Source organism: Salvelinus fontinalis, chromosome 13, assembly GCF_029448725.1.
Source record: "Salvelinus fontinalis isolate EN_2023a chromosome 13, ASM2944872v1, whole genome shotgun sequence".
In the NCBI taxonomy this organism is placed as follows: Eukaryota; Metazoa; Chordata; class Actinopteri; order Salmoniformes; family Salmonidae; genus Salvelinus; species Salvelinus fontinalis.
Genome location: NC_074677.1, coordinates 7,302,068 through 7,374,156, shown reverse-complemented (window position 1 = coordinate 7,374,156; position 72,089 = coordinate 7,302,068). Strand labels below are relative to the sequence as shown.

The window sequence follows — 72,089 nt, the reverse complement described above, 5'->3', positions numbered from 1 at the left end:
CCAACCGTGAAGCACGGGGGTGGCAGCATCATCTTGTGGGGGGGCTTTGCTGCAAGAGGGACTGGTGCATTTCACAGAATAGATGACATCATGAGGAAGTAAAATTATTTGGATATATTGAAGCAACATCTCAAGACATCAGTCAGGAAGTTAAAGCTTTGTCGCAAATGGGTCTTCCAAATGGACAATGACCCCAAGCAAACTTCCAAAGTTGTGGCAAAATGGCTTAAGGACAACAAAGTCAAGGTATTGGAGTGGCCCTCAAAAGGCCTGACCTCAATCCTATAGAAAATCTGTGGGCAGAACTGAAAAAGCGTGTGCGAGCAAGGAGACCTACAAACCTGACTCAGTTACACCAGCTCTGTCAGAAGGAATGGGCCAAAATTCACCCAATTTATTGTGGGAAACTTGTGGAAGGCTACCCGGAACGTTTGACCCAAATGAAACAATTTAAAGGCAATACTACCAAATACTAATTAAGTGTATGTAAACTTCTGACCCACTGGGAATGTGATGAAAAAAAATAAAAAGCTGAAATAAATCATTCTCTCTACTATTATTCTGACATTTCACATTCTTTAAATAAAGTGGTGATCCTAACTGACCTAAGACAGGGAATCTTTACTAGGATTAAATGCCAGGAATTGTGAATAACTGAGTTTAAATGTATTTGTCTAAAGTGTATGTCAACTTCCGACTTCAACTGTATTATCATTGCTTTTTGCGTGCTGGTGTAGAGCAGTAGAGGCGCTTGGACAAGTTGCACACGTGGGGATTCTTTTTTAAGCCCAGGGTCCAGGAACAAAAAACGTTGGCCTTTTATAAACGCCTTTTATGCAATTCTACATCATTTCAAATGATTGGAGACTTTAGCAGATTCCTTTTTCAATACCTCACAAATGATCGAAAATGACAGGCTATACTTTGACACGGACAAACTGAGAATCTGAGCTAAAAAAAAACAATTTAAAAAACGACCTGATCTTGAATCCATCAATAGTTTAGGCCTAGGTGTGTGGAGACACACGTGTTGTACAATTTGAGGAGGAAATTATAGCCCTGAAAACACTCACCTAGTGATGCGTAGCTCACTCAGCGGTGATGGCCAATGAGGTCCTGACAAAAGCCTCTCTCTCTCTTGTTCTGCTTCGTAAAACAATGCTGTTCGCTTAATAGACTTATTTGGAAGTTGATAACATATTTGGTAACCTACAGACAGACTAGTCTTTTTTCAGCGGGAGCCGTTTGCATAGCAACCTGTGTTTTCCCGTGATTGTATTTTAAAAATTGTCTTGTCTTGTCTTTTATACTGATAACAAGTTCAAACAGGTGCCATTAATACAGGTAACGAGTGGAGGACAGAGGAGCCTCTTAAAAAAGAAGTTACAGGTCTGTGAGAGCCAGAAATCTTGCTTGTTTGTAGGTGACCAAATACTTATTTTCCACCATAATTTGCAAATAAATTCATAAAAAATCCTACAATGTGATTTTCTGGATTTTTTTCTTCTCCTTTTGTCTGTCATAGTTGAAGTGTACCTATGACGAAAATTACAGGCCTCTCATCTTTTTAAGTGGGAGAACTGGCACAATTGGTGGCTGACTAAATTCTTTTTTGCCCCACTGTACCTCTCCATCTTTACAACCATTGAATCTATATGTTTTGACCATGACAGTTTACGATCTAAAGTAACACCAAGTAATTTAGTCTCCTCAGCTTGTTCAACAGCCACACCATTCACTACCAGATTCAGCTGAGGTCTGGAACTTAGGGAATGATTTGTACCAAATATAATGCTCTTAGTTTTAGAGATGTTCAGGAACAGTTAATTACTGGCCACCCATTCCAAAACTGACTGCAACTCTTTGTTAAAGGGTTTCAGTGACTTCTTTAGCTGTGGTTGCTGATGCATATATGGTTGAATCATCAGCATACATGGACACGCAGGCGTTGTTTAATGTCAGTGGCAGGTCATTTGACAGTGACGTCAACCCCACAAGACACAGGTCTCGAGTGGCTCTGGCCTCCAGTGTGTCCAAACCTTTGATAATATGATTTAAACAAATGTTTAAAGACGTTCAGAACAGAGCGAGGGGGAGAGTGAAAGAGAGAGAGAGAGCAGAGATGGAAGAGGAAGAGAGATGAACTAAGCAGTCAATGAACTAAGCAGACCATATCTAACTGCTAATGCATTGCTGCCTGTGGGAGAGCCACCCCTTAAGCAGACCGGAACTGTGGCCATTTTTTGACAATGATACATGGCCTGAGTGGCGCATCTTAGTTTATCCACCATCTTTGTAGAGAGTATTGCTTTCTGGCAATACTCTCTATTAAAAGTGACTAGTGAACCATTTATTAATTGTGCTGGGGACAATAAAAGGCCACTCCAAAATATGCAGTGTTGTAACACAACACAATGCCACAGAAGTCTCAGACAGACTCTGTGATGAAAGCAGTCATCGTCATTGGATACGGCCTCTTTGTCCCGGCAGCGTTCCTAACGACAACAAGACCTTTACACAGCATCTAGGGATGATTTCAGAACAAACATAAACCAATGTTATATTTACGTGAATTATATTAATTAGTTACATACAGTAATAAGCACAATATTTAATAGTTTTTGCGCCCAATTAAACATTTTTGTAGCTTTCTCCCTGTTCATCCACAGAGGTTTTGGGGAGCATCAGGAGACTTCTGTCAGAACCAGTGGAGGTCCAGAGCTGGGAGGGACATGAGACAGCCTTGTTCTATAAAATGGTAAGAGACAATATAATTGGTGGGATCTGAACCCTGGTCTCCCACTGGCCACTACTTGGGAAACAAAAGTCTTAACCATTAGACCATGAGCTAATTCCCACCTGATAATGATTCTATGTTGCACGCAAGGCTACCTCATCACGATAGGAGGAGTACAACAGAAAAACATGTCCCCATACAGCTTTATAACAGGTGTGACATACATGACAGGGTGACAGGCCATCTTGGAATATACAGGCTGGAAATATTCATCTGACATAAACTAAGGGAAGCATTCTGGGAAGCACAAAGGAACCGGAAGAAATTGACTGTGGCGAACAGCACAGTAGAACTCTCCTGGAAATCTGATATACCACAGCTCTGAAATCTGTGTGACAGAGGTCTAAATAATGACAAAATAAGTAAACAGTAAAGGCCTTTTTTCTCCGCAGAATTCAGTTGTGAAATCGATTTCTGTTCCAACACACTAAGGTCTTTTAAATAGAAACCTGTCTGACAGGGAACTTCAGGAGCCATTTTGGCTTGCTATTAGCCACATGGTCACAATGTAATGTTGCCTTAGGATATGGGAGGGAAGTAATCAAGTCACCAGCTCTGGTATTGCTTTTAAATATACATATTTATTTATTTATCCAACCTTTTTTTTAACTAGGCAAGTCAGTTAAGAACAAATTCTTACTTACAATGACAAATCACCGGAGAACAACTGCCTTGTTCAGGGGCAGAACGACAGATTTTTACCTCGTCAGCTCGGGGATTCGATCCAGCAACCTTTCGGTTACTGGCCCAACGTTTTAACCATTAGGCTACCTGCCACCCCAGGTAGCCTTGTGGTTATATCACTTTGAAGAGATGTTAATGTACTGGACTGAGTGAAACACGCTGAGCTGTTCTATGACAGTGTTAGGACATGATGCTGTATCTTGAATTGGACCTTGTGTACGTGATGTGGTTGTTGTTTTGTATTGGACGTTATAATGCATTGATTTGTCTTGTGCTGAACATGGGGCCCTTTGTGGCTTTCTGGGGCTCCAATATTCTGCTCATGCTGGTTGATTACACTGGAAAGCCCAACATCACCCGGTACAGAATTCATACACTGGAAAGCCCAACTTCACCCAGTACAGATTTCATACACCGGAAAGCCCAACTTCACCCAGTACAGATTTCATACACCGGAAAGCCCAACATCACCCGGTACAGTCAATCGAATCCTGTTCCACAGACACAATATCCTCCTGTATCTCACCATGACCTCCATATTATTACAGTAGGCGTCCAACACGGATAATCGCCATCCTTATGAAATCCTCAAATTTTCACTGGTGTGAGGGGTGTGTTTTGTACTAGCATGTGTTGTGAAGTTCATAATAATTACACTGTAAATAGGACCAGGAGTTTCTCTCCTGTTCAGGTCACGTGGTCAGGGAAAACTCCGGTCCCTATGAACGGCATGCCCATCTGTCGATCGGTCCAAAGTACTCTTACGGAGTTTAATTAATAGATGTTGTTGGACAGGACATTGGCGAGATAACGACCACCATTTCTGATAACCGCTGGTTACTTAAAGCAGCAATCAGCAGTTGAAACAATAACAAAGCGTCATCCCCGCCCCTGTTTTGGTAAAAAAGCTGAGAGATGTAACCACTCAAATTCATAGACAGAGCTATGGATTAACCCATCAATGATCAGGTAACACTTCACTTGACACCCAGTGTCATCACACGTTCCCTATCCCGTAGGTTGACCCGGGTGAAGCTGGGAACGCACAATCCCTCCATCAGTTGCTCAGACTGTCCGCAATAGGCTGGACTGCGGGCGTGTAGGCCTGTTGTAAGGCAGGTCCTCACCAGACATCACCGGCAACAACGTCGCATATGGGCACAAACCCCTCCTTTCCTGGACCAGACAGGACTGGCAAAAAGTGCTTTTCACTGACGAGTCGCAGTTTTGTCTCACCAGGGGTGATGGTTGGATTCGCGTTTATCATTGAAGGAATGAGCGTTACACCAAGGCCTGTACTCCGGAGCGGGATCGATTTGCAGTCCATGAGGAGGAGATGCACTGCAGTACTTAATGCAGCTGGAGGCCACACCAGATACTGACTGTTACTTTTGATTTTGACCCCCCCCCTGTGGATGTATTTCAAGGCCTACCTTCAAAACTCAGTGCCTCTTTACTTAATATCATGGGAAAAACTAAAGAAATCAACCAAGACCTCGGAAAAAAAATTGTAGACCTCCACAAGTCTAGTTCATCCTTGGGAGCAATTTCCAAACGCCTGAAGGTACCACGTTCATCTGTACAAACAATAGTACGCAAGTATAAACACCATGGGACCACGCAGCCGTCATACCGCTCAGGAAGGAGACGCGTTCTGTCTCCTAGAGATGAACGTACTTTGGTGCGAAAAGTGCAAAAAAAATCCCAGAACAACAGCAAAGGACCTTGTGAAGATGCTGGATGAAACGGGTACAAAAGTATCTATATCCACAGTAAAACGAGTCCTATATCAACATAACGTGAAAGGCCGCTCAGCAAGGAAGAAGCCACTGCTCCAAAACCGCAATAAAAAAGCCAGACTACGGTTTGCAACTGCACATGGGGACAAAGATCGTACTTTTTTGGAGAAATGTCCTCTGATCTGATGAAACAAAAATAGAACTGTTTGGCCATAATGTCCATCGTTCTGTTTGGAGGGGGGGGCTTATAAGCCGAAGGACACCATACCAACTTCTGACCCACTGGGAATGTGATGAAAGAAATAAAAGCTGAAATAAATCATTCTCTCTACTATTATTCTGACATTTCACATTCTTAAAATAAAGTGGTGATCCTAACTGACCTAAGACAGGGAATCTTAACTAGGATTAAAAGTCAGGAATTGTGAAAAACTGAGTTTAAATGTATTTGTCTAAGGTGTATTTAAACTTCTGACTTCAACTGTATATACAGACACACACACTACCGTTCAAACGTCACTTAGAAATGTCCTTGTTTTTGAAAGAAAAGCCAATTTTTTTGTCCATTAAAATAACATCAAATTGATCAGAAATAGAGTGTAAACATTGTTAATGTTGTAAATGACTTGTAGCTGGAAACGGCAGATTTTTTATGGGATTTCTACATAGACCTACAGAGGCTCATTATCAGCAACCATCACTCCTGTGTTCCAATGGCATGTTGTGTTAGCTAATCCAAGTTTATCATTTTAAAAGGCTAATTGATCATTAGAAAACACTTTTGCAAGGTCCTCCCGGGTGGCGCAGTGGTCTAAGGCACTCTGAGATTCTGGGTTCGAGCCCAGGCTCTGCCGCAGCCGTCCGCGACCGCGGGGCAGAGGGGCGATGCACAATTGACCCAGCGTCGTCCGGGTTAGGGAGGGTTTGGCCGGCAGGGACATCCTTGTCTCATCGCGCACTAGCGACTCCTGTGGCGGGCCGGGCGCAGTGCACGCTGACCAGGTCGCTAGGCGTACGGCATTTCCTCCCGACACATTGGTGCAGCTGGCTTCCTGGTTGGATGTGCAGTGTGGCTTGGTTGGGTTGTGTTTCAGAGGACGCATGGCTCTCGACCTTCGCCTCTCCCGAGTCCGTACGGGAGTTTCAGCGATGAGACAAGACAGTAACTACTACCAATTGGATACCACGAAATTGGGGGATTTTTAAAAAACTTTTGCAATTATGTTAGCACAGCTGAAAACTGTTGTCCTGATTAAAGAAGCAATAAACATACAGCGGCGTGTACTACTCCCTTCACAGAACAGCGCAAACGGGCTCTAACCAGAATGGAAAGAGGAGTGGGAGGCCCCGGTGCACAACTGAGCAAGAGGACAAGTACATTAGAGTATCTAGTTTGAGAAACAGACACCTCACAAGTCCTCAACTGGCAACTTCATTAAATAGTACCCGCAAAACACCAGTCTCAACGTCAACAGTGAAGAGGCGACTCCAGGATGCTGACCTTCTAGGCAGAGTTGCAGAGAGAAAAAAACATCTCAGACTGGCCAATAAAAAGAAAAGATTAAGATGGGCAAAAGAGCACAGACACTGGACAGAGCAACTCCAGCATCCTGGAGTCGCCTCTTCACTGTTGACGTTGAGACTGGTGTTTTGCAGATACTATTTAATGAAGCTGCCAGTTGAGGACTGTTTCTCAAACTAGACACTCTAATGTACTTGTCCTCTTGCTCAGTTGTGAAAAAGAGGGAGAAGCATCTGGGATAGTCGCATTAGAAGGGGTGTGAGATGAGGAAATGTTAGACAGGCAAGGATGCATGGCTGAGTCAAATAGGAATCCTGACTTAATGAAGTGGTGATTAAAGAGATCAGCCATGTGCTTCTTGTCAGTAACAACCACATCAACATTAAGGGACATGGGCAGCTGTGAGGAGGGATATTCTCCAGGTCTTTAACCGTTTTCCAGAACTTCTTGGGGTTAGACCCGAGTGCACTTATTTCTCATTTGCCTGACCAAGAGCCAGTCAGCCTGAGTATGCGTGTGCCGAGCCTTTCGTCAAATGCAATTCTTAAGGTGGAGTAATAACTCTGCAAGATCACAGTCGAACCAGGGGCTGAACCTGTTTTTAATTATCATTTTCTTTATGGGGGTGTGTTTGTTAACAATACACACTGAAAAATTAAACAAATTATGTCCAAGCTTTTTCTACCCTTAACCTTGTTCTGAACACCTCCTAAACAAAGGTCATATGAAGATTGGTAAGAAGAATGCCCCTCTTCCCACAGGCGTTATTACTACCTCTCCCGGCCCTGGCAGATCTTACAAGTGTTGTAATAGCTACTAATCTCTTCTGAAGGTAGAATTTTTCTGCAATATTGCTTAAAGCTCATTAAATCCATTCCTTCTCATCCTGAAAAGGGCAGTTGATAAGAACAAGAAAAAGTGGGGCACTGGGATTGGTTTAGGATTTGTGAGCCTGACACACAGACCCACAACAAGTCTGAGGCTTTAGGATGTACAAGTAAATGTAGAAGTCAAATTCAAAGGAGAAAAAGGTGAATTGTGGAGTGGGTAACAGGTGTGCTATCTCGCTTTATTCACTGGGTGCTCTGCCATATGTGACAATGACTTAAAATTAAATCCCAAGTTAAAGAACATAAAAACATTTTAAAGGACAAAAAGACATAAGCAAATTTCACCTTTTTATTTTCAGCCGCCGTTTCCTATTGTTCTTCATTCTTGGGATTTAATTTGAAGAAAAAGTACATTCTTCTCAGGTTTCTTTCATGTACAGTACACTGGTTAATTTTGTACCAAATATGTCCTCTACCCTCAATCTCCGCAGGTTCAACCAGAACTTTGAAGTTCTGTGGGTTTTGGACAGGCTACACGGCAACGCCAACTTCAGGAAGACCAATGCCTACGAGCGTCACACCCTGCTGCTCAGCCACACCCCTCTGAAGAAGATCCAGTGATGCTCACCCAACCCAAATGTCACCTCTGACCTTCAGCATGTAAGGACCATGGCTGTGTCATGACGTTGGCCTGTTGGGGGAGGTTTATGACCCCCATAAATACCTTTCCCCTTTTTCCTCTCTCTACTCTTCCGATGTGACTATTGAAAATCCCTTTGTTGGCCTCCCGGGTGGCGCAGTGCTCTAAGGCACTGCATTGCAGTGCTAGCTGTGCCACCAGCTAGCACTCACTTTTCATGAGTGAACTATGCTCAACTCAGTGGCCCCGCCCATGTGACCAGACACTGGTTGTAAACTATGAAACACTGCCCTCTCTCCCAACCCTATATAAGCCCCTTTAACAAAAATGTAACTTCCTGTTCCAAGGACGTGAGGACTTACCATCCCCACGTTGAAAGGACAAAGGCCACCTACAGAACTAAGACAACCTCAGCAAGAACCTAACGAAATTAGCATCGAATTTCAATGTGAAAGTGAAGACCTACACGCCGGAAGGATGAATTGACTATACCAGCCAGAATATAGCATGAGCTTAAAGTATGGCAACTTGGTATGAAATTTGAACTCTTATTCACTAAAAAAGTCAATTGTGATAAGTGATAAATTCCGAGCCTAGTGTCTCATGGGGGACAATCATTAGCCAAAAGCGGACTCGGCCAGGAAACACACCTCCCAAGACTGAAATTTCATTTTTCTAATGAACAACAGAAACACACGTGCCAATCGGCGTTCAGTGGCTCTTTAAAGGAGATACTGTGATGCGATCAGAGAATTCCTATCCTCAGTTGTGGCACTGAGATGACTTGACTCTCACTGGTCAGTTTACTCTTGGTAGTAGAGACAGCGGGGTCCTTATTAAGTTTGACACTTTCTCACTGAACGCACATCATGTGGTACTTCACAACTTTTTACCTGCTTGATTAGAAGATTGACTTTAGTTTTATTATTTAAGAAATGTGAATGTTGATAGCAATAGCATTTTCTACCATTTCAGTCTAACCTTCTTCTCTTCTGTAAGTCCAACCTTCTTCTCTTCTGTAAGTCCAACCTTCTTCTCTTCTGTAAGTCCAACCTTCTTCTCTTCTGTAAGTCCAACCTTCTTCTCTTCAGTCTAACCTTCTTCTCTTCAGTCTAACCTTCTTCTCTTCAATCCAACCTTCTTCTCTTCAGTCCAACCTTCTTCTCTTCAGTCCAACCTTCTTCTCTTCAGTCCAACCTTCTTCTCTTCAGTCCAACCTTCTTCTCTTCAGTCCAACCTTCTTCTCTTCAGTCCAACCTTCTTCTCTTCAGTCCAACCTTCTTCTCTTCAGTCCAACCTTCTTCTCTTCAGTCCAACCTTCTTCTCTTCAGTCCAACCTTCTTCTCTTCAGTCCAACCTTCTTCTCTTCAGTCCAACCTTCTTCTCTTCAGTCCAACCTTCTTCTCTTCAGTCCAACCTTCTTCTCAGCTGTAAGTCTAACCTTCTCTTTAGTCTAACCTTGTTCTCTGTTGCAAGTTTTTTTTTTTAAATCTCTATATTTTATCAATCGGATTGCTTTGGGATTTTGGCAATGATGCCCTTTATCTACTTACCCAAAAAGCAGGCTAGCACAAACCCATAGACTTCCAGTCATTGTGCTAACGCTAGTTAGCATTGGCTTGTGAAACTCTAACTTCCTTCATTCTAGACACAGACGTAAAAATGGTTTCTACTAGTTCATCCGATTCTGGGGAAGTAGATAAAGGGCCTTATTGCCAAAATCCCGAAGTGTCCCTTTAAATGCATCTAAGCTTGTTTTCTTGTTAGGACTGTCAAGAGTTAAATCACTTAACTTTTTGTAATTTTTGTGCATTTTTCCCCCTGCGATGAATCACATTGTCTGAAAGCATTGTAAATTTACTGAAAATATACAAAATACATCATCTATACAGCTAAAATCCACAATGCCATGTAAAAAACAAGTGGACATTGAGATTAAATAAAGTGTGCTCTCCATTTAACTCATTTGATTAACTGTTACATCCATATTTTTTGTATGAAAATTCTTAAATTACAGTCCATTTGAGCAAATCACAGCAAATTATAATTTATATAAAAAATCTAATTTTTTCCATCATTTGACAGGCCTAAATTTTAGGTTTGTAGATCCATGGAAAACCATACAACAATCCCATCCTTGTCACCATTTTGTAATGTACAACCTCTGTCCTGATTGATAAATGGGGCCTTTGAAGGGTGTGATCTGTCCAAATCTGTGCATTGTAGCATAAAACCTTTGAAAGAAATGAGATGTGTTATATGAATTTCTTCTAAGCGTCGACACAAAATCAGCATTCAACAGCATCGTTACATCTGTAAATATTTTATACTCATTCTCTCACACATAATCAATAGCTACAGTAAGGGTTGGGAAATGAAGGTAACTTTCCCCCAAAACTCCCGGTTGGAATAAACAGGACATCCGGAATTCTCCAACCAAGATTTCTGTAAACGTTAGCGGAATTTTGCAACCCTAGTATTCTTCTAAACAATATCATCTATCAGTGGTCAGAGCCTTATTACACTACAAACCAGGTTTGTGAAATTAGCGAGGTAACTTTGGTCAACTCCGAGTTCAACTTGGGATAACCGGTACCACGGATATGGCTCACCAAATTAGCCAGGTACATTTCTATGGTAACGAATCCCTCGGAACTAACCGGCAAACTAACTCGGGGTTAACTCCACCAATAAATCAGATTCCCTCCCGCTCTCAAAAGATTGCGTCATCATCCCCTTCATTTGAGGAAGACTGATTAAATCATTTTTAGAAAATGGTCATGTTAAAATACCCATCACATCACACATTTAGTAATGAAAGAATGCATTTAAAAACGTCAGGCACACTTTCGTATGACTTAATACAATCCTTATATCATACGATTGGGGGGCGGGGGGGACTGATTGTGGTTGTGCATTGATAAAAACACCAAAGACGGCATTTAACGAGAAGTAAAAAATAAAGACTTAACTTCTAAAAGCCTATTTCACACCGTAGCCTGCTGAATTTGCAAGATAATCCAAATGAAATAAATTGACACGTGAAAATGTTGCACTGATTCACCCACAGATTAATGTTTCAGCGTTATCTCAATGAAGAGTTCTGACTCACCCACGGATGAACGTTTCAGCGTTGTCTCAGTGAAAACCTCGGCGTTCGACTAGCCATGTGCGATATACACGGGCAATTACAAGCCTGCTAGAGTTAATGGCAGGTGGACGAGCAATATCCACCATTGTAATACGGATTAATCTGATCTCATTGGTCCTCAATTTGCAGCTCAGACATCATTCGGGATAAATGGAGTAATGCCGCGTTCACGTGCTAAACCAACACTAGAAAACTTGACATTTCCGTCTTGCTAACTGGTTGAACGAGGCACGTGTATAATTACAACCAGTTAGCAAGTCGTACATTTGAGTTTCCTAGCATTTGAACGCTGCATTAGCTCTTATTTAGCCTAACCTGGAGCAGGTTACAGCGCATTCAGAAAGTATTCAGGCCACTTTGTTACGTTACAGCCTTATTCTAAAATGGATTAAATAAAACACTTTCCTCATCAATCTACAAACAACATCTGAATACTTCCCGAATGCACTGTATATAAATGTTGCTTTCTTATTCAACCAGAAAAACAAGAGTTATATGTAGCGGTTTACCAAGTTAGCTGGCTAATTTAATAATCCGGCTTTCTGGAGATCCCCACAGGAAAAGACAAACAAGTAAATAAGGAGGACGAAGACAGGCGGTGGTGAAGTTTTTTGTCCATTTTGTGTTTTTTTTGTGTATTTAATAAGGAAAAGCATAATTACTACAAATTACAAATAACACTAATAGCGAATCACATCAGCCTACAAAGCAGATATTATGAATATTAAATGTTATAATACAAGAGCTCATTCAAGTATTTTACATTTTTCTTTTTTATATTTTTTTTGTGTTCTTTTTTCTTTATTTTAAATCTTTTTTTTTCTTTCTCATGACAAGCCGGGGATATTGTAAAGATAATGAACTATTAACATTTTTTTAATGGTTCATATACAGCTGTTTTTCTATTTATATGGCTTTATGGAATTGTTTCTCCTAGTTCAGTTCCCAGACATCATAGCCATTCACATCCTCTAAAATAGTGACATCATTGACAAACCCAAGGCGGGTTACGTCCATCTTCCTCGTCCTCCCTTCCCCTCGTTCTCTTCAAAAGTCTGGCCCAGTCCACCTGACCCTGAAGGACGCCAGACATGGCACCCCCTAGAGTTCATCGGAGCGCCAGCTGATCCATCCGCAGGGTTCATCACTATGCTAAAGAAAAGGCTGGACCCCAGAGCACCTGTCCCCTCTATCCTGGCGGAGGGGGCACAGGTGACATTCACTGGGGGGGGGGGGCATCTGTCTGTGTGGCTGTCTGGAAGGGTGCCCCCTGGTGACACACCACATCCTCTCAGAGGATTAACTGGGTTGGGAAATGGTTGGGAGTTTCGTCGTATTTGTCTTTATTCCTTGAGTAAATGATTTCTTGAGTGATTCATATCAGCCTCCTGAATTAACCCGCAGCTCCCTTGAGCTGAGCCCACAACAAAAACAGAAGAGAAAAAAAGAGCTAAAACATAGCTAATTCTCACTAAACTCTTGTAAATTGTTCAACAATGGCGGGTTAATAAAGATTTCATTTGAAACAAAAACAAAACATGAAGACAACTGGACATTCTAACACAGGGGAACCACCAGTGATATTGATTCACTCCATTGGACCTCCAGCAGAAGATATAGTTTCACTGTTATTTAAGCTAATTGATATTTAACTAAAAAGAGGACCATTGTACGTCACTGATCAATAACTAGTTAGGGGGACTATTCAACCACCAACTTTAACCTCATGATACAATTCGTTCTAAATTGCCGTTGCGTGAACACACCAGCGATTCACATCACACAATTTGTCAACAAAATAAAATTAAAAAATTTAGCAAATTAACTTTGATTTGAAATTTAACTCAACTTCCTGGAAATGTGTAATTTATGTTGCTGCATTGAATGTCAGTTGATGCCCTAAATGTAAATTTCCCTTTATTTATACTATACTAATTTTCCCATTTCTTGAAAGTCCAGAAGTTTCAAACACACATATTCAATACAGAGACAAATCCTAGCTTGAAACACAGCAAATTAAAAAGCAATAAAGATGAGAACATGAAAAAAAAAAAAATTTTTTTTTTGAATACGTACACATGTAAGGCGAATATATAATCTGTTCTATAAACAATAAAACAAGTAGCCGGGAGGTGTAATTTCTCTTCATCTGTCCAATTCACATTTACATTAGTGGACCAAAAAAAAAAACTCATCTATTTGATATCATCAGTACTCATGTCAGATAAAGATTAAGTTATCTAAACTAGATTATTATAATTGATCTGACTGGATGTAGGGGAATTATAACAGCAGGTCGGTCGGGGGTCAGAGGGGATACATAGCCTGTCCATTGGTTATAGTCCTCCAGAAGAACAGAGTAGAGCCGCCACTCTCTGGAAAAAACACTGGTGTGCGTGTGTGTGTGAGCGGTGGTGGGACGCGAGGGTATAGGCCATGCCAAGCTGCAGACTGAAGCCTTGTCTTGTTAGCCCTGGAAAGCAGGCCATTACACTCCCCCCCCCCCCAACAAAGCCCACCACACACCTAAAGCACCTGCCGCAGCATGCCTTTCCTCTGTCGTCAAGTCATCCGGATTGATGATTCCAGTCCTGTAGCCTGAATGATGTACTATGGATGGATGATAGGATGAACAGATCGATGGCTGGACGCAGACTGTCCTTGGGAGGCTGGTGATTGGGGGGGGGGGTCAGGGGTGGGTGTGCCCTCCCCAGCAAAGCATTTTAGCACAAAGAGCCACAAATTGCAAACACACCGAGGGGTGGGTAGGCTTTGTAACAGACCATATGACATTTGGAAGACAGTTCAAAAGGGGTGCTGTTTGGCAGGCGGGGGGGGTGTCACTGAGTGGCCACTACTGTAGGTGATGACCGACGTTGCATATTTGCAATTATCAATGCTGTACAATCGACATTAAGGTGGCGGGCACAAATTAAGCAGAAAAACCATTAAAATAAGGCAACTTTCAACGATCTTGCTCATACTGAGGGACTGGTACAAGTCTTTTATTTTAATCATTTGGTTTCTTCTTGATTTTGTTTTCTCTCTCCTCTTCCCTCCAGCCCAAAAACAAGTAAAATATTGTTTTCCTTAATTTTTTCAAAGTATCAGTTTCCAAATCCACCACTCACCCCATAGAAGAAGAAAAAAAATGATCAGATCTTGAAGAATCACTCATCTGTCAGCCAACAGATGGTGTCAAATGGAAAGGAGGTCCAACGATAGAATGGGGGGGGCCGCAAGGTTTGCAGTTGCCATCAAACGTGCTCAAAAACCATGTTCATTCCCACATAGTAACCACCGGGAGAATGTATGCTAAGGTTTGCAACAACAAAAAAAAATGGAACACTTCATCCATTCCTTCAATAGTCTTTGTCTCCAACAAGACAAAACTCTGTTTCAAACAAAAGAAAAAAAAAAAAAAATGGAAGAGCCTTGATTTATTTAAATCACGAGACATTCATCAAAGTCATTCTCTCATGCTTTGCGTGAACCATTGGACCCCCTTGTGTTGCAGAAAGGATTTGATGCCGTTGAGTTGATCCGAGGGTTGTCCGGGGTGTTACTTTGGTGGCTTGGTGTCTGACGCGGTGGCCGAGGCCTGGGCTGCGGGTCGCTGGCTCTGGCTGCTGTTTTTGGCATCATCCTTGGCGGGGCCCTGGGCGAACGGGGCCGGGCCGAAGCCAGTTTGGCTGTGGGGGCGGCTGGAACCCTGGGAGGTGTGGCGGCGGCGACCGTCTCCGCTGGATGAGTGTCTCTTGCGGCCTCCCTCCTCCATCGGGGGCTGAAATGAAGGACAATGGTGAGATTTGGGATTGACTGAGGCCCTACGGACATTCTAACAGAACGTTCTGTAACAAAGTCTGCGTCACCAAATTACACGGTATTCCCTATAGTACACAACTTTGACCAGTCTTACGTAACATTTAAGGTAGTCAAAAACTACAGGGTGAACAGGGCAGCCAAGACATGAGTCTTGTAGCAATGGCTGCCCTTTTGTTAATGTTTTAACAAACCCACTTGCTCAGTACTTTGAACCTACAAAAGCCTGACAGAGCATGACAGCACTCTGATAGAAGCCTTGTCAAACGAGTATGATAGCCAAAGCTTTAAATAATAATATATATTTTAAAATTGGTAGCACTGGTGCTCCTACTTAAAAAGGTTAGGAGCACCACGTGAAATTTACGAGCACCAGAAAATACAATAATGAATTCTAGCTAGTATGGAAACACATGTGCCTTAGAAGCTAATATGTAACACTAAATACATTAGTTTATTATAAAAGCTAAAATAATGATAGGAACACCTGTCATTGAAATTACAAAGTAATGTGTGGAATATTAGGTTCCTACATTGTGTACGAGTACTATTTTCCTATTGAGATGCATTACATAGATAATGTCTCAAGATGTCAGGTTTGTGACGAGGACATGCAAGAAATGTGTAATTAATTCATTGCGATGATCATTCATCTTCTGTGCCCACAAATGTTTAAATAAACTGGTCAAATTACCACAGCCTAGTTTCTCAAAAAGCATCTTAATCCTAAATTTAAAAAAAATACATATTTAACTAGGCAAGTCAGTTAAAAACTAATTCTTATTTACAATGACGGCCTACCGGGGAACAGTGGGTTAACTGCCTTGTTCAGGAGCAGAATGAGATTTACTTTGTCAGCTCGGGATTCGATCAAACGTTCTCTGAGTGAAGTTTTTTGGGGAAACGCATTTTTACATAGTTTATAAAAAAAAAAACCGTAAGTTCACTATCAGGAAACCCGGGACCAGGTTTGACCTGATTGGGCTAGAAGCAATCAAAAAAAATAATAATCTGGAATAATGATACAGCTAACACTGTCGAATCTTCACCCTCTTTCCTCGGAAACTCGGGACACAATGCTACAGTGCGTGACTGAACCAACGCCTTATCATTAAAACAATTATTATCTGGGAGATTCCTTTATTTTTATTTTTTTCCATAGTCGCACAGTACTTCCAGAATAGAACTTCTGGTCGCATTCGACCGAATTGTTCGCACATGAGGAGCCCTGATGATACCACTCTGATAACAGCCTTGTAAAACCGTTGTTATTCACACATGTGGCTGGTAGTAAAAGTTGTAGTAAACGTGTCTAAATTCACACTTAAAAAAAAAAGAAAGAAAAAAAAGGTTTCATCGAGTAGTAAAAAGTTGATGTAGAAAAACAAAACAATTCTTTCACAGGTTTCTCTACTTACATCGATTCTGAAATCCTCAAGACGCTTGAACTTGCTCAGGCACTCCTGCAGCTTGGGGTCGATCTCCATGTTCTTGTTTTTGGAGTATTTAAGAAACGCCCAAAACTTCTCTAGTCCATACAGCTGGCCTGTGAGAGACAGGGACACAGAAAGGGGACAGTGTTAAGGGGGGGGGGGGCTACGTCATTAAGGATACATTTCAAAATGGCAACCTATTCCCTACGTAAGGCTCTGGGTCAAAAGTTGCCCACTTTATAGGGTGCCATTTGGGACATAGAAATAAATGCACTCCTTTTGGAAGCATAGTACGGAGAGTTACTGCGCGGTGAGAATGTGTACAGTTGGCGTTCCCTAGGCGACCCCTCACCAGCTTCGTAGTCTTTCATGGTCTCCTCCTGGAAGTCTTTGAAGATGTCTGGTCTGAATTTTCTCTCTAGTCCGTAGCTATAGTACCTGAACAGACACTCCAGACCGTACCTGTAACATACAACAGGGATTTAATTATTATTATTATTATTTATTTTTTAAATCTGCCTTGTGTGGTGATCAAGCAGACTAAACAAACACCCCTCTAACACCAGTAGTTGGCAACTCAGATCCTGGAAGGCCACAATGAGTTCTGGCTTTTGTTCCAACCCAGCAGTAAGATGTCCGATTCAACTAATTGCAGTAGTCTAAATGGAAGACTGATTGAATCAGGTGTTTTAAGAGCTAGGGCTGGGCGATATATAGAATTCATTCAAATGAATTACGCTAAAACCAATGTCCCAAATGCCTGTGTCGCAAGAATCACGTTTCTTTTACATTTAAAAATAAATAATGTTCTGTGTCTTTTTGGTTTCATCTCCTGTGCATCTTCCCACTTCACAGACACCAAGCCCCTCCTCCTGTGCATCTTCCCATTTCACAGACACCAAGCCCCTCCTCCTGTGCATCTTCCCACTTCACAGACACCAAGCCCCTCCTCCTGTGCACCTTCCCACTTCACAGACACCAAGCCCCTCCTCCTGTGCATCTTCCCACTTCACAGACACCAAGCCCCTCCTCCTGTGCATCTTCCCACTTCACAGACACCAAGCCCCTCCTCCTGTGCATCTTCCCACTTCACAGACACCAAGCCCCTCCTCCTGTGCATCTTCCCACTTCACAGACACCAAGCCCCTCCTCCTGTGCATCTTCCCACTTCACAGACACCAAGCCCCTCCTCCTGTGCATCTTCCCACTTCAGACACCAAGCCCCTCCTCCTATGCATCTTCCCACTTCACAGACACCAAGCCCCTCCTCCTATGCATCTTCCCACTTCACAGACACCAAGCCCCTCCTCCTGTGCATCTTCCCACTTCACAGACACCAAGCCCCTCCTCCTGTGCATCTTCCCACTTCACAGACACCAAGCCCCTCCTCCTGTGCATCTTCCCACTTCACAGACACCAAGCCCCTCCTCCTGTGCATCTTCCCACTTCACAGACACCAAGCCCCTCCTGTGCATCTTCCCACAAGCCCCTCCCCTTGCCACTCACAACAGAATATTAACTTAATCTCTGACAAACAGTTTAAACTAGCTATTTGCATTTGAGGACTGGCCCAACAGGGAGAAAAAGAAAAAAAACATCATATGGACAGCGAAATGCTTAGACATTATTTTACTGTAAAAGACGAGAACTTAACCTTTCTCCCCTTTTAAATGTCCCAACTCCCAAAATGTAGAACACAGTAAACCCTACTAAAACGAGATCAAGGAACATGATTGTGGAAAATACCACGTATCGCAGTTTAGACAAACACTCGTTGTGTTTCTAGTTGTCTAGTCTGTGTTTTTCTAAATGTGCAATGAGCATAAAAATATGCATCGTTATAAAGGAATTGGCAACTCATTCTAAGAAATAAGCATCATCTTATCTAGGTAGGCCACTTGATTTAAACATCTAAAACAAAGTTTACAGGTCATGTTGATCAAACAACCAACAGGAATGTGTACTCACAACAGTTCAACAGTTCTGCCTTGTTAGCGAGCAAATAGACTTCAAATATAAAGGTCAGCAATATAAAGTCCAACCTGCCCTCCCGGTAGACGTCGACCAACAACCCCCCCCCCCCCACGGGCGTCGACCGACCCCCCCCCCCCGATAGGCGTCGACCAACATTCCCCCCCCCCCCCCCCCCCAGTAGGCGTCGACCAACCTTCCCCCCTGCCCGCGTCAACCACCCTGCCCCAATCCCCCCCCCCCCGGTAGGCGTCCACCTTCCCTGTCTGTTGTAACTAAGGATAATGCAGTAGCACAAACAGGGGGAGGTTCTACACAAACAACCTGCATTTTAACCACACGTGTACATTTGTGATGCTGTAATCTTTATAGTTATGCTGCCATATCGTAGCCCGAGTTGCTGAAAAAGACCACTTCTACTTTTGACTGACTGCCCCCCCTGCTTTGTCAATGTTTGAAATGGTGAAAACAGAACAATCAATCGATATTTAGACTGCCCGTCTGTGTCTCTACCTAGAGTACACTGCATACATGAGCAGACCCTCTCAAACCTTTCGCTGTCGGGAAGAAAGGTCGAGGAAAAGTCGGATCCGCGGCCACTCCATACAATCAAATAACTATGTATAATCTGTAGACGGATGAGTATTAAGCAAATAATGAAATTAAACATTTACCTGTATCCCTCCTTGCCGTCCTCCACCACCAGCTGTCTGAACTCCTCATACATCTTCCTGTTGAAGTGATCCCTTAGGAAGAACGACCAGAAACGGAACAGCGTGTTCATCTCCTGGGATTGGCCGATGCCCAACCGCTTGCGCTCTGTGATTGGTGGAGTAGAGGGGTGAAAGGTCAGACACTATGGCTGTGCTGTGTTCTAAATGCAAACTTATTCCCCATATTTTCAAAAAGTAGTGCACTACGTAGGGAACAGATTGCTATTTGGGATGCAGACCTGTGTATCAAAGTAAGCCACTGCAATATATATTTATATGCTGTGTTTCTCACCATTTATACACAAGTTGTAATGTGAAATGTGTGTGACAACCTGACTTTGTCAAAGTCTAGAAAGTCAAACGTTTCTGAATGGAAGATAGTGAGCAATAGAAGCCGTATATGAAATGGTAAAGGTGCCACGCCTGTAATGGTTAAGTGTGTGAATGAGTGATTAACCATCTCTGTGTGTGTGTGTGTGTGTGTGTGTGTGTGTGTGTGTGTGTGTGTGTGTGTGTGTGTGTGTGTGTGTGTGTGTGTGTGTGTGTGTGTGTGTGTTCAGGGGGAAAAAATATATGAGTAGCTATGAGTACCGTTTAGGCAGCGCCGACGGTATTTGTGGTAAACATGTTGAGTGAAGCCGTTCTCCTTGAGCAGTTCGTGGGAGGGATGCTGGAACTTGGGGAGCGACTGGGGGGTGCAGCCAATTCCCCCCAATGCAGGGGTACCCTCTGAGGGGCTGGCGTTGGAGCTGGAGAGAGGGGGACGAGTCATTAAATACACAAACATCAACAATAAATGAAACCTGAAATTAACATATAAGTAGATTTACCAATGTGTAAGTGGTGAACCACTCAATAACTTCAACAATTGTTATTGTGGTGAAATGTTCTAATTATGACATAAGATAAAGCCTTTTGTAGGTAAAATGAACAGGTAAAGTGTACACGTTCGCAAATCACCACAGGAGAGGAGACTTGTCTCACCTGACGGAGGCAGTGCGGGACCGGTGTTCTCGTGAGTCCATCACCCAGCCAACGTGGCACTCCATTGGGGGGTTAGAGCTGTGTCTTGTCTTCCTTTTCCTGGGGGTCTGGAGAGAGATCGAGAGAGAGAGAGAGGACAGTTAACTACACTAAGAGAACGACAGAAGTCAAGACGCCCACACCCAAAACCAACCCTAGTCACCAGTTTGAAGTGAAAGACACTTTACAAATCACATGTATAAACAGATGCGCAGTATAAGTCTGATAGCATCTATATGTACAGTGCTGTGGAAAAGTATTTGCCCCCCTTTTCTGATTATATTACAGGAAGCATTTGGTTGCAGTCATTGCAGCTAAACATGGCACAACCATCTATCGAGTGTAAAGGGGGCAATTCATTTTTCCACGCGGGGGAATTGTGTGTTACATAACTTTGTTTCTGTATAATAAGTATGTCATTGTTGTGTTATTTGTTCACTCGGGTTTCCTTTATTTAATATTAGGTTTTGGTTGTAGATCTGATAATATTCTGTATAAAAAATATGCAAAAGTTGCAAAAATTTGAAAAGGGGCAAATACCTTTCATGGCACTACTCCCTGGGAGGTCTAACAGGCCGCTCCCTGGGAGGTCTAACAGGCCGCTCCCTGGGAGGTCTAACAGGCCGCTCCCTGGGAGGTCTAACAGGCCGCTCCCTGGGAGGTCTAACAGGCCGCTCCCTGGGAGGTCTAACAGGCCGCTCCCTGGGAGGTCTAACAGGCCGCTCCCTGGGAGGTCTAACAGGCCGCTCCCTGGGAGGTCTAACAGGCCGCTCCCTGGGAGGTCTAACAGGCCGCTCCCTGGGAGGTCTAACAGGCCGCTCCCTGGGAGGTCTAACAGGCCGCTCCCTGGGAGATCTAACAGGCCGCTCCCTGGGAGATCTAACAGGCCGCTCCCTGGGAGATCTAACAGGCCGTTCCCTGGGAGATCTAACAGGCCGTTCCCTGGGAGATCTAACAGGCCGTTCCCTGGGAGATCTAACAGTCTGCTCCCTGGGAGATCTAACAGGCTGTTCCCTAGGAGATCAACATGAGTTGAAGCTAAATGGCAGAAACTCTTATTTGTTACCATGGCGTCGACAGGCCGGCTCTCCTTCACCACAGGGTAGAAGCGGGGCGTCATGGGGGGGTCCTTCCGGTGCGGGGTGCGAGGCGTGCGGGGTGTCCGGGCACTGCGGTAGTTGGGCGAGTCAGGCACAGTAGTCGGGAGGGAGCGTGCTATTGTGGAAGGCTCAGGGGCACCGAACAGTTTGTTCGCCAAGGCGTCTACAGGAACTGAGAGATGCGAGAGAGTCATGAGTGATATCTGGAATACAGTTATGGGTCATTTTAGTATCACAGCTATATAAAGGATATGCACATGAGTAAGACAGGTATCTTATGTGGAGGTATTGCTATAGTTTCCAAGCTTTTCAGTGTGTGTTGCAAAAGCCATAGAACCACTTCCAACTCATTATTCTGCTCTACGGTGTCATTTCCTGTTGGTTCAGTTGAGTGGTTGAGCTTGGCACTGGATAGGCCACAGCTGTGTAACCCCTGTTTTATTGAGAGGTCTGCGTCTTGTCTGTGCGCACGCGCCCATCCGTGTCTGCCTCGTGTGTGTGTGTGTGTGTGTGTGTGTGTGCGTGTGTGCGTACGTGTGTGTGTGTAGTCCGTGGTACTCACTCTGCTGGGGCTTGGGGGGTCCCGGGGGTACTTCCTGGTTGGGGTCGACAGGGGGCTCTGGGGTCAGACAGTCAAACTCCTCTCGGCTGATCAGGTGAACCTTCTTGAAGTTCTCCACCTCTTGCTGCAGAGACAACATGGCAGAGAGCCTCAGTGAGACAGTGGTCAAACTTAAATGGGCTGGTTTGTTTCCCCAGAAAGGTAGATTTAAGCCCAGTCCTAGAATAAAAATGTGAGATTCTCCATTGAAAGTGCTTTTCAGTCCAGGACTAGCAGTTCTGTCCAGGCGATGAACATTCAAAAAGCCAAACATTTGACCATGCCTCATTTCATGTCTAAAACATTTGTTGTTTTTCTCAAGAGCCAAAACAACAAAAGCCGGAGGAAATAGTTAATGGCCTGTCATCAGCAATGATCTATGTAGCCTAATGTACCTTCTAATGGTTTGGTGATGGTTGGACAAACACGCCAACAGGGCATGGTGACCAAGAAACTACAAGGCTACATTACAGCCTTCAATCAAACTGCCATTTCATCCCAGTCCATTTCAAACTGGTCTGAATGTCAACGGTAACGATCTCCAAAACACAACACAGAATCATCAACTTTCCTCTAAGACAAAACTGGTATAAAAATAACAACAACAACGACTAAACTGGAATTCTACACACAGAGCCTGCGTACTAAAATGGTAACATATTTCCTATATAGTGCACTGCTTTGACCAGGGCCCATAGGACTCTGGTCAAAAGCAGTGCACCAAAATGAGAAAACGGGTGCCATTTTGAAACAACACTTACATTTCCAGCCCTAGCCATCGCGAAGTCTAGCAAAGTTACCTCTGAAGACATTTGAAGAGCCATTTCCCCCCCCCCGTAACCCACTTTACAGAGCCCTTAGCTAGGCGGAGGCAGCCTAGGTAGGGCTTATTTATAAACAAGGGAACTCTTTTTCCACACACCACTGGATGGGGGGGGGGGGGCATGTGAACGACACAAAGAGCCCTGTCACAATGAGAGCAGGGACAACAAACATACATTCAAAATGGCAACACGACCATTCTGTGGCCCGCCACATCCAGAAACAGACACCACGCGTGCGACAAGGCCCTGGACAGAAACGTCCACAACTGCAGCCAGAATAGACACCTGGAACTTTTCAGAATAGCCCACTTAAGTTATATATCAGTGGTACACAAACGATGTTCGTAACAGTTTTGTTTGTTATCGTTTATTATTGTAGAAATAGTTTCTGGGCCTGGTGGAAGCTTGGTAACATGCCTAATTTAACTAGACATATGGAATTGGCTAGGCTATTCCCTAAATAGTTAGTTAGGGAAAGAAATTCTGCTATTCACCACATTCCCATCGGCAACACTCGTAAAAACAAATTGAAAACAAACAAATACTAATCCCTGTGGGTTTAACTCGACTTTCCTTTCTTGCATGACCGATCCTATTCTAGTTAAGAGTGCTTGATACCCGACTAGGGAGTCGACGTCTCAGTGAAAGGGACTGACCTTGATGGTGGCGTACTCGGGTTCGTAGTTGTCATCCCAAAGATCCGCTTCGTAGTAGTACAGGCCGTCGTTGATCACCTTCACCAGCTCGTTGGTCAGCTTAGAGCGTGACGTGTGGTGGCCTGTGCGGTCGCCACCCGGATGCTTACGTAGGTAGGGCGGCGTCTGAGTCACGATGAGGATTTTGTTAACGTCGTTGTCGGCGATTTCGCAGTCCGAGTCGTCGTCGGACCAGTCGGTGAAGGTGTTCCTGCGACCATCTATCTGCTCCATCTCCTCGTCAAACATGAAGTCCAGCTCCTCAGGCTCGTCCTGCTCCTCCTTGGTTCCCGTGGCTGAGGCCTGGGCTGGGGAGGCCGAGGGGATCGGGCTGGGTCCTGGCTGAGGCACCGGGGAGACAGCCTCTTCCTTCTGCTGCAACGAGGGGGTCTACCATCAGTTAACGCCCAGGGAGGAGGGAGGGAGGTATGGATGGATGACAAAGGGGGAGAGGGAGACAAGTGGAGAGAGGGCAATGTAGAGGTATGGACATACCCCCAAATGGCACCCTATTCCCTATGTAGTGCACTACTTTTGACTAGGGATCTGGTCCAAAGTAGTGCACTAAATAGGGAATAGGGTGCCATTTGGGATGCTGACATTAGATCATGAAATTGGTTGTAAGTGTCTTGAAGGAAGCCTTTATAGCCATTGGGTTTTGTAGCAAGCATCATGTTGCAAGCATGACGATGCAACGTTGCCCTGTTATCCATATAAGCGAATGGGGGGGGGGGGGGGCTAATTGGCTTTACCTGCACAAAAACTCCAGTATTTTTCCTACATAGCTTGTCCTCCATCTTGTTTATTTATTTATTTTTAAATAGGGAGACAACTCTGTTTTCAGCACTTCTAATTCATTGACTGATCAAAACTAATTTTCTCACGTCTCTCTCGTCCCTCTGCAGCAGACATTTGATGAGCAATATGTTTGGAACATCAAATCGCAATAAAATCAGTGTTGAAATCGCAAACACACATAGAATTGTGAGAATTGCAATATATAATCATATTGGCACCCAAGTATGGCGATAATATCGTATTGTGAGGTTAGAATCCCCCTTCCGTCCCTCTCCTCACCTTGGGTCGGGCCGGGGAGGGCCTGGGCCTCTTTTTCACCTCGATCCAGGACTCAGAGTCCAGGTCGGGGAGACTCGCCGACAGGCCCTTGGACATGCTCTTCAGGTTGGACACGTCCTGCTCCACCTTGGGCTGCTTGGAGGCCCTGGTCGAGCCCCTGGTGGGCGTGGAGGACCGGGGAGACCCTGGAGCAGATTATGTCGATTAGATTGACTAGAGGTGATCCCTAGTCTAGACAAGCCTACAGGAATTACCATGTGGACAGACAGGTGATCCCTAGTCTAGACAAGCCTTCAGAAGGTGGACAGACACGACGATCACTAGACAAACCTACAGATGTGCAAGGTGGACAGACAGGTGAGTGAGCTCACCAGATAATCAACCCAATGGACTAAATCAGCTGTGCCTAATCAGGGTCTACTTGACACAGCAAGAGAGCCCTTGACTGAATCAGAATGAGTCCACCTCACAGTATCACACTGTATACCCCCACCCTTAAAAAATAATAATAATAAAAAAATAAAACTCAGGTGTCTAGGCTGGGCCCAAACTGAGCCAACATGGGAGGTGTTTAGCCTTCACCAGGGTGTTGTGATGCTATACGTGGATAGTGAGACACTAGCAAGTATACGGTGACTGTGGCTGGCTAGACAGCTGAGTATAGCCATCTGCTTATATAGCAACTCTGTATGGCCGAGTGTACAACAGTCTGTTTTCATAGTGAATATATGGACAGACAGGTACATACATACACATGTCTGTTCGATAGGATTCTAAATACACAGTCTGTTAAAGTGGATGTGGCTGACTAGGTGGATCAATATACCCGTTTTGAGTAGCTAAACGGAATAGTCACAATCAGAACGGGTGGGTATCTGTTCTACAATTGGGGGTGTAGCTGCTATTACCTGTCTGCTCAGCGGGCGTCTGCCGGGGCACGAACTCTGGGCAGTGGATGAGCTGGGTCAGATCGACTTGGTTGTGGTCCGGTCCCATGGAAAGACCCGGTAGAGGCCACTTCTCGGGTTCCACCTTTCGGCGGATCTTCATTTCAATAATCTCCACCTCTTTGCTACCCTTTAAAGACTGGGGGTAGATTTAAGAGTGTTCAGGGTATGAAACACAATGAAATAGTATCTACCCATCTATCGTATACGCATGTGTGTTTTGTGTGTATTTTTTTTTTTTTTAAACTAAAAACCACACGAGGGCAGGATTGGACCCCCTTGCTGACCGAATCAGGCACCTTGCCTGAATGTTTGACATCCCTGATCTAGAATATTCTCCATGCCTGGCAAGTTGGAACCACATTCCTGCATTACATTCAAACACTTCTAAAAACTTAAGAGGGAAAGAAACTACTGCAGAAAGTGTTTTTTGTTGTTGTTGAGAAGTCAAAACTCGATGAAAAAAAACCTTGAATTATCTACAAATTCTAAAAAAAAAGTGCTGAGTTCTGAAGGTAGAGAGACGCATTTATTTCTAGAGCCATCCGCCATCTTGCTAGAAACCGCCAAGGCTGCGAACGTACGTACCTCTATGATGAGGTTGACGTCGGTGGTGAGGGCCTGCACCCTGTGGAAGCTAGCGACCAGGCCAAGAGACAGGAAGCCTTCCTGATCCATCTTCCTACGCAGGAAGAAGTCCCGCTCCAGGTTGTCAAGGCTGAAGTAATACTCACTACGAAGAACATGCAGGAAGTCAATAAAATCAGTCTTCCTAGAATCACAATGCCTTTATTATGAAGACATGCTCAATAGAACAAAATCTGAAGATGTTTTGTTGTTGTTGGCAAAGCCCTCGTCAGGGAGTACAATGATACAATGGGGAAAGTGTTGAGACTAAATATTTGGCTAAATACTACTACTACTAAATATGTTCTCAGCTTCGTTTTGGAGTGAAAATAACTGTAATTTCAACTACAATCCGTTGTATTGAAGATGGAATTTGATCATGGAAATTATAGGCCTATGTATGTACACCTACATTCAGATTCCATGTTATATTCTGGGGCCACCCATATGACAAAGTATGCACGCATGAATGCCAATCCTTTTGGTTGAAAGCGTCTGCTAAAAGAGCATAGGTTATTTACATTATTTCAACCCTGAAAATAACAATGACCAACGCCAGTAGTTCTAAAGCGCCGTAACCAACGGCAGTAGTTCTAAAGCGCCGTAACCAACGGCAGTAGTTCTAAAGCGTAGTAACCAACGGCAGTAGTTCTAAAGCGCAGTAACCAACGGCAGTAGTTCTAAAGCGCAGTAACCAACGGCAGTAGTTCTAAAGCGCAGTAACCAACGGCAGTAGTTCTAAAGTGTAGTAACCAACGGCAGTAGTTCTAAAGCGTAGTAACCAACGGCAGTAGTTCTAAAGCGCAGTAACCAACGGCAGTAGTTCTAAAGCGCAGTAACCAACGGCAGTAGTTCTAAAGCGTGGTAACCAACGGCAGTAGTTCTAAAGCGTAGTAACCAACGGCAGTAGTTCTAAAGTGTAGTAACCAACGGCAGTAGTTCTAAAGCGCAGTAACCAACGGCAGTAGTTCTAAAGCGTAGTAACCAACGGCAGTAGTTCTAAAGCGCAGTAACCAACGGCAGTAGTTCTAAAGTGTAGTAACCAACGGCAGTAGTTCTAAAGCGTAGTAACCAACGGCAGTAGTTCTAAAGCGCAGTAACCAACGGCAGTAGTTCTAAAGCGTAGTAACCAACGGCAGTAGTTCTAAAGCGTAGTAACCAACGGCAGTAGTTCTAAAGCGCCGTAACCAACGGCAGTAGTTCTAAAGTGTAGTAACCAACGGCAGTAGTTCTAAAGCGTAGTAACCAACGGCAGTAGTTCTAAAGTGTAGTAACCAACGGCAGTAGTTCTAAAGCGTAGTAACCAACGCCAGTAGTTCTAAAGTGTAGTAACCAACGCCAGTAGTTCTAAAGCGCCGTAACCAACGGCAGTAGTTCTAAAGCGCCGTAACCAACGCCAGTAGTTCTAAAGTGTAGTAACCAACGGCAGTAGTTCTAAAGTGTAGTAACCAACGGCAGTAGTTCTAAAGTGTAGTAACCAACGGCAGTAGTTCTAAAGCGCCGTAACCAACGGCAGTAGTTCTAAAGTGTAGTAACCAACGGCAGTAGTTCTAAAGCGCAGTAACCAACGGCAGTAGTTCTAAAGCGCCGTAACCAACGCCAGTAGTTCTAAAGCGCAGTAACCAACGCCAGTAGTTCTAAAGCGCAGTAACCAACGCCAGTAGTTCTAAAGCGTAGTAACCAACGCCAGTAGTTCTAAAGCGTAGTAACCAACGCCAGTAGTTCTAAAGCGCAGTAACCAACGCCAGTAGTTCTAAAGCGTAGTAACCAACGCCAGTAGTTCTAAAGCGTAGTAACCAACGCCAGTAGTTCTAAAGCGTAGTAACCAACGCCAGTAGTTCTAAAGCGTAGTAACCAACGCCAGTAGTTCTAAAGCGTAGTAACCAACGCCAGTAGTTCTAAAGCGCCGTAACCAACGCCAGTAGTTCTAAAGCGCCGTAACCAACGCCAGTAGTTCTAAAGCGCAGTAACCAACGCCAGTAGTTCTAAAGCGCAGTAACCAACGCCAGTAGTTCTAAAGCGCCGTAACCAACGCCAGTAGTTCTAAAGTGTAGTAACCAACGGCAGTAGTTCTAAAGTGTAGTAACCAACGGCAGTAGTTCTAAAGTGTAGTAACCAACGGCAGTAGTTCTAAAGCGCCGTAACCAACGGCAGTAGTTCTAAAGCGTAGTAACCAACGGCAGTAGTTCTAAAGCGTAGTAACCAACGGCAGTAGTTCTAAAGCGTAGTAACCAACGGCAGTAGTTCTAAAGCGCAGTAACCAACGGCAGTAGTTCTAAAGCGCCGTAACCAACGGCAGTAGTTCTAAAGCGTAGTAACCAACGGCAGTAGTTCTAAAGCGCCGTAACCAACGCCAGTAGTTCTAAAGCGTAGTAACCAACGCCAGTAGTTCTAAAGCGTAGTAACCAACGGCAGTAGTTCTAAAGCGCAGTAACCAACGGCAGTAGTTCTAAAGTGTAGTAACCAACGGCAGTAGTTCTAAAGTGTAGTAACCAACGGCAGTAGTTCTAAAGTGTAGTAACCAACGCCAGTAGTTCTAAAGCGCCGTAACCAACGCCAGTAGTTCTAAAGTGTAGTAACCAACGGCAGTAGTTCTAAAGCGCCGTAACCAACGGCAGTAGTTCTAAAGCGCCGTAACCAACGGCAGTAGTTCTAAAGCGTAGTAACCAGCGCCAGTAGTTCTAAAGCGCAGTAACCAACGGCAGTAGTTCTAAAGCGCAGTAACCAACGGCAGTAGTTCTAAAGTGTAGTAACCAACGGCAGTAGTTCTAAAGTGTAGTAACCAACGGCAGTAGTTCTAAAGTGTAGTAACCAACGGCAGTAGTTCTAAAGTGTAGTAACCAACGGCAGTAGTTCTAAAGCGTAGTAACCAACGGCAGTAGTTCTAAAGCGCAGTAACCAACGGCAGTAGTTCTAAAGTGTAGTAACCAACGCCAGTAGTTCTAAAGCGCCGTAACCAACGGCAGTAGTTCTAAAGCGCCGTAACCAACGGCAGTAGTTCTAAAGCGCAGTAACCAACGGCAGTAGTTCTAAAGCATAGTAACCAACGGCAGTAGTTCTAAAGCCTAGTAACCAACGGCAGTAGTTCTGAAGCGTAGTAACCGTAGTAACCAACGGCAGTAGTTCTAAAGCGTAGTAACCAACGGCAGTAGTTCTAAAGCGTAGTAACCAACGGCAGTAGTTCTAAAGCCTAGTAACCAACGGCAGTAGTTCTGAAGCGTAGTAACCGTAGTAACCAACGGCAGTAGTTCTAAAGCGTAGTAACCAACGGCAGTAGTTCTAAAGCGTAGTAACCAACGGCAGTAGTTCTAAAGCGCAGTAACCAACGGCAGTAGTTCTAAAGCGCAGTAACCAACGGCAGTAGTTCTAAAGTGTAGTAACCAACGGCAGTAGTTCTAAAGCGTAGTAACCAACGGCAGTAGTTCTAAAGCGCAGTAACCAACGGCAGTAGTTCTAAAGCGCAGTAACCAACGGCAGTAGTTCTAAAGTGTAGTAACCAACGGCAGTAGTTCTTAAGCGCAGTAACCAACGGCAGTAGTTCTAAAGCGCAGTAACCAACGGCAGTAGTTCTAAAGTGTAGTAACCAACGGCAGTAGTTCTAAAGTGTAGTAACCAACGGCAGTAGTTCTAAAGCGCCGTAACCAACGGCAGTAGTTCTAAAGCGCAGTAACCAACGGCAGTAGTTCTAAAGCGCCGTAACCAACGCCAGTAGTTCTAAAGTGTAGTAACCAACGGCAGTAGTTCTAAAGCGTAGTAACCAACGGCAGTAGTTCTAAAGCCTAGTAACCAACGGCAGTAGTTCTGAAGCGTAGTAACCAACGGCAGTAGTTCTAAAGCATAGTAACCAACGGCAGTACTCACATCTGCCTCTTGATGTAGTCCTTGAGCAGGCCCTGGTCTACGGAGTACAGGTCGTTGCTGCTCATGTTGTCATAGTAGTAGGTCACTGGAGCGCCAAACTTCTGGCCGTAGGCGCCGTCCTTCCCGTCGTAGGCCTTGTAGCCGTAATGGTAGTCATAGTGACCTGGCAGGAGACAAGGTAGTAGTCAACCATTACTGGGCGGCTGTCACATACCTACTAAAATAAACAAAGCTACAGCAGAGACACATTTGCAGCACAGCTGTTGAGCCTAGGAAGGCGTGCGAATACACTCTAAAAATCAGAGCAAGCTGACAGAGCTAGAGAGTAAATATTCGTCTAAAGATCAGCAGAGAGAGAGAGAATTTAAATATGGCTTCCTGTCAGGAAAACATTCTTAGATTGCTGAAACGGTGTGTTCCTGTGGGAGGGGGGAGGACTCCAAACAGAGGGATCTCGGCCTAGTAAGAAGGAGAAGAACGGCAGGTTTCATAATGACAGTGGGTGGGTCAGGTGGAAAGAGAGTGTATTGCTGAAACGGTGTGTTCCTGTGGGGGGGGGGGGGGGGACTCCAAACAGAGGGATCTCGGCCTAGTAAGAAGGAGAAGAACGGCAGGTTTCATAATGACAGTGGGTGGGTCAGGTGGAAAGAGAGTGTATTGCTGAAACGGTGTGTTCCTGTGGGAGGGGGGAGGACTCCAAACAGAGGGATCTCGGCCTAGTAAGAAGGAGAAGAACGGCAGGTTTCATAATGACAGTGGGTGGGTCAGGTGGAAAGAGAGTGTATTGCTGAAACGGTGTGTTCCTGTGGGAGGGGGGAGGACTCCAAACAGAGGGATCTCGGCCTAGTAAGAAGGAGAAGAACGGCAGCTTTCATAATGACAGTGGGTGGGTCAGGTGGAAAGAGAGTGTTAACTTTGCTCTACTTCACTTGTTCCTCCCACTTTCTCCTCAAATGAAAGGGGGGGGGGGGGGGGGCACTGTTTTCCTGCGGCGAGGGGAGAGACTGGTAGCTAGAACCAGCAGGCCCAGGCTCCCTGCCTCCACCCGTGGCACTGAGGGATCACAGGGCTCGCCTAGTACTACCACACTCCGGTTGTTATGAAATAGGTTTTACTGTATCCTTAGTGGGGCCGGATAAGGGTTACATCGGACAAAGGCAAAGCCATGAGCACAGCCACACAAGAGAGAGAGAGAGAGAGAGAGAGAGAGAGAGAGAGCGCCTTGGAACCACACAAATGAAAATAATTATGTATTTTAAGACTTCAGTACTAAAAACAGAACTGAAATGGAGTTTTAAATCTTTGCTAGTGTACCGTGTTACTTTCTACACACTACTCTCAATAAAATGCTATTAGGACATTGCTGTTCTTCAATCACTTAAGACCGTGGCTCTCATCCAACTAGATACCATACCATATCTGTTCATTTACACAGAGAGCTTACCTCTGCTACCTCCTCTGCCTCGTCCCCGGCCCCTGCCTCTGCCACGACCACGCCCCCGGAACCCGGCACGGAAGGGAGCGCCCTCACTCTTCACGCTGGACACCTCATCGTGGTCCTCACGACATTCGCGCTCGTACTTCCCGCTGTGCCAGTCTGAGAAAAAAAAACATGTAAAAAACTGTTAAGTTTATTTTAAAGTATCCCTATATATTTCTGTTATTACGGTGCCATCAGTCTGTTGTTAGTACGCCTGCGCGGGAGTGTCACTGGAGATGGACCTGACCTGAGTGCTATGGCAACCGTGTACTGCGAACATACGGTTTAGTAAAACGTTTAACTGGAACCTAATCGGTGTGTCATTTCACGATAACAAAACACACAAAAATAAACTAAATTAAAATGTTGACCACTTTAAAGATAAACTGGCCTCCCGGGTGGCGCAGTGGTCTAGGGCACTGCATCGCAGTGCTAACTGCGCCACCAGAGTCTCTGGGTTCGCCCCCAGGCTCTGTCGCAGCCGGCCGCGACCGGGAGGTCCGTGGGGCGACGCACAATTGGGCTAGCGTCGTCCGGGTTAGGGAGGGTTTGGCCGGTATTGATTTCCTTGTCTCATCGCGCTCCAGCGACTCCTGTGGCGGGCCGGGCGCAGTGCGCGCTAACCAAGGGGGCCAGGTGCACGGTGTTTCCTCCGACACATTGGTGCGGCTGGCTTCCGGGTTGGAGGCGCGCTGTGTTAAAGAAGCAGTGCGGCTTGGTTGGGTTGTGCCTCGGAGGACGCATGGCTTTCGACCTTCGTCTCTCCCGAGCCCGGACGGGAGTTGTAGCGATGAGACAAGATAGTAATTACTAGCGATTGGATACCACGAAAATTGGGGAGAGAAAAAAAAAAAAAAAAAAAGAACTAAGCCTTGCCCCCTTTAGTTATCCTACGGTTCTGACTCGTACAGGGAGAACACTAAGAATGGCCCATGTTATGAATTCTGTCTCTGTACATTTAAAAAGTGCTATACAAATAGTTAAATTGACGAACGTTACGTCCATCCTAGCTTGCTAATTAACGTCTTAAATCAAAATTACAGATTGCCTCTTATCCGCTCACCGTCCCCATATTCCCTAGTTTACACTCTCAATTGTTAGCAGAAACTACATTTGTTTAAACAAGTCCGCCATACCAACTATGTTTTTTTTTTTTTAAGGCAGTAAATGAGGCTGAATTAACTGTTTCGCTGCCAGACAAGGCTCCACTGATAACCAGGTGTAGCAGTGGTAAGGATTCCCTCCGTGGTGCTGAAAGGAAAGCTCTGCTGTTGGGACAGCTTTATGTAGGCCCTAACAGTTTGTGGGCACCGTTTGTCACCGTTATAGTGCAATTAATGTATTGTTTAGTGTTGTGTAGCGGCTTTGCTGACATGCACCCCAAATGTTGTATTGTCTTTTGCACCCATCAAGATTTATATGCTAAAATCATCACTGCACCTATCCATCCCCTATTGGCCCAGTCAGATGTAATGCACTACAGTGCCTTCAAGAAGTATTCACACCCCTTGACTTCACATTTTGTTGTGTTACAAAGTGAAAATAAAAGAGTTAAGTGTGTGTTTTTTTACAGCAATCTACACAAAACACTAATGTCAACATAATAAAAGAATTAAATACAACTAAATAAAAACAATTTGGATGAGATAAGTGTTCAAGCCCCTGAGTCAATACATGTTAGAATCACCTTTGACAACGATTACAGCTGTGAGTCTGTCTGTGTGTGTGTTTATTTTTTTAACATTTATTTAACCTTTATTTAACTGGGACCGGACTACAACCAGGTCAAGTTCTCTCCTATCACAGCCATTTTAAAGTCACCATTGGCCTCAGTGAAATCCCTGAACGGTTTCCTTTGAAATTCACTGCTCAACTGAGAAACCTTACAGATAATTGTACGAGTGGGGTAACGGAGATGAAGTAGTCAATCAAAAAATAACATTAACCACATATTGCACACAGAATGAGTCTGTAACTTATTGTGTGACTTGTTAAGCACATTTTGTACTCCTGAACTGATTTAGGCTCGCCGTAACAAAAGGGTTAAACACTTATGGACTAACAACATGTCAGCTTTTCATTTGTAGTTAATTTGTAAAATTAATGTTTAAAAACACAATTCCACTTGGGGTATTGTGTGTATATCAATGCACCCCCCCCCCCCCCCAAAAAATATTAATTTAATCTATATTAAATTCAGGCTGTAACAACACAATGTAGAAAAAGTAAAGGGGTGTGAATATTTTCTGAAGGGAATACTGAACCTGGTCAAAAGTAGTGCACTAAATAGGGATAGGGTGCCATAGTAGTGCACTATATAGGGAATAGGGTGCTATAGTAGTGCACTATATAGGGAATAGGGTGCCATATGGTACCCAACCAGGCAGACATAAAGGGTCAGGCTGTCGCTGGGTGACGTCAGTCACCTCGGAGGTCGTTCCTGTTGTTGGGGGGCATCCTGGGAACCTCGTTCTGACGGGTGTTGTTCCTGGATGCAGAGCGCTCTCTGGGCCCCTCTGACTTCACCTCCATCATCAGAGGCACCCATTTGTGCTTGTTCCCTACACACACACACACACACACACACACGTTAGAACGGCGCCTGTCTGTCACATTTACACATTACCAATAGTTTTGATTAGTGTCCGACCAAGCGTGAGATGCAGGCAGTAGGACACTAGTTGATGTTGCAGGGGGAACGACAGAGCAGCACTCACCAAGCGCTCTGTAACTTCTCCTGGTAGGCCTATTAGGTCCTATAAGATTTTCACAGCTGGAACTGTAAACCCTATTGAGAAGTCTGATAAAAACACTGACATCTAAAATAAACACCTCACGTTTTACTCTGTCTTCTGCACAAATCCGTTTTGTAATTGCCGGAACAGTGACGCCCATGTTTTATTCAGCCAGCGGTGTAGTACCCTTTCTGGCCAGTTGGCGGTGTCAGTGCTCTGTTAGTGGAGTGTGCTCGAGGGCAGGAGACTAGAGCGAGCACGTTGAACTTAAGTGATTCTCACCTTAACCGTCAGCAGATAGGCACAGGGCCACGTCACTCTTGACAGTGCACTCTGGGAGAGTAAGAGTGACGTGGCCCTGTCTGCTGACGGTGTAGGTGAAAGAATAACGAATCATCTTAATTTCTCCAAATACATTTGCATGAACACGAATTTCACTCAGTGAAACGGTGCTGCAGAGTTAGAGACAATATACAAAAAAATACAATATAACCACATATAGTATGTACACTATCAACACTGAAGCTATAAACACTACAGACTGCACTATGAACACTGAAGCTATAAACTACAGGCTGCCCTATGAACACTGAAGGTAAACACTACAGACTGCACTATAAATTACAACTATGTGTAGAGATTAGGGCTGTGATGCTCATTTTGGAATTTTGGATGACATTTTTGGTCAGCCAAATGACTACAGTCACAGGAACAACCATATATCTCCCGCATGTTAAGAAGCAGGATGGTTGCAGGTCCTGGGCTGGCGTGGATACACGTGGTCTGTGGTTGTGAGGCCAGTTGGACGTACTGCCAAATTCTCTAAAACGACATTGGAGGAGTCTTATGGAAGAGAAAATGAACATTTAATTCTCTGGCAACAACTCTGGTAGACATTCCTGGAGGCAACATGCCAATTCCAAGCTCCCTCAAAACTTGAGACATCTGTGGCATTGTGTTGTGTGACAAAACTGCACATTTTAGAGTGGCCTTATTGGCCCCAGCACAAGGTGCACTTGTGTAATGATCATGCCGTTTAATCCGCTTCATGGCTTGCCACAACTGTCTGGTGGATGGATTATCTTGGCAAGAAAGAACTGTTCACTAACAGGGATGTAAACAAATTTGTGCACAATTTGAGAGAAATATATATTTATTGTGCATTTGGAAAAATTCTCGGTAATTTTATTTCAGCTCATTAAAAACCAAGACTTTACATGTTGCATTTATATAAAGGGAGGGAGATCGAGAGAGAGAGAAAAAGAGCATTGCAGAGCCAGAAAGAGGCACACACACACGAGAGTCTGTCAGTGGCAGAGATCTAAAGCAGTACCGAGTGCAGTTGCAGGATGAAAGTGCAGGGTGCATAGTCCAAGTAGGAAGGTAAACGTGGACCAGGTGGGCAGTTGGTGAGGGCCACAGCGCGGGGGGGGGGGGGGGGGGGGGGGCAAGGCAACACTGTTCGGTTGACAGGAGGTTTTGGTTGTGATTGACCTGAACCGTTTGGCCGAAGGGACTCTTTAAAAGACAGGGTGCCCAGAGTGAAAGGGAAGGGGGAATAAGAGCATTGCAGAGCCAGAAAGAGGCAAGTCTCTCGCTCTAGTCAGTGAGGAAAAACCTCATTCCGAAGGTCAGAAAACACTCGCTGGCTGGCAGACCGGTGGAATTTCAACCCTTTATTACTGCCAAAACATCTCCCTGCCTGCATCGCCTCCTACTCCGTGAGGGTTAGACTCGGAGTAGTAGTCACTACAAAGCCAGACTGGGCCTGCACCATGCAAAACATTTAGTAAACATGATTACTTTTCCTCAAGTGGGAATGGATATTGCTACATTGTTCAGGACTACAGCCTGAGTGTTCCCCAAATACTTTTAATCAAGTCACGACGTCATTGATGTTAACACAATGACTGGCTATTTGTTATAGTTTGTGTGTTCAGACAAACATTTGTTCTGTGTAAAAGCCCTTAGGTCGGATGTCCTACCGCACAGGGTTCTGTTTCCCTGAGCCCTGTAAAAACTATATTTTAAAAAAGGGAAATTACACCTACTTTTTAACCTCATATTCACCATCTCCGGTGTCTACATATGTGAAATAGCACTTTCCATTCACTCTGTAGTTTAGTTAAAAAGAGTAAGAGGTCAACCTCTTAGTAAACATCACCCACCTTTTTTCTTCTGTCCATTCTTCTGAGAGTCCTCGTCGCCGTTCTTCTCCTCTCCAGAGTCGTCCGACTTGGCCTTCTGGTTCTCCTTGCTCTCTTCGTTGGTGTCACGTTTCTCTTTCCACTCTTTCTTAACCACGGGCTTCTTGGGGGCCTGGGGGAGTAGGTTAACACAAGGTACAATGTTTCCAGCAGCGTTTTTTTTTCTCTTTTCTTCCCAACAACCAGGTTTAGGAGCATCACTTAGTGTGTATTCCAAATGGCACCTTATTCTCAATTTGGTCCCTGGTTAAAAGTAACGCAATGAATAGGAAATAAGGAGCCATTTGAGACTAACATTAAGGTTACAGGTCACCTACAGTACACTGAGGAGAAACCACACGAAACCATTCATTCCAATGATTTACAGTGAAAAACACGAACACAGAATATTTGTCAACAAATAGTACATTTTGACGTTAGCGTTTCCTCCAGGAGTAGCGGCGTGTGTGTGTAGGTGGGGTGGGTAGTAGGTGTGGGGTGTGGGTGTGGGGGTAGTAGGTGTGGGGTGTGGGGGGGGTAGTAGCTGTGGGCAATGGCGCAGTGCTAAAGGTCGTCCGCTGCTATAAAGCTAATTTCCTGAAATTCTACACATTTTGCCTTACGCCGTGTTCTTATGCCATCCGAGTGACTCAAGCTTATAATACAGAATCATTACGGGCCGAATGACATGACATTTTAGATTCTGACTGTCTCGTTTTTTTTTATTTTGATGATTGTTAGTTCTCAAAGATGATCTCAGAAGAAAAAAAATATTGCTCCAATATATTTTCTACATACTTTAAAATATGGTTTTAGTCGTTTACGATTTCCCTTCACTGGAACTAAGGGGCCCTAGCCCGAACCATGAAAAGCAGCCCCAGAGCATTATTCCTTCTCCACCAAACTTTACAGTTGACCGGGCCAGCTCTAACAGGGTAACAATTTGACAAAGACATACCTTTCTATTCCTTCTTGTTCTGGGACACAACCCGGGGGGTAAGATTAGTGAGTAGGGTTGGGCGGTATTTCAATAAAATGTATTACTATAGGGCCTCCAAAGTGGCGCAGTGTCTAAGGCTTGAGGTGTCACTACAGACCCGGGTTCGATCCCAGACTGTGTCATAACTGGCTGTGACTGGGAGTCCCAAAGGGCGGCGCCGGGTTAGGTCTGGGATGATTACTTGGCTCATCACACGCTTGTGGTGGGCCGGACGCCTGCAGGCTGACTGCGGTCATCAGTTGAGCGATGATGTTCGGTCAGCTGTCGTCGATCACCATGTGATGTGACAGACTATGGGTTTAGCTTATTTGAACTTTAAGTTATAAAAAATACAAACTGAGTCTGGCAGGTCAGAACACATTCAAACCTTGTCTCGGATTTTCAAGCAAATTTAAGTCAAGATTGAGGTTTCCTGAGTGGTCCAGTCTCAACGCCTATTGGAAGCTATTCTGGCGTGTCTTTGGTATAAAAATGGTTTAATTGTCTACCTCAGGGTTTGACATTCAGAAGACTGGGGTGGATTATGCTGAACGGTCCAAGTCTCAGTCCAATTTGTTTTATTTAATACATTTTTAGATTTCATTTACGCGACATGCTCATTTTCATTACAATGTTGAAGAAATACATTCCTAGCGTGTGAGGAACATGTTTTGCTAGCCAGCAAGCTAATATTTAGAAAAAATATTTGTTTGGCAACAGTTATGGTAACCTGTTTGCAATCCCTTTAACGTTGCTACAGACGTTAGCTACTGCCATCAAGTTGTGTCATCATATTTAGCCTATTCCACCATTTGCAGTATGCATACTGGCATTTGAAAACAGTGCAGGGAAAGAGGGAATCCACTATGTGGATATGTCAGACACATTTAAACCTAAGTGTAGAGACACACGATGTGTTCGGAATTCCAAGATCAGAAATTCCATGATCAGAATAGAAAAACAGCATTAACTGCCAAGTCTTAACATGGCCAGAGAGCTGCCTAGAGACAGTTGCAGATCCTGTGTTTAATCACCTCTGCTCAATTAGTCATGCAGCGTGCCCATTTTGAGACTTAGTCAAATTAAAATGCAAGTTTAGTTCACTTGGATGTTTGAGCTCACTCACTAAGTTAAATAACTTCTATCAGGGCACTTTGCATAGGAGCCCCATGCAAAGCATCCAGTTAAAGGGTTAGTTTGGCAAGACAAGGCCTAGTCGTTTTTTCACACTTGTACTACACGCATTTCAAAATGTAGTTTTTTTTTCTTTCTCTTTCTCTCTCCCCTTTTCTTCTTCATGTCGCAAAAAATGAAAGTAATCCACACAACAACAACCAGTCACTTGGTGAGCAGACCCCCCATAACAAAGCACTGGAATAGAGATGTCCATTCAAATGTGTTAGAACACTCACTTGCTATACAAACCTTTGTAAAATCACATTCACATAGAAATACTGTACACTTTTCTGTTTTTGAACAGAAACCAGAAGAGCTGTTAACATTACCAAGTATGAATGAGCAACTAACGGAAAACCAATAGCCTAAAATGGGAAGTTAACTTCCACCGAGCACTGAATACCTACTATAATGCTAATTTCCTGTGGCCACTGCAAACCTGATACCCAATTTCTGATGAAATACTGATTCCTTGTGTGTGATTGGAAGTTAAATCAATACCACTCATCAAGCTTTCCAATGGCTATGTTCACCCCACCAGCAAACCGTTCCACCATCATAATCCTTCTGGGCATCCACAAACTGCTGGTTGCACAGGCCCACATTACGTCTACGGTTGGACTAAACCATTTTCATGCTGGGTCTCCATAGTTCTGTTCAACCCAGGAGCTGGCTTAAAAATCAGGGTGTGCGTGCAACCGTCTCCCCAATAATTATTATAAATTCCCCAGCAAGCTTTTTGATTGGTTAACGTCACAACCACTATACTCCTTTGTTTCAGGTCATTCAGGTTCTACGGAAGCCAAGGAAGCCGTGGAGGCTCCTAGACCAGGCGGCTTCAGGTCCATGTGAAGGGTGAACTTACTGGGGATCTCCGTGGGGAGCTCACCTCTCTGACCTGCCTGACAGGCATGGGGCATGACACAATCCCAGTCACAACTTCAATCTGAGCACAGGGGGGACAGAAGGGAAGGTATTTTTAGGATAAGGGCGCAAATCACAATTACAGGATTGCGTTCACTTGGATGAAAATAAATATATATATTTTTAAATGCCATTTCAACAACACACACAGAGACAATGATAAAATGATGATGATGTATATGCCTGTGTTTCAATGCCATGTAACTGGAGTGTGTTTTGAAAATTGTATGTAATTCATCATTGTTATGAGACTGCTTATGAGATGTCCTCTAAAACTAAAGAATGCTGATTCATTCTATAGAAATTTGCTGACATTCTATGGGCAGAATTCTACAGAAAATTCTATGGGCAGAATTCTACAGAAAATTCTATGGGCAGAATTCTACAGAAAATTCTATGGGCAGAATTCTACAGAAAATTCTATGGGCAGAATTCTACAGAAAATTCTATGGGCAGAATTCTACAGAAAATTCTATGGGCAGAATTCTACAGAAAATATTCTCATTTTACAGGCATGATTCTAAAAAGACTTTACAAAACGCCACAGAATGGAGAATAAAGGTTTGGTGTCTGGGGAGGGTTGTGATAGTCGGGGTGTGGCATCTACAGTCGGGCCCTCCACCCAACGCAAACCTAACCACTGAGTACAACACAACCTTTAACCTCAATTCCAACCAATTCTAGAAAACCACCTAAAATAACTGAACAATTCTCAGAGGAAATTATGGGCAGTGAAGTTGTCTTAGCAAAATATACAATGGCCCTTGGGGACATGGTAATGACAATACTAAAGCTTTAGTTTCATTGCCGTACTGAACCAAAACCTTCACAGCCTTTCTGGGAAAAACAGCCGACCTATTTTAAAAGCTTAAAAAAAAGTACAAAAATATCAAATTCTGATAACTATTTTTTTTCTTCAAGTAACTGACTGATTTAACAGCGTTTGGAAAAGTTTGGTTGCCGACAACCCCCCCAGAATAGCAGCAGATGTCCTGGGGTTATTGTGGGGATCCCTAAAAGGACATCCCATCTATAGGGACCCGTCCAGGCCTGGTTATTCCTGGCCCTGCTCTGACCTACATCTCCTCAGGCCTACGCTAGCCTGGCAGAACGTACGCAGAGCAGCCGCTCCTCACTCCCCCCACCTGTCTAAAAAAGGGATTTAATACTTGGGGTCATTCTGCCAGTGAGAAACTATCTCCCCGATCCCAGTTGTCAGAAATAGCCTGCAGGGATATGCTACTGTAAGAGGTCACAAATGAGTTGCATCCTCCGTCTGTGGTACCCAGCACCTGGGGGGGAAATGAAGGTTGGAACGTATGGATGCCTCAGGTGACTGCACCGCTATAGCTCAGAGCCCCTCTACCAGTCTCAGATGTGTATTTAAGCCTGCAGTGCTGAGTCTTGGAGTTCATGTTTGCCCTCAAGTCGATCTCTTGGGGTGGGGGCGGGGGGGTCCTATACCTCTCGGAAAGGGGAAAGAGGGGTATTTTTCTGGGAAGGGGAAAGAGGGGTATTTTTCTAACTGCAGGGCCATAGTCAAGTGTGCTCTCAAAATAGACAAATTTCTCACACTATGTAGAGAATAGGGTGCCATTTAAGAGAACCCAATCATGCTATGCGCAGCCTCACATAGTCCCACTGTGTTGCTAACTAGCAACCTAAGAGACAAAAGAGCCAGTCGGATCCACTTGTCTGAAAGCGTTCTACAATTACACTCCCCCTCCCCCCCACCACAAAACACCCACAGCGGCATCATAATCAGGGGGGAATAGAGCCAACTTTATTTACGTCTCGTCCTCCCCTCCTAGTGACTATTCTGCTCTCCTGTGTCGTTCCACAAACTCTGCGTCTCCGCCTAGCCTGCACACCGTTGTGTCCCCACCAATGAGAGGCTAGAACAAGTCTCCTGCTCTAAGAGGTATTATTCATTGATAAGTCAAGGTGACTGGTTAAGACTGGTTGAGGCTGTCGTGTCTGTAGAGGTCCTGTAACCTTCTGAATAAACAAGAGCTGCGTGTTCTCTAGTCTCCAAAAAACCCGACCCTAGGCAACAGCAGTAACTAGGGCTCTAGTTTCAATGACGGACTCTTTCGTCAACTTGGATAAGAAAAAAAATAATATATATATATATTCTGGGGTGGGTTCTCTTCAGACAGACAACTCTCTCTCAAACAAATAACGGAGGCAGACATGCCAGAACGTTACGAATCAAAAGCGAGGATATTTCAGGAAAAATCTTGGTTTAAGCGGTTTAAGTGAAGGTAGTTGATGCCAACTAGCCACCTGTGAAATGCACTCTTTAAAAAAATGTTAAAAATACAAACTCCTCGATCTCCCTCCATCATGCTAGCTACTATTTAATTCAAGCGGATTAAGGTGGTGAAATAGTTCCTCTATGCCAAGCTTACCTTCTGTTACATACAGACGTTTCAAAACAGGAATTTTTATTATTATTTTTTTTATTGTGGGAGGAAAACCTGATATCTAGAGAGGCTATGTGTTCACTACTACTGGAAACAGCACTGTGCCCTACTCAACTGGCCACTGGTGTGTGTGTGTGTGTGTGTGTGTGTGTGTGTGTGTGTGTGTGTGTGTTAGCAAATCTATCTCCGGGCTCTGACTTACCTGCGTCTCTTTAGTTGCGATCTCCCCTGGTGTTGGCCAGTTCATAGCATCGCCAAAATCTCCAACCTAAAAAAATATATATTTTTTAAAGCATCCAAGGAATGTAACATGGTTTAGAGTGTTTGTCCCAAATGGGACCCTAACCCCTATATAGTGCACTACTTTTGACCAGGCCCCATAGGGACAGAGAGAGAAAGACAGAGGGGGCCCATTAAAAGGAGTGCACCATATATGGGATAGGGTGCCATTCCAGAAGCCAACATGACTATGCTCATCATATTTAAGCTCCACTACAATCAATCAACAAGGTGTGGCCCAGAAAAGGTCATCATTTACAACAAAGGGAAGAGAGAAAAAAAATCCAAGCTGTGTGAATGAAGCTCTTTAAATGGTTTCTATCATTTGCATACCAGAAAGCATGGCCTGTTTCTAGATACACACACACACACAAGCAATGGATTGGCCAGCAGTAGATGGATTGTTACCTTTCCTCCTCTCCGAGGCCGGGGATTTGGGGCCTTCACCACCTTGGCCGGGCCTGTCGTGGGCGGCAGCTCTGTAGAAACAACAAAAGATGGTGGACATCACAACACAAGTCTGCCTTGTACAGCCATCAATAAAAACAGGCAAATAAATAAATAAAGACATAATTAGAAAATATATATTTTTAGAGTTCTACATAACCTCTTGGAAGCGTCCTAAATAGCACCTCGTTCTCTATGTAGTACACTACTTTGGATCCAAAACCTTACGGGCTCTGGACAGCAGTAACACAATGTATAGGGAACAAGGTGCCAATTGGGAAGCAGACCTGGGTCGTCTTTAGGATTTAACTACACACAGTCACGGAGCCACGTATTCATATTATTTAATCCCCTTCAATTCCACTAGCATAACAAACTAGGAATACGTTGTGGGTCAGTGAGGAGGATATCCGGTGGCTCATGGCGTTGGCAGAAGGAACACCTCTCCCGGGTCAAAGCGAGTCACAGGCTCACAAATGGCTCCCTATTCTCTATCTAGTGGACCACATTCTTAATTTTTTTTTTTTTAAATGCTAATTCTGTGCACAAAATGCAACACTTAACTAAAATGTACAGTACCCGTCAACACCTACTCATTTAAGGGTTTTTCTTTTAAAAATGTTCTACATTGTAGAATAATAGTGAAGACAAAACTATGAAATAACACACGGAATCGTGTAATATCAACAAAAAAGTGTTAAACCAAATCAAAAAATATTTTATATTTGAGATTCTTCAAAGTACCTTTTGCCTTGATGACAACTTTGCCATTAGTGGCCATTATTGAGCCTGTCTGATATCTCAGGTGGTTATAACAGCCCATCATTGAGCCTGTCTGATATCTCAGGTGGTTATAACAGCCCATCATTGAGCCTGTCTGATATCTCAATTAGGGGGTTATAACAGCCCATCATTGAGCCTGTCTGATATCTCAGGTGGTTATAACAGCCCATCATTGAGCCTGTCTGATATCTCAATTAGGGGGTTATAACAGCCCATCATTGAGCCTGTCTGATATCTCACTTAGGTGGTTATAACAGCCCATCATTGAGCCTGTCTGATATCTCACTTAGGTGGTTATAACAGCCCATCATTGAGCCTGTCTGATATCTCAGGTGGTTATAACAGCCCATCATTGAGCCTGTCTGATATCTCAGGGGGTTATAACAGCCCATCATTGAGCCTGTCTGATATCTCACTTAGGAGGTTATAACATCACATTATGAAGCTGCTAAACCTTCTCAGTCCTCCAGAGTTCTCCATAGGTCAAAGGTTAAAAGTAGTGTACTATATAGGGAATAGGGTGCCATTTCAAATCAAATTTTATTTGTCACGTGCCAAATAAAACATGTGTAGTAGACCTTAGTGAAATGCTTACTGACAAGCCCTTAACACTTATTTTTCTTAAAACAGCATCGTTGGTTAAGTTAAAAAAAGAAGAGATAAGTAAAAAAAATGTAAACAAATAGTTAAAAGAGCAGCAGTAAAATAACAGTAGCGAGGCAATACACAGGGGGGTACCGGTACAGAGTCAATGTGCGGGGGGGGGGGGCAGCGGTTATGTGCGAGTGGGCATTACGAAAGCAGTCACAGTCAACTCTTGATATAGGCCTAAGTAACAGCATGGGACTGTTTGAAATGATGTGCTCTGGTGATACTGCAGAAACTAAACCACTAAGACTGCACTGTGTTTCAGTGGAATTAGGACTGACCGTGAAAGTACTGCACCTGACCGGAGTTCACATTCATCTGATTATGTGGACCATACTGTACTCTTCCCCCAAAGCCTGTCCATTGTGAACCTGATGGCTGTGAAAGGAGTCGCTCAACTGACTACCATAAGGGAAGCTAAGAAGGAAGCATTGAGCTGGTGAGGTCGTGTAGCTCTCTGCTCAGTTGCTGAGCTGTTGACAACCCGTGCAAATCTGTATAAATCTCCTTACTGGCAATCATGGCCTCGGACAAAGCCAGACACACAGTGCGAAGTTTAAAAAAAAAAAATAACTCTGCCAAAGCCACTTACAAAAGAAAATGTGTGAACAGAAGTGTGTGTGTGGAGTGGGATTTCTGTGTTGGGCCTGCCCTCCACTAAGAGTTATGCATTTCAAACTATACCAGGACATGAACACTTTGTGCTCACTTATTTAAATCAGCTTGTATGTTTGCATGCATGCATGCACAGTACATTGGGAAAGTATTCAGACCCCTTAACCTTTTCCACAAAAACAGAAATACCTTACTTACAAAAGTATTCAGACCCTTTGCTTTGAGACTAGAAACTAAGCTCAGGTGCATCCTGTTTCCATTGATCATCCCTTGAGATGTTTCTACAACTTGATTGGAGACCACCTGATGGTAAATGCAATTGATTGGACGGGATTTGGAAAGGCACACACACACAGACACAAAATTCTACAACATTGAAGGTCCCCAAGAACACATTGGCCTCCATCATTCATTTGGAACCACCAAGACACTTCCTAGAGCCAAAGCCACTTGATCAGCTATGAAAAGCCAACTGACATTTACTCCTGAGGTGCTGACCTGTTGCACCCTCTACAACCACTGTGATAATTATTTGGCTGGTCATCTATGAACGTTTGAACATTTTGGCCATGTTCTGTTATAATCTCCACCCGGCACAGCCAGAAGAGGACTGGCCACCCCTCAGACTGGTTCCTCTCTAAGTTTCTTCTTAGGTTCCTGCCTTTCTAGGGAGTTTTTCCTGGCCACCGTGATTCTACATCTGCATTGCTTGCCGTTTGGGGTTTTAGGCTGGGTTTCTTTTTTTTTCAAAAGAATATATGTTTTTGCTTTGTCATTATGGGCTATTGTGTAAATTGTTACATTAACTTCTTTATGATAGGGGGCAGCATTTTCACTTTTGGATGAATTGCGTGCCCATAGTGAACTGCCTCCTACTCTGCCCCAGATGCTAATATATGCATAGTATTATTACTATTGGATATAAAACACTCTGAAGTGTATAAAACTGTTTGAATGATGTCTGTGAGTATAACAGAACTCATATGGCAGGCAAAAACCTGAGAAAAAATCCAAACAGGAAGTGAGAATTCTGAGACTGGTCGCCTATTCAATTCCCTGTAAGATATGGATCTGTTTGCACTTCCTACGCCTTCCACTAGATGTCAGTCTGTAGAACGTGGAATGAAGCCTCAAGTGTGATGTGGGGCCGGATGGGAGGTGTTTCAATCATTGGTCTGGCAGAATGCCAGTTCCTGGTCATGCGCGTTCCAAACGATATCGTCTTGCTTTCCATAACTTCTAGAGACACAAAGGAATTCTCCGGTTGGAACGTTATTGGATAGTTATGATAACAACATCCTGAAGAGTGATTCTCTACTTAGTTTGACCAGTTTATTCGACCTGTTATATAACTTTTTGAAGTTTTCGTCCGAGTTCGCCTGCATCTGAGCGAGCGTTTGGACATGTGCACTAAACATGCTAGCAAAAGTAGCTACTTAGACAAAAGTAATGGACAATATCGAACAAAACAACAATTTATTGTGGAACTAGGATTCCTGGGAGTGCATTCTGATGAAGATGATCAAAGGGAATATTTATGATGTAATTTCATATTTCTGTTGACTCCAACATGGCGGAGAAATGTTGTTATTTTTGAGCGCCGTCTCAGATTATTGCATGGTGTGCTTTTTACGTGAAGTTTTTTTTTTTTTTTTTTTTTTTTTTTATCTGACAGCGGTTGCATTAAGAACAAGTGTATCTTTAATTCTATGTAAAACATGTATCTTTCAAAGTTTATGATGAGTATTTCTGCTATTTGACGTGGCTCTGCAATTTCTCTGGATATTTTGGAGGCATTTCTGAACATGGCGCCAATGTAAACCGAGATTTGTGGCTATAAATATGCACATTATCGAACAAAACAAATGTATTGTTGAACATGATGTACTATGAGTGTCATCTGATGAAGATCAAAGGTTGACTATCTTTTGAATGGCTGTGTTTTTCTGTGGCTATGTACTGAGCTAACAATTGTTTGGTGTGCTTTCGCCGTTAAATTATTTTTGAAATCAGACATGTTGGCTGGATTCACAACATGTGTAGCTTTAATTTGGTGTCTTTCATGTGTGATTTCATGTGTGATTGATTTTTTATAGTAATATATTTGAATTTGGCGCGCTACATTTTTTCTGGATTTTGGCCAAGTGGGACGCTACCGTCCCACATATCCCAGAGAAGTTTAGGCTGTAACGTAACAAAATGTGGAAAAAGTCAAGGGGGTCTGAATGCACTGAGTACAGTACCAGTCAAAAGTTTGGACACCTACTCATTCAAGGGTTTTTCTATATTTTCACTATTTTCTACATTGTAGATTAATAGTGAAGACATCAAGACTATGAAATAACATACATGGAATCATGTAGTAACCAAAAAAGTATGAAACAAATCAAAATATATTTTATATTTGAGATTCTTCAAAGTAGCCACCCTTTACCTTGAGAGCTTTGCACACTCTTGCCATTCTCTCAACCAATTCCAAGGCACACTTAACCAGCACGGCTACCAAAGCCTTCTGCAGCGATACGCCATCCCATCTAGTTTGCGCTTAGCGGGACTATCATTTGTTTTTCAACAGGACAAAGACCCAACACACCTCCAGGCTGTGTAAGGGCTATTTGACCAAGAAGGAGAGTGATGGAGCGCTGGATCAGATGACCTGGCCTACACAATCACCGGACCTCAACCCAATTGAGATGGTTTGGGATGAGTTGGACAGCAGAGTGAAGGAAAAGCAGCCAACAAGTGCTCAGCATGTAGGAACTCCTTCAAGACTGTTGGAAAAGCATTCCAGGTGAAGCTAGTTGAGAGAATGCCAATAGCATGCAAAGCTCTGATCAAGACAAAGGGTGGCTATTTGAAGAATCTAAAATATATTTTGATTTGTTTAACACTTTTTTGGTTACTAAATGATTCCATATGCATAATTTCATAGATTTGATAAAAAATATAATTGCAATCAAGGACGGGCAAAAAAACAGCACGAGATTAACTTTTCTTGTGTGTTTCAATGTACAGATTTAAAATTAGACTCATACAGCATTACAATCCTTTCATGTGGATTAACAAATCCACCGATTAGCAACTAAAGATCGGCATGGTGACCGACCGACAGCTACAATGAGTAGGAGGAGGAGTACACCCCCCTATCCTGTGTTCTTAATTACAACGTCAACTTAGGAACTGTATACAACTCAAATCGCTTTATATGTTCATCGGTAAGATGAACTGGTTAAGAGTCATTGCAGCACTAACACTAGCCACACTTACTGCGTAGGTTACAGCTAATTTCCTAAGCTTTGTAAAGGAATTTCCCTGTTTAACTTTGCAAATGTTGTCTGTCAGTAAGAGTCTTCTTAATAGCAGTTCTGGTGAAAAGTGCTGATGGCTGTTAAGTTCATGTTAAGTATCCCTATAATTTCTGTTATTACGGGGCTATCACTCAGTCAAGAGTGCGCATGCTCAGGAAGTCTTGTCGTTGATGGACCTAGCCTTGAGTGTAATGGCGACCTTTGAGGGTGTTCATACGGTATAGTAAACTTTGTTAACCTGTCTAGGATGAGAGTGCCCCCCCCCACCCCCACTGAAAAACCAGTGCCGCGAAATTCAAAAAAAAATTTTTTTTTAAATATTTAACTTTCACACATTAAAGTCCAATACAGCTAATGAAAGACACAGATCTTGTGAATCCAGCCAACATGTCCGATTTTTAAAATGTTTTACAGGGAAGACACAATATGTAAAGATGTACATCTATTACCTAAAAACACATTAGCATAATCCACCATCTTTTATTTGTCCACCAACACCAGTAGCTATCACCAATTCGGCTAAACTAAGATATTTATAGCCCCTAACCAAGAAAAAAACTCATCAGATGACAGTCTGATAACATATTTATGGTATGGGATAGGTTTTGTTAGAAAAAAGTGCATATTTCAGGTAGATGGCATAGGTTACAATTGCACCCAGCGTCACAAATGGACTAGAAGAACTACATTGAGCAACGTGTTTACCTACTTACTAATCATCAAACATTTCGTAAAAATACACAGCATACACTAATCGAAAGACACAGATCCTGTGAATACAGACAATATTTCAGATTTTCTAAGTGTCTTACAGCGAAAACACAATAAATCGTTATATTAGCATAGCACATAGCACATAGCAGCCCAGCATTGATTCTAGCCAAAGTGAGCGATAAAAGTCAACATCGCCAAAATATATTAATTTTTTCACTAACCTTCTCAGAATTCTTCAGATGACACTCCTGTAACATCATATTACACAATCCATATAGAGTTTGATCGAAAATGTTTATATTTAGCCACCAAAATCATGGTTAGACAATGTGAAATGTAGACCAGCTGGTGAGAAAATGTCCGTGCGCCACTTAGACAGTGATCTACTCTTATACATAAATACTCATAAACGTGACTAAAAAATATAGGGTGGACAGGGATTGATAGACAATTTAATTCTTAATACAATCGCGGAATTACATTTTTTAAATTATCCTTACTTTTCAATACAGTTTGCGCCAAGCGAAGCTACGTCAAAAAACATGGCGTCCTAAGCCACTAACATTTTTCGACAGAAACACGATTTATCATAATAAAAATGTCCTACTTTGAGCTGTTCTTCCATCAGTATCTTGGGCAAAGGATCCTTTCTTGGGTCCAATCGTCTTTTGGTGGAAAGCTGTCCTCTTGCCATGTGGAAATGCCAACTGCGTTCGGGATGAACTGGAAGCGTGCCCAGCAATTCAGAGCGTTTCAGAAATAAATGTCCCAAAATCACACTAAACGGATATAAATTGCTATAAAACGCTTTAAATTAACTACCTTATGATGTTTTTAACTCCTATAACGAGTCTTAACATGACCGGAGAAAGATTACTCCCAACACTAATGCTTGGAACAGGAGCGGGTCGGTGTCCTCCACACGCGTTACGCACCAAGAAAAGACTTGCTAGCTACAGGGTTTTTTAATTTATAGTGCCTGTGAACGCGCAATCGACCCCAGTCAAATCGTCATCACGTAAAGGCATCCAGGGGAAGACGTAAGCAGTGTCCGTATACTCATAGCAATAACAGTGGCCTTTTAACTAACTCCAGATCAGGGGCCAAAATTTCTGAAATCTGACTCCATGTCAGGGAAATTGCTGTAGAATGGGCTCTGTTCCACTTAGAGACAAAATTTCAACTCCTATAGAAACTATAGACTGTTTTCTATCCAATAATATTAATAATATGCATATTGTACGATCAAGGATTTTGTGGGAAGCCGTTTCAAAAATTACACGATTAGCATAAATAGTCACAACAGCGCCCCCATCCTCAACAGGTTAAACTGGAACCTTGTCGTTGTGTCATTTCGAGTTAACATTGGTAGCAGAGGATGGTTAATAACTACAATGTGCTACCTCGCTTCGACAAAATGTTGTCTGTCAGTAAGAGTCTTGTTATTAATAGCAGTTGTGGTGAAAAGTGCTGATGGCCGCAGTACTCTCAAACAGGTGGTAGTGCTCACGGCATCCCGCGTTACGAGCTGGGACAAGGGTCATATTTACCTAGGTAACGAACGGAAGAAAATGGACTGAAACAGTCGCTAGAGAGCGATGGGTACAAGGACATCCCAGCCGAGAACCTCCCCTAAACCGGGGCGACACTGGGCCAAATTGTGCGCCGCCTCATGGGTCTTCCAGTCACGACAACACAGACCCGTCTGTAGTGACGCCTCAAGCACTGCCTTAGACTACTGCGCCACTCGTCAACAAACCCATCTGTAGGATTCATCATATTCATCTCAACTCTAATAAGATTATCACCTCTGAATAAAAAAAGAATGTGTGGTTACCGAACATGAAAAAAGGAGAAGCCCGAGCCAACTGGGCCATATCCAGAGCGACGAGGCGCGAGGGCAGGGGGGAACTGAACTCATAGGACTAAAAGGGGGAGCCCAGAACTGGTAATTTAAGTTTTACTATGACCCTTTCCAATAACCTCCTGACCTTTTTGATAAGGGGGTGGGGGTGGATTACCCGAGAGTTCCACAGTCGAAGGTAATGGCTGTCAAAGAACTTGAACGCTTCTGACCTGATATATTGGGCAAACAGTTGTGCACACAGCGGGAGGGGTGTTATAGGCCCTTGTACTTACAACATGTCTTCCTCAACTATTTATTAGATAAAAGGTATTGACGTGCCAAAAGCTGATGACACCAATCGTTTTCTATCGCAAGAACTTATGCCGGACAGCCCAACTAGAATTTGCTTTTATTACACTACCTAAGCTACTTATTTTCAGGCAACAGCCTTACCCTCGGCAACAAGCCAGTCTCATTTTTTTTTTTTATATATATAAAGGTGCATGTACTCTGGTCAAAAAAAAAAAAAAAAAAGATTAAACATTAACTTTCAAAAGATAAATGTCCCCAGTTCTCAAAATCCTAAATGTTATCAGCGAAGCTGATAGTGAACTCAGAGGGTTTTCAGTAAGACCTTTCAAACAAAAAATGTATATATATATTTTTATTTTAATAATGCTGAAACAAAGATAAGGTCTTAACATAGTGTGTTTCATACTTAAGCAGTAGCACTCAAACCCTTTGTCACACTGATTAAAGAACTGTGCCAAAAGGGTCTCGTTCTTTGAAAAAGATAATAAAGCCATTGGAACAAAAGCAACAAACAGCCTAAGGTTAAGACGCAGGAGAGTAAAATGATCCAGGGACCGCAGTAATACAGTTTCACCAAACTGTCCAGAGGGATTGAGAAGAAAAAACATGCCCTCTCTTCAAAACGGTTCTCTGAACACGGACCAAACTCAGGGATGGTGTGTTCAGTGGTGAACTATGTATCCCATGTGGTTATTAGGCACCGTCAACACCGTGCTCCAAGCAAATCAGATGATATTTTTTTTTTAAAGGACAGCTGTGAGAAGACGGGCTACGTCTCGAATGGCCTATACCAAGGGGGTAGCCTGGCAGTTAAGAGCGTTGGGCCAGTAACCCGAAAGGTCGCTGGTTCAAAGCCCCAAGCCAACTCTGTGAAAAATCTGTTGATTCGACCCTTCAGCTAGGCACTTAACTCTAATTTCTCATGCAAGTCGCACTGGATAAGAGCATCTGCTAATCAGTGGTTCAGGGTCAGCAACAGGCACACAAAATTATATTTTTTTTGGGGGGGGGGGGGCCATAGAGAGTGTAGACAAGGAAAGAGAGGGGGTAGACAAGGAAAGAGAGAGGGTAGAGGAGGGAGAGAGGGGGAGTAGGGAAGGAGAGAGAGGGTAGAGAAGGGGTAGAGGTGGTATCTAGTTGATGATCCCTGCTGTAGCCTGTACTGCAGAATACCAGCGATAAGGCAGAACCAACCGTGCGTTATCAGAAACAACATGTAATTACCTGGAATATGATACATACAGCCTCTGTTCATATTTTAATACAATTTCAGTTTAGCTGATGGGAAGTTTTACACTGTAAAACAAAGTTGAAATGATGTCTCCAGATCAATATCAGGTGTTTTGCCTTTTTTCCCCCAAAAGTAAAGAAGTTGAAACAAGAACACTTTTAGTAAAATATATATATACCGTGGCTTATGACCGTGTGGCGTGTGTGTGTGTATAGTGAGGACTTCAAGGGAAGTACAGCAGTGTGCTCAACCTGCTCAACCCCGTGAGAGCATTGATACGTGTTCTGTTACACCAGTCCAGTGTGTGTGTGTGTGTTCAGCCTAGCAGCAAGCCGCTCTGGTCCAACCTCCACCTGTGAGGGATCGTCAACCACGTGGGGCTGCAGCCCTGTGACAGCTCCTGGGAAATGCAGCACTATTGCCCAGTCGCCCTCTCTCTCTCAATCACCGTCTGTCTCCCTCAGTCCATTCCCTGCAGTCAAGATCAGAGAAAAGTCTCTGCAGTCGTGCACACACAGCCAGAGGCAATGATTAGCATTAGCCAGCTGTCATGGACGCTCCCCCCCCCCCCCCAAACCAGCGTCCCCCTATCCACCTTGCGTCACTCCCTCATACTCATAGCCCCCTCCATCCCCTCCAAACCTCTTCAGGTGGTGACCAAAGCCTCATTCTCAGTGCAGTCCCTGAAAATCAGCAACAACAAACAAACAAAAACACGATATGGGGGCTATTAATAAGCATGGTGCCACATAAGCACCAAGGTCTTAAACACTGTACACGGGGGGGGGGGGGGGGGGGGGGGGGGCAATATCCATCCAACCCTGTTAGTGAGCAGAGAGCCACCAGAAGGAGACGGAATGGAACAGGGCCACTGCTAGCCAATCATGTTGCTACTCTAGGACACGTACTACGTTTGTACTGTGCTCAGCTGTGTTGCAAGCCACGGTAAGAAGCACAGCTAACCAGCTAACATTTGGAATTGGATTAAACATCCCAGTTGCCACAAACAATAATCAAAACAAGCAACCTACAAATGGGACGTCTGTCTGAGAGCTTAATTAGAGCATGTGAGAAGTGCTTATTAAATCCTCACGCGGCAGACATGAAAAGATACCAAATAAATCTGGTTTATTCTTTTTTAAAAGCACTAGTTATTTCGGACAGAAGCCCGATCTAGAACTGGGCCGGATTAGATCCACGGAGCACAGTAGCAGAGCTGCTGCTGCAGCACAGGATGACTGAGGCCAGCGAGAACCAAATATGGAGGAAAATACAGGATGCATGCCACCAACAGCAGCCACACTGCCCCTCCCTCCCCCCTCCCCCCTCTTGAAGACTCTTGCTAGTTCACATGATCAGAAGGGTGACATCACCACCCGCTGAGTAACAGGCTCAGACACTACAGTGCTGGTCGAGCTACAGAGAGGAGGTCACCGTCTCTGCCTGTGGCCACCCACCCCACACCCCTAGAACAGTGAGTTTTCACTGGGATGTGTCCATATCGCTGTGCCCAGACAGATGCAGCTCTTTAAAGATAAAAATAAATAAGGCCATAGCTGAGACACAAACCTGGGTAGACAGCGTTGATCTATGGAAACAGCCGAGAGAAATGAAGGGAGGACTTCACTACCTCTAGTTTTTGCCTATTATCATGGTAGACTGGTACCTCAGTGAACCCAAAAGGGTCTGTCTCAAACAAAAACTCAAAGCTGAATATATAGTTCATAGTGCCTGGTCAAGTCTACTCCACCACAAACTAGGGCTGGGTGAAAATGTCAACAACAAAAAAATGGCACAATATTTTTTGATTTTTTTTGACGGTACTTTATGTTTTTTGAATAATAAAAGTTCTACATTTGCTTTATGAGTACTGCATGAGTGGCAATACAAATTCTAAGGGATTTCATATGGGTCTTTCTCCATTCTGATTTAACACTATAAAAACAAATTTCAACCACAATTTTCATACATTTCTGCATTTCCATACCGCCACGAAGGGCTGCACGATATGGGCAACAACAACAAAAATCTAGGCCTTATTTTTAACTAAATATTGCAAATGCAATTTAGGTGAAAACATATTGGTGGACTGCTGGAATCATGAAAATATAAATTAACCTATTTCTATAATTAGAATACAAGTGGGCACTATTTGTCTATTCATCTACTTTTTGGAGAGAAAAATTTGTGGTATCGTTTACTTTTTTTATATAGAATGAGTGGGTAATTTAAATACAGTGTTTGACATTACAATGAATGTAAAAAGCCAGTGAGGAGTAATTGTGCAACAGTAGGAACCATTAGTGTTGGTTAGTGTTTCCCAGGGAGACCAAACAATAAAATGTTTTATTTTACTTCATGTAGCTAGCTAATTCTTCACCTATTCTTCTCTTGATTTAGAAGAAACTGCTGCACAAACCTGTTGATTTAGACCTACACCAGCACTAATATCAGGCTGTACAAGTCAGCTACGTTTGCTCAGACTCAGTACATTTATTAGCCAACTAACTAGTGATTAACGTCTAACATTATTTATTTTCGCCACAACTTGATAAGAAAAGACAAAACACTTGCAGCCTAGCATCACTCACTACGGCGAGAGAGAACTGTATGTACACCAACTAGTAAGCAGACTAATGGCGTCCGCATGTTTCCCAGCCCCCCACCCAAAAATAGGAAGAGTTTGTGCATATATTCTGACGTTTTTAATTTGTTTTGGGCAAAGGTTTTTCCATTGTTCGGGCACAACATTTTTTTCTGGAGGCAAGCCCGAAGTTTCCCGTAGCCGACGTCCACGCTCCTTCGTTGGGGACCGTTTGGTCGATAGGCTGCTAGTCGAACAAGACTGGTCAACAGTAGGGATTCAGTAAAGTCTTGGTCATGCAACAAGAGACTAGTCGTTTTCATTTAGAAATACAGAATTATACAGCTTAGTTAGATGTAAAAACGCACGACTAAGATCCCCTCGGCAAAAACAGTCAACTTAACGTCATTTAAGTTATTCGATTAATTGTGACTATTTTGAAGAAGTGTATAGTGGCTACGGAGTATCAAAATGGACAGATAGTATTTCAGCTTTTTTCTCGTTTTTCCAAGCAAATGTCTTAAGGGAGTACTTGGGCTCACCCCAATTATTCGACTGGTCGATTGTTTGGATGATAGGCTGCTGGTCGAACAAGATTTTTAGTCGAGCAGTAGTAAATATATGTATATAAAGTAGAAAGGCCTCTTTAGTGTCCTATATTTTCATTACTGTCTGTAAGCTTTAAGTCTCTTAACGACCGTTCCACAGGTGCATGTTCATTAATTGTTCATCGTTCATTGAACAAGCATGGGAAACAGTGTTTAAAACCCTTTACAATGAAGATCTGTGAAGTTATTTTGGATATTTACGAATTATCTTTGAAAGACAGGGTCCTGAAAAAAGGATGTATCTTTTTTTTGCTGAGATATATATATATTTTGAAATGGCACACGAGACACCCGTCTTATTCACGACCATCTCTGTGAACTAATCCATTGCGGAGGCCAAGACTAAGCCATTTGCGGAGGCCACAGGGACGGCACAGTCCAAGAATGGGAGGACGGTTGCACAATGCACTTCTCTCTCCAGAATGAGCTCTCTCCCGTCAATTTGTGCACATTCATTGTTTCATAACTTCATTGCGTGAATTGTTTTTGATTGTTAGTATCTATCAATTCCCCATTACATATCACCAGTAGTAAATATTTACCATTAATTCATATAATTTCCCTAATCTACAATGTTTGTTTGGTTACGGTAATGTCTGTTAATGTATTAAAATATATTATTCCAGTCTTTTACCGGTTCTCATTGTCAGAGTGGACACGTTGTTTGCAGAGAGCACAACTTACGCTACACTTGGGAGAAACAAGTTTTGGTTCATTTCATTCTATTTACGAGTTGAGTCATTGTCTTTTGTTTGAACCACTCATGTCAATGATTACACATAGAAGTAGGCCTATAGGCTACCAGGCCTGCGCACGAACGCAGGCATAGAAATGTAAATACTGATAGTATTTCAAAAATCTTTCCAGCTCTCCCCCTTTTGATAACCACTCAACGTGAAAGGGAAAAATGTCATACTCTGATCCAGTGGAAAGTCGTACAATAGGCCTACCTGCACAATGGTGCGGTAAACTCGGAGGGCCCAGAATATTTTATACATTGTTTTAAGGAGCTTCAGGCTGGACCCAAGTTATTAGTTGATACAATGTTTCAAGTTCATTGCAGAAGGGCCATGCTTGGCCAACATGATTTATAGGACATTTATTTTTATTTTATTTTTTTTTAAATCAGGAAATGTTCTACCTGCAGGCTGCAATGTTTTTATTTGTTGGCTTTATAGGCTATTTTTACATAGTTGGCAATGGCAATAAAAGTTACTTTTTAAGTTTGTATCATAGTCATTTAGATAGAATTTTGATTAAACCACATGACAATTATTTTGAGATACGAAGATATAAATGAAACTGTTCCACAACAATGTGCATATGAAAAATCATAACTGGCATGCAGATCGGTAGAAATTGTAAGATAAACTGGCATTCCACATGAAAAAATTTGCCGATTCCTCACGTGGACCATTACCGGCAACTTCCGGAGAGTAACGACAGAATCTGTGAAAGCCAGTAGAGGAGGACGGACGGGACAGGGTAAGGTAATTTTTCATCTGGCTATCTTGATTTCTGGTTCCCTCGAGTCGTTTGTATCGTATTTCAGCAAACAGTGAGCTAAATGCCTGTATAGTCGATTTCACTAAAACACATAGGGTGTCTACATGGAAAATACACATTTTAAAATTTAGACTAATCGACTGGTCGAAAGAACAGACGACTTCTGGTCGACGTACGATTTTTTTTTTTGTTGCCTGGGACGGCACTAGCGAGCACACTTGTTCGGTTAGCCGCTAGCCGAACGGAAGGTTAAACCTACAGGTTAGCCTGAAGCATGCTGACGCCTTAACTCTCATTCATTTAACTAGGCAATCAGCCATCTACACTTCCAGGTTGTGGCCCCAGCAGGGTCCTGACACCTTTGAAACTACAAAGGCTCAGGACAATTCACTAGTAGCCTTCTGTTTCAGGGCAACACCAAAGAGTCTCCACTCGTGGGTGAGAACGCAGACACTAGAGTGGAGACAGACAGGTGAGAACGCAGACACTGAACACAGACACTGTCCCATAGGGCGGTGCATTATTGGCCCCGGGTTTGGCCGGGGTCGGCCGTCATTGTAAAGAAGAATTTGTTCTTAACTGAATTGCCTAGTTAAATAAAAGTCTTTGTAAAAAATAAAAGGTTAAATAAATAAAATGTGTTTTAGATTTAAACTGGGCTTCAAATCAAATCTAAGCCCATGCTTACTAAGAAAACCGCCTGAGGGCCCTTCTACAAAGACTTTAAAAATCAGAGGATCCTCTAGTACAAGGCCCTCTTCCAGAAGAGCTAGCGTCCTGTAGGTTCACGCCAACCATAATCTAGCGCACCCCGATTCTAATAGTTGTTAAACCCTGATTCAGTTGTTAAACTGAATCAGGTTAGTTACAACTGGGGTTGAAGCTAAAAAATTGTTTTATTTAAACACCTAGTACGAGGGTAGCTCTTCAGGAACATGGTTGGAGAGCCCTGTACTAGTACGAATGCAATTAAAACAGAGGGCCTCAATTTTCACTTGTTTGAAGGTTCCAGAGCACTAAAGGAATACTAACGTTTCAGACTAAACCTGACAGTCATTCCTGAGTCGCCAAAACAAGTCAGATCAGGACACCAGACTCATTCCTGGACAGCTACCCTCCTGTAGGTTTTCACTCCAACGACAGCTGTAACTAACCTGGTTCAGTTTATCAAACCATATAATTATTAGAATCAGGTGCGCTGGCGGTAAAAACCTACAGGACAGTAAATGGCACTGCATGGTCAATCCGACACCTGCATTGGCCGTGCTGCCCCTTCCGGTGACACAGCCTCTGCATAAGTCAGGGCATTCAAAGACCCTGTCAAAGAAGTGAGTTTATACATGCTCTAGCCCCCACCTACCACCAACCAATCACGTCAATGCGGAGCCCTCCGCATTGTTACGAAATTTGGGAGGCGGCACATCGATGCGGAGATCAATTTGAGCCACACCTTCCACACGGATCCGCTGACCACCTTCGCGGATCAAGCACAAACAGGCTTTAAGCTCTATAGGAACAGGGCTGGAGAGTCCTGATCTAGCGTTCGTCTGCCAATCATTCAGGACGCTGTGTTTTAGGGACCACCCACTGTAAACGTCTGACTGCCGACATTTTACACGCAATGTAAAAAAATAAAATAATAATAATAAGTGTACTCAATCTCTATTGGTGTCTGAGCCCTTACAGTACATACATACTAGACTCAAGTTAAACATCACAGATGAGATTTGACAAAATTAAACATGGTCAGTTTAAAATCTTCAAAACTTCCTTCCTGTACTTATCCAACTTGGTGAGAATATGGCAACAAGTAAGCATCTGTAAGGGGTAATAGCACACAAACAGATGTATGCAAGTGTATAACCTCAAAATATGAACCAGACATAACAATAAGACTTAAAAAGGATATTAAACTTTCAAATCAAAGTGTCAGATGTTTTCAGACCTCTACTCTTAAGACAAAATGAAACCACAACATTGGTTGAATAAATCTAGCTATATGTCCTAATTATTTTTTTTATTGTCCCTTAAAGCTGTTTATTGGGGGATAGTCCATGCTACAAAGAAGCATGATAATATCAGAGACATGAGTAGGGATCTGTGAAGATGTAGACATATGGCACAACGTGTACTATTTAGGCAAACATGACAATATTTGTACATGTCAACTACCTTAAATCTTACACTGAATGACAGCTTTAGTGATTAAGAAAACGGCGTTGAATCAATTCACATTAGATTTCACAGTAATGCATAACATTTCGCCATGTTTCAAAACAACATGTGGCAGACTTGATGATGCTAGCAACACTAGCTAGTAGCTAGCTGGCTCACTGTGCGTGGGGGAGGGGGAGAGGGTTTGAGTAGTGAGGCCTAGTTGCATTGTTTACGCCCGTTTTGTCCTTCCCGCAAAAGCCAAGCAAACAAAGCCCCCTAAATAATATGACAACGACCACACTCTGCTGTGATATGCTGTTAGACTGTACCAACAATTAGTTACCACCGTTATAATCGACGATATAGAAAAATCACATGGCTGAGGGACCACGTTGTCTTGACATAACTACTGAGGAATTCTGGGAAACACATTTTGCACCGGTCTCCTCCCAATCTCGGTGTCAAACGCATGTGGTGACACGGCCAACTAACTAGTTATTAAAACGACGTCCTTTCTACATATTATTCTTTATCAGGCGGATCCGACTATTCGTCTCTGGCGACAGGTCCACAAGCAACCAAATTGGGTTGTCCACGTTTATATCTAGCTAAGTGGCTAGCATAGCAAAGGGCTAGCTAGTTTAGTGGCTAACTCCAAGCTAGCATGTGATCATGAGATGGATGTAGCCATGATGAATCATTACAATTTAAGAGCCAGCTATCTGCCCGTAATGACAGTCTAACCTTAACACACGACTTGATGTGTTCTACGACATACACCAATTAAATTGATAGACATTCGTAATACACACAGCCAGCTACATTTTAAATACAACTATTGTTCCTATGCATTTAGTGGACGGGAACACGTGGAGAGGACACGTGACGTTTCATTAAATGTAGCTATTTGTTTAACGTCTTATGTGTTAGATAAAACCGAGCAAATTGTTTCAGGGGGCTGCATTATATATTTTAGCAATGTGTCAAACGATCTGCCATACGTGTAGTGTTTATAAATAACGTGATTTGGATTCCGGTAGCTGTCTGCTTTACCAAGCTAGCTAGAACATGAGGATTAGCTACCTTGGCCTAGTCGCTATTGTTAGCCATCAGCACTCTTTCAGCGTGTTAGGCTAATATTTATCAACTGAAAACAGGAGCTTCAAATATCGAATTGGTAGTATGTCACTGTAAACAGTTCTTCACAAACCTGGACAAAAATAGTGCCTAGTAAAATGACTATGCTATACCTGGCGTTTAATAGTAACAGTTAAAACCCAAAGCGCGTGTCACCCGTGACAATGGTAGTCATTCGCATTGCTGCTTCAGGTCAGACTTCGTCTATACAGCCATGCTAACTAGTTAAATTAGTTAGCAAGTCACTTCATCGGCAACTAGCACAAAGAGACAGACTTGTGCAAAGAAAAAATGACGCCCAGGCGTCTAGTAAGTGTAGCGATGGTGTTAAAATATCACGACACATGAAACCTCACTAGGTTCAACTTGTACCCGACTGAGGCCTGACGCTAGCAAAAAATAAAAACTTAGCTAGCTAACGTTTGTTATTGCATTTGAACAAATGTACAAAGTAGGTGCTCTTCTGAAAGAGAAGAGTACCATGTTTGGAACGTCAACTCCAATTAGATCTTAGAAGGAGCTTACAATCGACTATTCCAGAAATAGTTTGGGGCCTTGCTCTATATATAGCTAGTTAGAGCAGTCTACTAGATGTGAGCAAGCTTGCAATGCAGCATTATCCTGCGAGGAACTCACCACTATCATATCTGACAGCAGATCATGCTTGGCATTTATGTGGCTCAGGTGAATGCACCATAAACGCAGTAGTCACCACACAAAAATGTTATGGGAGGAATACAAACCATGATGTGCTTGTCCATTCACGTTGACCACGGTCACCGCATTCATTTTCTTAGTCCATGGGTTCACCTTGGGCGGGGGTGCTTCAGCAAACTCCTTTTTGCTACATTTCACACAGTCTTCCGTTTGTCCAGTCGTGTGTTTCTCTTGATCGAGGATGTCTTTCTCTTGATTGTTACTCTCTTCTTTAGCCTGTTTTGAGTTTTGCTCCTTCATTGCGACCCCCGCCAGTTCCGAGTTGTCTGCTTTCATATTGCTGCCGTCGTCGGCAACACCCGTCTGCTTGGCCCCCTTTTCCAGACAGTCCTCTCCGTGTTGTATCATCTTGCTCGCATGCCCATGCTCCTCTTCTTTGATAAGAGGATTGTTGGGTAGGAGAGTCTCCACCTGAGTGGCCATTTCCCCTTTTCCTCACGATATCCCCAAATTCGCCTTCAACTCAAGAATGAAAATGTCCAGTATTCCTCGAGTAAACTCGTTTCTATCGTTACTCCACTCCACCCCTAGACCAAATAGCCTTCAGTCTAAGACGCAGAGTGGTTTGTGTTGAATTAAAACATATAAAAAGCGTCCGAAAGACTTTAAAATTACAAGATAATCTCCACCACTAGCAGCAATATGGATGATCACCACCACGCGATAAAGGGTGCGCGCACGTACGACGGAGGGGAGTAACCACGCAAAGATGTGCGCGCAATAGGTTGTTATCAATAACGCCATATTTCGTTACGTTTAAAAAGCAATCCATTCCCAGCTGGGTGGCAAACCTACAGCCTACTCCAATGGATTACAGTGCAAAACATCGCTGGAGTATACCTCTATCTCTCAATATTGGCCACAATTTAATTCGATTTGAGTGATATAAAAATACATGTGTACTCTACGTGACAAGTATTGTTTTTAGGTAAATGTTTTAGCCATATTCAGTACCAGTCAAACGTTTGGACACACCTCGTAATTTCAGGGTGTTTTTTTTTATTTTGTACTATTTTCTACATTGTAGAAATCATGTAGTAACCAAAAAAAGTGTTAAACAAGTCAAAATATATTTGAGATTTTCACACTCTTGGCATTTCCTCAACCAGCTTCATGAGGTAGTCACCTGGAATGCATTTCAATTAACAGGTGTGCCTTGTTAAAAGTTAATTTGTGGAATTTATTTATTCCACAGCCAATCAGTTGTGTTGTGACAAGGTAGGTGTGGTATACAGAAGATAGCCCTATGTTGTATAAGACCAAGTTCATATTATGGCAAGAACAGCTAAAATAAAATGACAGTCCATCATTACTTTAAGACATGAAGGTCAGTCAATACGGAAAATGTCAAGAACTTTGAAAGTTTCTTCAAGTGCAGTCGCAAAAACCATCAAGCACTATGATGAAATTGGCTCTCATGAGGACCACCACAGGAAAGGAAGACCCAGAGTTACCTCTGCTGCAGAGGATAAGTTCATTAGAGTTAACTGCACCTCAGAAATTGAAGCCCAAATAAATGCTTCACAGAGTTCAAGTAACAGACACATCTCAACATCAACTTTTCAACTGGAGACTGTGTGAATCAAGCCTTCATGGTCCAAATGCTACAACAACAGCAAAACTACTAAAGGACATCAATAAGAAGAAGAGACTTGCTTGGGCCAAGAAACACGAGCAATGGACATTAGACCGGTGGAAATCTGTCCTTTGGTCTGATGAGTCCAAATATTCGATTTTTGGTTCCAACCGCTGTGTCTTCGTGAGACGAAGAGTAGGTGAACGGATGATCTCCGAATGTGTGGTTCCCACTGTGAAGCATGGAGGAGGAGGTGTGGGGTGCTTTGCTGGTGACACTGTTGTTGATTTATTTAGAATTCAAGGCACACTTAACCAGCATGGCTAATGCAGCGATTCGCCATCCCATCTAGTTTGCGCTTAGTGGGACTGTCATTTGTTTTTCCACATGACAATGACCCAAAACACACCTCCAGGCTGTGTAAGGGCTATTTGACCAAGAAGGAGAGTGATGGAGTGCTGCATCAGATGACCTGGCCTCCACAATCACCCGACCTCAACCCAATTGAGATGGTTTGGGATGAGCTGGACCGCAGAGTGAAGGAAAAGCAACCAACAAGTGCTCAGCATATGTGGGAACTCCTTCAAGACTGTTGGAAAAGCATTCCAGTTGAAGCTGGTTGAGAGAATGCCAAGAATGTGCAAAGCAGTCATCTAGGCAAAGGGTGTCTACTTTGAAGAATCTCAAATATAAAATATATTTTGATTTGTTTAACACTTCTTGGTTACTACATGATTCCATATGTGTTATTTCATGGTTTTGTTGTCTTTACTATTATTTTACAATGTAGAAAATAGTCAAAATAAAGAAATTAGTAGGTGTGTCCAAACTTTTGACTGGTACTGTATATATATATTTTTTTTTAAATCCATTGTGGTTTCTGCCTGTCAAGCAGCAGAAGGGCTCATTTTCCCATCTAGCAAGCTAGCTAGAAGTAATGTTTACAAGTTAGCTAGGAACTTTGTAAATCTGCCTAAACATTGTGGTAAATTAGCTATGTACTTTTTTCTCCAACCAATGTACCTACGCGTCATCAACGCCTGGGCAGAGGAACGAGCCCATTGTCATATCTGTCTCGTTGTGCAGCAGTGGTGATTAAACGGTCTTTAAACAATGTTGATAAGGGGATAATGTTAGCCAGCTTAGTTTCAAGTTTTAATGTCACATGCACAAGTACAGTGAAGAAAGGTATTTCACTGTATTTGTGCATGTGGTGAAGAAAGGTATTTCACTGTATTTGTGCATGTGGTGAAGAAAGGTATTTCACTGTATTTGTGCATGTGACATTAAAACTTGAAACTCAGATAGTTAACATTATCCCCATATCAACATTTTCTTGAGACCGTTTAATCACCACTGCTCCTGCCGAAGACAGACATGACAACGGGCTTGTTCCTATGCCCAGGCGTTGCTGATGCATGCCAGATCTTACAGCGTCTGATAGGTGTTTTAAAGACATCCTCAAAAAAAAAATGTTTTTAAGCTGTTACTGTTCAAAAGCGATATCCCAAGTATAAATACAGTAAAGCACACACACTAAAGGGTAAACAAATTCGTTTTGAGAAAGAAATGTGTTGTTTAGACACCTGCAAAACTTCCATGAGTAGGGCATTCAAGGAGTTGGTCTGATGGGAATTCGTGATGTCATCGGTCTCCTCCCTTGCTCGAGGAACAATGGAGGAGCATTAGAGAAGAGAAGAGCAAAGGCACACACCTCCACTTGTGCCATGTCATAAGGACACCTGGACCACCTATTGAGATGTGCCTTTTGTTAAGTTAACCAGGTGATAAATTAGCTGAAAAGGTGAGTGAAGTAGGACTTTAATGCCGCATTCCGGTGCCGGTCAGAACTAAAAATGTTCCGACTCGCTAACTGGTTGAATGTGGGGTGTGTATAGTTACAACCAGTTAGCAAGTCGAATGCCGCGTACACATGTTAGTCAGAACTAGGAAACTCTGACATTTCCGACTTGCTGATTTGTTGAACGCGCCACGTGTATAACGACAACCAGTTAGTGAGTGACATTTCAGAGATTCCTAGATCCGACTAGCACGTGAATGCAGCAGAACATTTCAGAGTTTCCTAGCACTTGAACGAGCCTTAAGTATCAGCTAACCACATCATGGCCGCACTCCTCTGCCCAGGCGTTGCTGACGCCCGCTAGATCTTAAGACGGCTAGATAGGCATTTGTGCGTATCAGCTAACCACATCATATGGTATAGCAATCTGCCAGTCGATGACACAGTCAATGACATTTACAATGTGCCACGAATAGGCTAGTTTTCTGCTACCTAGATGATATTAGCAACATATACTTATTTGACCAGATCCTCTACTTCTTCAGCCAGTGGTCTAATATTTAATCCCTTACAATTTCTGCCAACTATAACGAGGTGAAATCTATTTCAATTCATGGTGTCAGAATTCAGAAGTACCTTGTTAACATGTTGCGTTGCAGATTCAAAGCCAGATTAGCCGGAGGACCTGAGCCCTAGGACCATGCCTCAGAATTACCTAGCCTAACGACTCCTGGCTGTTTCTGTCCCCATTCCACCCAGTCATGCTGCCAATCCAGTTCTGCTGTTCTGCCTGCGGCCATGGAACCCTGACCTGTTTCACCGGACGTGCTACTTTGTCTTGGACCTGCTGTTTCAACTCTCTCTCTCGCTCTCTCTCTCTCTGACAAATACAATTTGATTTGATTCCCGACAATGCAACAACTAATAAAATATAATAATACGAACATAAAGTAAATGGCTCAGTAGAATATAATAATTCTTTGTGGCTGTGCCAGCTTGTGATCACTCTACACAGATGCCTCCAGAACAAGATTCAATACGAAAAACGCTAACCTGCGTAAATTTGTATAGTGCACAATGTCTTGTATGATGTATTATTTTATTATTCATGATGTAGACTATTGTTTTGTTGTGATGTGTTGTGTTATTTTTGCTCCTATTTGGACCCCAGGAAGATTAGTGGCTGCCTTGGCAACAGATAATAGGGATCCTAATAAAATACTAAATACTCTTGACCCTGCTGGTCATCTATGAATATATAAACATCTTGAAGAAAGATCTGGCCGTGTACTCTTAATCTCCACCCGATACAGCCAGAACAGGAATGTCACCCCCTCAGTGCCTGGTTCCTCTGTAGGTTTCTTCCTAGTTTACTGCCTATCTAGGGAGTTTTTCCTAGCCACTGTGCTTCTACATCTGCATTGCTTGCTCTTTGGTGTTTTAGGCTGGGTTTCTGTATAGCTCTTTGTGACAACTGCTGATGTAAAAATGGCTTTATAAAATCAATTTGATTTATTGAATTTGAGAAACTCATTGTAGAATGTATCCTTAATCATGAGTGAACAAGTAGAATAGATCTAGTCGCCAATCAATCATGGCAAATAGTAAACAATACATCATATATATATATATATACACTACCGTTAAAATGTGTAGATCTATATTCAGCTTTATTTTAACAGGGAAAAAATATTGAGACCGAGGTCTCTTTTACAAATGTTGCCTTTATATACAAACATAAATATACACATTATACCCAAACCATATACAGATTGAAATACAAAAACACAGTCATGGAAATCACAAAGAAATCATCACAAATCACCCATTCAAATAGTCTGGGTAGCCATTTGATTAGCTGTTTAGGAGTCAGGGCCTTAGCCTGTGTTCCTGGCCTTGACCCAAATCGAATCTCTTTTATGAATGACTTCTGATAACTCCAGAGTGTACCAGGCATTCAATCTACCTTTGACGCTTCATTTTTTTGAATGGGAGCATAAATTATCCACAATAGTATTGAAGACATCTGTGTAACGGATGTGAAATGGCTAGCTAGTTAGCAGGTACGCGCTAGTAGCGTTTCAATCAGTTACGTCACTTGCTCTGAAACCTAGATGTAGTGTTGCCCCTTGCTCTGCAAGGGTCGTGGCCTTTGTGGAGCGATGGGTAACGACGCTTCGTGGGTGACTGTTGTTGATGTGTGCAGAAGGTCCCTGGTTCGCGCCTGGGTTGGGGCGAAGGGACGTACTAAAGTTATACTGTTACATCTGCAAAAAGGCTGAAAGCTACACCAGGTTCAGATGCCTTTTATACATAAACATCTGACTTTAAGTAAAGCTAAAATTATTTATTCATCAGTGCCACACACCTGGGACTTCAAAGTGCGCCATATGAAATACACTGAACAAAAATATAAATGCAACATGCAACAATTTCAAAGATTTTACTGAGTTACAGTTCATTTAAAAGGAAATCAGTCAATTTGAAATAAATTCATTAGGCCCTAATCTATGGATTTCACATGACTGGGAATACAGATATGCATCTGTCGGTCACAGATACCTTAAATAAAAGGTAGGGGCGTGGATTGGAAAACCAGTCAGTATCTGGTGTGACCACTATTTGCCTCATGCAGCATGACACATCTCCTTCGCATAGCATTCAACAGGCTTTTGATTGTGGCCTGTGGAATGTTGTCCCATTCCTCTTCAATGGCTGTGTAAAGTTGCTGGATATTGGCAGGAACCGGAATGTGTCGATCCAGAGCATTATGTCTGGTGACTGAGTATGCAGGTCGTGGAAGAACAGGGACATTTTCAGCTTCCAGGAATTGTGTACAGATACTTGAGACAAGGGACCGTGCATTATCATGCTGAAACATGAGGTGATGGCGTCGTATGACACAACAACGGGCCTCAGGATCTCGTCACAGTATCTCTGTGCATTCAAATAACCATCGATAAAATGCAATTGTGTTCGTTGTCCGTGACTTATGCCTGCCCCATACCATAACCCCACCACCACCATGGGGTACTCTGTTCACAACATTGACATTGGCAAACCACTCACCCACATGACGCCATACACGCTGTTAACCATCTGACCGATACAGTTAAAACTAGGATTCATCCGTAAAAAGCACACTTCTCATCGCAGTGCTAACTGCGCCACCAGAGTCTCTGGGTTTGAGTCCAGGCTCTGTCGCAGCCGGCCGCAACCGGGAGGCCCATGGGGCGACGCACAATTGGGCTAGCGTCGTCCGGGTTAGGGAGGGTTTGGCCGGTAGGGATATCCTTGTCTCATCGCGCACTAGCGACTCCTGTGGCGGGCCGGGCGCAGTACGCGCTGACACGGTCGCCAGGTGTACGGTGTTTCCTCCGACACATAGGTGCAGCTGGCTTCCGGGTTGGATGGGCATTGTGTTAAGAAGCAGTGTGGCTTGGTTGGGTTGTGTTTCGGAGGACGCATGGCTCTCGACCTTCACCTCTCCGGAGTCTGTACGGGAGTTGCAGCGATGAGACAAGACTGTAACTACTAACAATTGGATACCACGAAATTGTGGAGAAAAAAGAGGTGGAAAAAAAAACACTTCTCCAGTGTTCTCTTCTATAGTCTCCTTCACAAGGTGCACCTGTGTAATGATCATGCTGTTTAATCATCTTCTTGAAATGCCACACCTGTCAGGTGTATGGATTATCTTGGCAACAGAGAAAATGCTCACTAACAAGGATGTAAACAAATTTGTGCGCAACATTTTTTGATAAATAAGCTTTTTTGTGGGTATTGAACATTTCTAGGATCTTTTATTTCCGCTCATGAAACATGTGACCAACACTTTACAAGTTATGTTTATATTTTTGTTCATTCTATTATTACTCTCCGAGAGCAGAACATATTCTTGTTATTTTACGTTTTCAGAATTGTAGGAAATAAAATCTCAATGTAAAATAGCACATAGTGATTTTTGGTGGGTGAGTTGTAAATGCAGAAACACCTGGAGTGTAATCATTAGCCAAACAGTCCGAAGCCTATATACGCAGCTATGTGTGGGCAAGCACACTAATGTAAATTGTGAGCAGCACATATACCTCTGTCTGAACCCCAGAATAAGCAGGATGAGGACAGCATTACACAGGTGAGGGGGAAAAAAGGTAGCGAAAACAGTACGACACTTGTAGCCCATTCCTGCAGTCAAATGATTAAAGCGCCCTCTAGTGGCCTCACGGGTGGAACGTTATTAATATTTTTCATAATTTCATAATTAATAAACGTGTATATTTTTTTTATGCCGAAAATCCGGTGTTTCTATGTCAAACAGTTTTGTTACATTTCATTCTTCTGTGATGTATATAAAGTGTAATATTGGCATGCAAAATCAAAATTGAATACATTTCAACTCTATATCTCACATGGTGTTTTCTTTTTTTTTAAGCCCATATCCAGACTGTAACACATCCGGCTGTGATTGGGTGTCCCTTATTAGGGCGGCGCACAATTGGCCCAGCGTCGTTCCCGAGTTTGACCGGAGTAGGCCGTCATTGTAAATAAGAATTTGTTCTTAACTGACTTGCATTAGTTAAATAAAGGTTACATTAAAAAATATATGTAATAATAATTAGAATCGTGTGTGATGTATACTGTATACTTTTGTTTCAAAGTAGATTTGTTAAAGACTACCAAGAAACACTCTGATTCAGCCAAATGCAGTAAAAGGGATACTTGCTCTCAAAATGCTGCTTGAACGTCATCAGGTCTGCGTCTATAGAGGTCAAGGACAGAAAATGGAGGACATTAACAATCTGTGCCTTTGATTTCATTCAAAAATTGACACAAACGATAAACTAAGCAATACGATGCAGCAAACTACTACACATATGAAAGACTGTACCACACAGGCCAGTACATTAGTCTACACATGGAGAGGAACCTAAAGGCACATACAGTACCAACCAATACTACTCTCCTGACAGAGAGGGCAGGTGTGGACCAGTGCTGCCTCGGCTGCAGTCTTCTGGTTCCCAGCTGCTCCCTCCGTAGCAGCAACCACCTCGTCATTGTTCAGCAAGTTCAACTTCTACTTGAGAGTGGAGCATGAGTTATATCTTTTTAATTTAACTAGGCAAGTCAGTTAAGAGCAAATTCTTATTTACAAATTCTTATTTACAATGACGGCCTACCCCGGCCAAACCTGGACGACGCTGGGCCCATTGTGCACCACCCTATGTGACACCCAATCACAGCCGGTTGTGATACAGCCTGGAATTGAACCAGGGTCTGTAGTGACACCTCTAGACCACTGCACCACTCGGGAGCCCAAATATATATATATCAATATCATCGAAGGGTGGACTGCTCCAGATCTGAATAAACAGGAGTGTGTGCAAGGTTTTGTTCCAGCCCAGCTCATAGCCTATCACCTTGATTCGTTAAGATTATTATTTAAGTCGGGTGTTAGAGCTGGGCTGCTCTCACACTTGCTCTTCAGGACTCCCTACAACGACTGAAACAGCCCAAAGCAAGAGAATAGTGTTCCAGGTTGAATCAGCTGACCTAGTTGAGAGGTGATGAGACTCAGGCACAGCCATTGGTTCTGGAATAGAGAAGGCGCAAATAAAGTTAGCAATTTGGCATCAATAATATGACAGTAAGTCTAATTTAACAACAAACGTGTGAATACCAATTAATTTAAAACCCACCATAGCAGGTAGGTCTAAATAAGGTTACATAACCTTGCCTAGTAGCTACACTAATAAGCACATGCTGTCCAGAGAGTGACAGCAAACAGATCAATGTCTTCCCGCAGTAAAGTTAGCACACTGTTGACTCAAGAGAGGATGCTAAATCAGTCCATCTCTGAAATCTCTCAAAAATCCAAACCTAAATAATACAGCTAGTTAGGGTAGCTACAAGTCATAATAGTAACTAACTAAATAACTAAGCCACAAAGACACAAATCAACATTATCAAGACCGGCATCTAAGTTAGGTAGCTAGTTAACTATCAAGTTAGACTGTTGGTTTATAAAAGCCCCCACTAATCTAGACATCTAGCTAGACTAATTTTCTATCAAGCAACCACGAGCTAGCTAGCTAGATAACAGGTAGTGTGTAAACTTGAAAACTTGTCCAAGACAGTTCATAGAATTGTCCATTTAAACAAATTTAGTCAATATATTAATTACTGAATTTAGCTAAGAGTATTTTTGGTATTTTGTATTTGATTAGGATCCCCATTAGCTGTTGCGAAAGCAGCAGCTACTCTTTCTGGGATCCACACAAAACATGAAACATAATACAGAATGACATAATACAGAACATCAAAAGACAAGAACAGCTATATACATTTTCTTTTAAAGACACACGTAGCCTACATATCAATACACACAAACTATCCAGGTCAAACAGGGGAGAGACGTTGTGCCGCGATGTGTTGCTTTATCCGTTATTTGAAACCAGGTTTGCTGTTTATTTGAGCAATATGAGATGGAAGGAAGTTCCATGCAATAAAGGTTCTATATAATACTGTACGCTTTCTTGAATTTGTTCTGGATTTGGGGCTTGGATTCTAACCTTTGCCTTGATTCGTCAGTCTCGTCCAGATCATCATTGCACTGGTGAGTGACGTGAAGCTTTGGACAGGCATGTCTAGTTCTGTATGATAGGCACATTAGCGGCTAATTAGCACTTTGGAGGGGTAAATACAGGCAAAATATTGATAAAAGTCAGCTTGTCCGAGAGTGATTTACACGGTTATCAAAATGCCACATCAGGGTAAGCCGACACGAAACACAGACCTTATTTGAAGTGCTTCTAAAATCCCCTATGGGAAAAAATGAATGGTGAAAAAACTTTTGGAACCATTTCTGTGTTTGACTGCAAGGTTTTATGGGTATTATGACTCATGTTAATTTGGCCAGCTAGGTAACAAGCTAACTTTCCTTTGATTAAACTACCTAGCTAGTTATCTGTAAATGTTGTTGGATTTGCTTGCCAGCTAGTGGTGATGACAGAGAGTGAGCGTTTGTGAGAGAGAAAGTTACAGCCTAGGAGCTTCCCCTGGGGAATTTCTCAGGTCCACGCCCTGAGAACACTCCATTGGGCTACAACTGTCCTTCCCATCCTCTGTGATGTCGCCCCTAAGGAAAGTGCCTTCACCACTACACTGAGGCAGTCAGACAATTGTAGGAGGGTTTATGTGCTCTCTAGCCCTGTTGTCTTTATAACGGATTACTGGGCCTGTTAAACAGGCATAATGTTTCTAACGGATTACTGGGCCTGTTAAACAGGAATAGTGACACCTGTTACACCTACTACGCTTCATGGGAGTGGTGGACATGATGAGGCCTGCAAACCCTGACATGCATCTCTGGGCCTGTTGTAAACAGCCCACGTGAGATCCTAGGGCCTTCTGTTGAAAATGAGTTAAATTAAACGAGTGGCTTAAATGAGTGACTTTCATATTTTAAGTAGAAATTGTGCACCAATACTGCATATTAAAAGCCTGTTATATTAAATGAAGTGCTCTTTTAATATAGACCACATAGAGAATTATAAATCTCTAGAAAGGCTTTATTGATATATATTTTTTTGTAAAGTGACAAAATTCAGCCTTTTTACATGCCCCTCCCTCAACGTAATCCCCAAACTTCTCAAATTTTCCCCATCAATGTAAAGCCCTAGTTATTTTGTTGCTTTGATAAAGTCATTTCTGAAGATTCTTATTTATTGCATATGATTAGTGATTAATGTCACGGGTGTGACTAGGGTGGGCATTCTAGTTTCTTTATTTCTATGTTTTCTATTTCTTTGTGTTTGGCCGGGTATGGTTCTCAATCAGAGGCAGCTGTCTATCGTTGTC

The 72,089-nt window shown here is 43.1% G+C and overlaps 1 protein-coding gene across 5 annotated transcripts; it reads right to left on the bottom strand.

Annotated features, from left to right (window-relative positions):
- Positions 1-11,965: 11,965 nt before the first annotated feature.
- LOC129868007 (la-related protein 1-like) lies at positions 11,966-61,550 on the bottom strand. Of its 5 annotated transcripts, none has more exons than XM_055941562.1 (20): positions 60,882-61,550; positions 42,651-42,721; positions 42,166-42,231; positions 39,479-39,559; positions 36,441-36,591; positions 33,964-34,098; positions 31,502-31,654; positions 30,058-30,220; positions 26,158-26,302; positions 25,531-25,708; positions 24,623-24,807; positions 23,507-23,917; positions 21,988-22,111; positions 21,392-21,597; positions 20,287-20,393; positions 19,894-20,051; positions 19,264-19,408; positions 16,971-17,080; positions 16,604-16,731; positions 11,966-15,147 (listed from the first exon to the last, which is right to left on the bottom strand). In XM_055941562.1, the coding sequence occupies exons 1-20, from the start codon at positions 61,276-61,278 to the stop codon at positions 14,926-14,928; spliced, it is 3,336 nt and encodes a 1,111-aa protein (XP_055797537.1). In that variant the 5' UTR covers positions 61,279-61,550; the 3' UTR covers positions 11,966-14,925. The 5 variants fall into 5 exon arrangements, with proteins under 5 accessions (XP_055797537.1, XP_055797538.1, XP_055797535.1 ...); XM_055941563.1 differs by having other exon boundaries at positions 23,507-23,935; positions 39,503-39,559; XM_055941560.1 differs by having other exon boundaries at positions 23,507-23,935; positions 60,882-61,549.
- Positions 61,551-72,089: the final 10,539 nt, after the last annotated feature.

Bases quoted from the DNA above. Each gene is read 5' to 3' on its own strand.
- LOC129868007 (XM_055941560.1), bottom strand. From the start codon at position 61,278: ATGGCCACTCAGGTGGAGACTCTCCTACCCAACAATCCTCTTATCAAA. The intron at 39,560-42,165 runs GTAAGTCAGAGC...CCCTGTGCTCAG, and splicing joins TCGCAACTAAAGAGACGCAG to ATTGAAGTTGTGACTGGGAT. The intron at 15,148-16,603 runs GTAAGTAGAGAA...CCTTCATTTCAG, and splicing joins TTGAGGATTTCAGAATCGAT to CCCCCGATGGAGGAGGGAGG.